This window comes from Salvia miltiorrhiza, chromosome 1 (genome assembly GCF_028751815.1).
Source record: "Salvia miltiorrhiza cultivar Shanhuang (shh) chromosome 1, IMPLAD_Smil_shh, whole genome shotgun sequence".
In the NCBI taxonomy this organism is placed as follows: Eukaryota; Viridiplantae; Streptophyta; class Magnoliopsida; order Lamiales; family Lamiaceae; genus Salvia; species Salvia miltiorrhiza.
In genome coordinates this window covers 29,972,838-30,044,926 of record NC_080387.1, presented here as the reverse complement: position 1 = coordinate 30,044,926, position 72,089 = coordinate 29,972,838, and the positions used below count along the sequence as shown (strand labels likewise).

The window sequence follows — 72,089 nt, the reverse complement described above, 5'->3', positions numbered from 1 at the left end:
TTTGCTTTATCTTTTGAAACATGATTCTTACTCGAACTTTGAAGGAAATTTCAGGTTTATTGAGTTCGAATTTGGAAAACTGTGCTGAAATACAAGTTGTAGATCGTCTCGATACGAGTTCGTGAGCGCAAACGGATCGAAAATCTGAGTTCGGACGAGAAAGTTATGGCCGAAACGAAAACATCGCGCGCAGCAGTCAGAATCCGGCGGTCAAACACCGTTGACCACCGCCCGAAGAAGGATTTCCGGCGACCTGACCGGCGACCGCCGCCTGGGTCGCCGGGCAGGTCGCCGGCTACCCGGATTTTTCAGTTTTGCGCGTTTTTGGAGTTCTTCTGGGTTTCAAACTCTGTATTTTACCCTGGTACTATAAATAGGTCTTCTTATGACCTATTTTGGGTTCCTTTTTCAGTTCCCAACTTTTATTTTTCAATTTCATAGCTTTAGAATTTATTGCTTTCCAGTTTTTACTGCTTGGATTGGATTTCCACAAGATTGAAGATTCAAGCTGCTACAATTGTTCTTATTCAGTTTTTATATAATTCAGTTTTTATTATTGCTTTCTTTTTAATTATGTTTATGTTTTATTTCAGCATGTCTAGCTAGTTTCCTTTAGCTGATTCTAGGGTTTGTAAATAGTTGATTGAATTTATGTGATTTATTTGTTAATACCTTTGTGCCTTCCAGTTTATGATTCATAATTCCTGGTGCTTAATTTCTTGTGAATTATCTGATCAATAGTTTGCATGTTTAGCTATTCGGTTTGAGACCTAGCGGAGATAACTGTTTAGCGGATTCAGGAATGTATGATATGATTTTAACCTTGAGACCTAGCGGAGATAGGTGGATCATAGGGAGCTATTCTTAGGAGCTATTGGGAGTTAGTAGATTTTCTTGAGACCTAACGGAGATAGATAATTTACTAATCTACGATCGTTGCTGCTCTAGCGAGAGTAATTGATTAATTAAGTGATCTCTCATCATAACTGGATTAAACTGGTACATAGGATTAATAGATTTATTATGTGGATTTAGTTAATGAATTTACTACCCTAGGATCAGTTGTCTTTATTATTTGATTTTTACTACGATCTTTTAATTATTGCTATTTGAGTTTTAGTTTAAGTTTATTAAATCTCCTTCATAATCGTTTCACTTGCATACTGTGAGAGTCTGTTTAGGAAGTAGATAGAGTGATTTCGTTTTACAGTCTCTGTGGATACGATACTCTGCTTGCTGTTTTCGTACTACAATTACACTGTTTAGTTGCAGTTATTGTTGCTATAAAAATAGTGATCAACTTTTTGGCGCCGTTGCCGGGGACTGTTTAGATTTTGCTTTAATATTTCCAATAGGACTCTATAGTACTGCAAGTTTTATTTGTTTTTATTTTTCTTTTCTAACTTTTATAAGTTGTGTTTCTGTAGGTTGCATATGAACACAAGATCTCACGGGAATCCTCTCTTTGAGTTAGACCCTGAAATCAACAAAACCTTGCGCAATCTAAAGAAGCAGAACGATCAAGCTGAGACGGAAACGATGGCTACTCCAGAGCAAATCCAAATTCGAGCTCTGCAAGAGCAGTTGAAGAAGCTGCTTGATGCACAGGAGACGAGAGAGGCTCAGAAACAACCAGCTATCAATGAAGCGTTCATACCACAGTACGTGTACCAGGAGCCCCCAAAAGTGAACGTTACCAACTTTGAGCTGAAAACGGGTCTGATCACGATGGTTCAACAGAGCCAATATGGTGGACAGGCGATCGAAGACCCTAATGCGCACCTGGCGCATTTCCTGGAGCTGTGTAGCACGGTGAAGATGAATGGTGTCCCTGATGACATTATCCGTCTTCGTCTTTTTCCCTTTTCACTGCGGGATAAGGCGAAGTCGTGGTATCATACGCTGCAGCTGGGAAATAATGTCGTGTGGGAGGACTTGGCTCATGCATTCCTACGCAAGTTCCATCCGCCTGGCCTTACATTGAAGTTGAAGATGGACATCGTGCAGTTTCAACAGTACGATGGAGAAAAGCTAGCGGAGACTTGGGAGCGGTATCAGGAGAAGCTCAGAAAGTGCCTGATTTATGCTTAATTGTTCTAATTTTAGGGGTTTGAATGTGCTCATTGTAAGTTAAATCTTCTGGAAATTGGTGCGTTTTATGGTGTATTTGATGCTTTTCAAGAGATTTAGGTTTTAATGGTGGAAGAGTATAATTTTGGGGATTTTTGGCTAAAAATGGCGTTTTTACGCCAGACCAGACCAGAGGAATCATAGGCCAGAGAAATCAACCACCAGAGAAATCAAGTCTCCAGAGCAGCGGAACCAAGCGCTCCGGATCCAGAGAAGTCATTCGCCAGAGAACTCGCTAAGTCAGAGAACTCGCTAAGCCAGAGAAGTCCGCCAGAGAACTCGCTAAGTCAGAGAACTCGCTTAGCCAGAGGAGAAAGGCGCCAGAGGAGAGAAAAGCGCCAGAGGAGAGAAAAGCGCCAGAGGAGTCGACCGTCAGAGGAATCGAGGCGAGCGTGGACATGCCAGAGAAATCACCCGCCAGAGCGGAGGAAGCGCTAGAGGAATCAATACCAGAGCGGAACCCATTCCGCTGACAAGATCAGAGAAGTCATCCGTTCCTCTGGCGATAACCATTCCTCTGGCGAGAGCTGCGATTTCCGCCGAGTGGAGAATACTTGTTGCGCGCGTCATAGCTGGAGTTACCTTATCATCTACGATTCTATTCCTTTTAGAGTCCGGCTTTGCATGGTAATTTCCATGGTGATCCAGAAGGAGTTGAAGTCTATAAATAGGGCTATAGTTTTCATTGTAAAAAATAATCCAAATTCTTGCCCTAGTTTTAGACGCCATCTTTGCAATCTGTTGGCATCCAAAGCTTAGGATTTACTTGCTTTCATAGTTGTTCATAGTTTTGAGTTTTTATTGTCCTAAGTTAGATTTCAATTTCGTTTTAGTTTAGTTTCTTGGATTGTGATTGAGTGACACAATTACACGTTCAAGACAATTACGGTATTTCATATTTCAATTCAAGTTATTTTCGTTTAATCATGTTTATGCTTTTCGTTATTGTTTATGTTTTCTTTTCAATTATGCAATTTCAATTATGCACTTTAGTTTCATGCCTAGATTAGAAGTCTTTAAATTTACAAGTATTTAATTTCTTAAGTTAGGTTTAATTCGAGTTGTTTAAATTATTGCCTAGGCTAAGTTTAAGTTCAATTTACATTTAAGTTTAAGTTACGTTTTTAAATCAAAACCTTTACTGCTTTCTTTTACTGTTTTTCCTGCGATACAATTAAAAGCCCTTTAAGACTTTCCTTGAGAGATGACACTGGGTCAACTTACCATCACTAGGATGTCCTTGTTCTATTGCAAGTCAAACTAGAGGTGTTCTAGGTTGAGTCAAATTTTGGCGCCGTTGCCGGGGAAGGTTTTAGGCGTTTTAGTTGTGTCACTTTTCTTTCTGCTTTTACCTGCTTTATTTTCCTTTTTCTTGTTTTTGGTTACTGTCTCCCTCCGGTGCGTTTAATCCGTGTGTTGAGTGCTGTGTATACAGAGCAGCCCGGAGATAAGAAAGAAGAAGAGCCAGCCATCTGCCATCATGCTTCGAGCTTAAGATAGGAATTCTATGGCAGAATATTATGATATTTGTGAGTACATGACCCTTGTGGAGGAAGCAATTCCCAAGTATGGAGTTACGCAGATCCAATACCATGAAGTCATACGAACGTTGGCGAAATTGCCCAAACTTGTTAAGGTTGGGCATAACTCCCAAATACATTTGCGTGATCCTGATCCTGAGAGTACCATTCAAGCCTTCATACACGCGGTCATCTCAGTCATTCAATCGGCACAACAGGATGTTGAGTTTGTGGACGCAACAGTAAAATGCTTTGAGACTCGCGTCTTACAAGTTGTTAGTTGGTTGAGAGAAATGGTACGCCAGTGCAAGGGAGAAAATCCAGCACTGCAGACTCCAGCCCTGCAAGGTCCAGCTCTACCCAAACCAGCGCTGCCCACTCCAGCCCTGCAAGGTCCACTTCTGCCCAACTCAGCCCTGCCAAGTGCAACGCTGCCCAATCCAGATCTGCAGAATTCAGCAATGCCAAATCCAGCTATGCAGATTCCACCTCTGACCAGTCCAGTGCTGCCGAGCCCAGCTCTGACGAACCCCTGCCAGGAAGAGAAGGCAGTGCAGCAGATAGAAGGAGAGATGGAGAAAGAGGAGGTCCCTGTGTTTTTGTTGGATAGCGATGAACTAATCGATTTGTTGGATGAGGATGTGATAGAGTTAGAATGTGTGGCAAATTTGGAGGAGGATTCCACCGAAGTGTTGGAAGAGCCTGAATTAGCCTTTGCCAAGACACTAAGCGATGCCAAGCAAAACAAAATCTCTACACCCTCTATTTCTAAGGTTGTTCAATTCTATTATATCATTGCCTCTGACAAGTTCTTTTCCAATAATTTTACACAGGGATTTATCTATGATGCAAAAGAGGTGAACTCCACATGTCTAAAAGGGACAAGCATGATTCCATCAATTCTATCTTTTGGATCCGTAGATGTGGTGGATGATGAAGATGAAATGGTCCGAATAATGGAGTGGTTCAAGCTTGAGTCTGATTTCGGATAACACTTGCTAAGTCGGGCTGGCGACTTTAAAACTAGCGCTTGGTGGGAGGCAACCCACCGTTGGTTTGTTTTTGTTTTTCTTGTTCTCTTCTTGTTTTTCGTTGTTTGTTTTGTGTTTTTCTTAAGCTTCGGTTGCTTTGCGGATCCTATGATGCTTGGTGTGCATGCCCTTTTCCGAGCTGCACTTCTCCCAACGTGGCAACTCTCTGCTCTGCACAGACCGTAAATCCCCCTATTCACCACCTCGCTGTTGGATTTGTATACTGAAAGCAAGAACGTTTTATGCTTGTATACAATGTTTCCTAAGTTCACTATCTAATCTCCTATCTGATTGTGTTCATGATTGCATATGTATGTTCTTTATCTCTATATAAGTAGATTATATGGTGTGTTGTAGATCACAGAAGACCATATAATTGGAATAACCTTAAGAGATATAATATGATCACAGCCGAAATAACTCTAGGACAAGTTATTGGTTTAGGCTGCAGTACAGATGGAAGTAGTTTGTCTTGGCTACTTGTCTATACTGGTACGTCATTACGTATTGATAGGACCACAGTTTGAGATGTATTCTTCTATCTGACTTAAGTGAAGAATCAAGATCTCGGTGACTTATAAATCTTAATACTAATAAGTATTCAGATATATATGTTAACTCGTATATCACTTTGACTTACTATGGGTGAAGGTTATATACTAACTCGAGTACTCTGTATCTTGGGTGATAGCGGTTAATATATGATATTTGATTATCTGTATTAGTACCCGTATCCGGTATAGGATAATGACATCCCCTTAAGGAGCTCAATAAGGTTTATTACGCTAAACCCTGCAGGTTGATTAAGTTCAGGCGTAATAATAAAGTTTGAGTGGTACTGCTTAAGGAATTATTAAGAGATTAATTAATTTAAGCTGTCAGAGCTCTAATTAATTAATGGATGTCGGATATTTTAAATACGGAGATTTATTAAGTCTAAATACAAGCCCCGACTCATCACCGGCAATAAAGGGGTAAGTCAGTATCGGTTCTCTAGTGGAATGAACTGATATTTATAAATTAATTATGGTCTGGGCTGACCATAGATAAATTAATTTATTTGAGGCCCATCTTTATTCCTTGTATCTGGTCCCTGGACTGGCCCAATGTCTCCTAGCCCTAGAAGGAGAGAAAAACGCCTCCTACACTAATTCTGTGCCCACACGTATTTAATTTTAATTAAATACAGCTGTCAGCTCTCAGGAAAACACACTGATAAAATATTAGGGTTTTGAGAGCTGTGGGGCGCAGGGAAGAAAAACGTGTGGGACTTATTTCTCTCTTGGGACTTTCATAGATCGTTGTCCATCCAACGGTGAGAGCTGAGCGGGATACAGTCGAGAAGATCAGAGCTGGAGTCAGATTTTCGCAGGAAACCAAGTTCTGGCAGTCTCCGTAAAACGGCCTTAACTTCCTCCACAGAACTCCGATTCAGACGAATCAGGCGGCCACGGAAAGCTCTCTCGAAGACGAAGAAGTCGTATTTCTGGGCGAAATACGATTTGAGGACGTTTGAGGCTTCAAACGAAGGCTTGAAGCTGACTGGTCTGTTCAGATGCGAATCTGCGAATTCTTCTGAATTCTTCAGGTATTCCTGAACTCCAACGTGCAGCTGTTAAATTCATAGGAGCATGTTAGGATTAATCGTTGTATGATAAATTAATAATAATCCAAGAAACGATCATCGGGCACAGCGGAACGTTAATTCAGTTTAATATTCCTTCACTCGCACGATGCTTCAGTTTCTCAATGACCGATAATCAGGGACGTTTTCTCAACTCTATTCTTATTTCTTTTGTGCCCTGAGGACATGGCATACTTTAAGTGTGGGGGGGTGTTTTATTGTGTTTATATTGTCAATTGGGCAAAATTGATTTTTCTATGCTTAGTTTTTGGTCTCGAATCTTGCTAATTTTTATGAATTGGTGGAAGAGTAGATGGTTTTCGATGCGAGTTTCGGGTTTGTGAATGAATGGTGGTTATTCTTGTTTTACTCTTGATATATGTTTCTTGATTGTGCAAAGAATTTGAGTTTTGTTGCAACATGATTGTAAGTAAGTAAAACGTGATTTGTCCGGTAGATGCTAGAAGGAGTGTTGTCATTGTGATTGCCTACGATCGTATCTTATCTGTGAAATGTGAAAAATGTTGGACGAATTGCCAACCTCAAAATTGCCAGCTCTGAAACATCTGGCCTGTTCTAAAACGTGACAGCTCTGAGTCTCTGCTCCTCTAGTCTAACTATGAGCATGGGAAACCACGTGAAAAGACTTTGGATTACATCCAAATGGTTTTTATTTTGCGAATTATGGCTCAACTGTCGAAAATCTCAAGCACACAAAGTGTGAAAAATGGTGATATTGATTATAAAGGCGATCACATTAGGGAATTCACTTCTAGCGGAGAATTGGGTCTGATCGAATTGCTTACATTACTGTTTTGTTGCTTCTTAAACTTTGAGTTAATTGCATGATCGAGAGAGGTATATTGATTGTAAAATTTTGAATTGACTTTGAGAATGATTGGATGGAAATTAGCATTGTTGAAATCAATCTCTTCCTAAGATTCATATGGATTTTGCTTGAGGACAAGCAAAAGGCTAAGTGTGGGGGGGTTGATTTATGCTTAATTGTTCTAATTTTAGGGGTTTGAATGTGCTCATTGTAAGTTAAATCTTCTGGAAATTGGTGCGTTTTATGGTGTATTTGATGCTTTTCAAGAGATTTAGGTTTTAATGGTGGAAGAGTATAATTTTGGGGATTTTTGGCTAAAAATGGCGTTTTTACGCCAGACCAGACCAGAGGAATCATAGGCCAGAGAAATCAACCACCAGAGAAATCAAGTCTCCAGAGCAGCGGAACCAAGCGCTCCGGATCCAGAGAAGTCATTCGCCAGAGAACTCGCTAAGTCAGAGAACTCGCTAAGCCAGAGAAGTCCGCCAGAGAACTCGCTAAGTCAGAGAACTCGCTTAGCCAGAGGAGAAAGGCGCCAGAGGAGAGAAAAGCGCCAGAGGAGAGAAAAGCGCCAGAGGAGTCGACCGTCAGAGGAATCGAGGCGAGCGTGGACATGCCAGAGAAATCACCCGCCAGAGCGGAGGAAGCGCTAGAGGAATCAATACCAGAGCGGAACCCATTCCGCTGACAAGATCAGAGAAGTCATCCGTTCCTCTGGCGATAACCATTCCTCTGGCGAGAGCTGCGATTTCCGCCGAGTGGAGAATACTTGTTGCGCGCGTCATAGCTGGAGTTACCTTATCATCTACGATTCTATTCCTTTTAGAGTCCGGCTTTGCATGGTAATTTCCATGGTGATCCAGAAGGAGTTGAAGTCTATAAATAGGGCTATAGTTTTCATTGTAAAAAATAATCCAAATTCTTGCCCTAGTTTTAGACGCCATCTTTGCAATCTGTTGGCATCCAAAGCTTAGGATTTACTTGCTTTCATAGTTGTTCATAGTTTTGAGTTTTTATTGTCCTAAGTTAGATTTCAATTTCGTTTTAGTTTAGTTTCTTGGATTGTGATTGAGTGACACAATTACACGTTCAAGACAATTACGGTATTTCATATTTCAATTCAAGTTATTTTCGTTTAATCATGTTTATGCTTTTCGTTATTGTTTATGTTTTCTTTTCAATTATGCAATTTCAATTATGCACTTTAGTTTCATGCCTAGATTAGAAGTCTTTAAATTTACAAGTATTTAATTTCTTAAGTTAGGTTTAATTCGAGTTGTTTAAATTATTGCCTAGGCTAAGTTTAAGTTCAATTTACATTTAAGTTTAAGTTACGTTTTTAAATCAAAACCTTTACTGCTTTCTTTTACTGTTTTTCCTGCGATACAATTAAAAGCCCTTTAAGACTTTCCTTGAGAGATGACACTGGGTCAACTTACCATCACTAGGATGTCCTTGTTCTATTGCAAGTCAAACTAGAGGTGTTCTAGGTTGAGTCAAATTTTGGCGCCGTTGCCGGGGAAGGTTTTAGGCGTTTTAGTTGTGTCACTTTTCTTTCTGCTTTTACCTGCTTTATTTTCCTTTTTCTTGTTTTTGGTTACTGTCTCCCTCCGGTGCGTTTAATCCGTGTGTTGAGTGCTGTGTATACAGAGCAGCCCGGAGATAAGAAAGAAGAAGAGCCAGCCATCTGCCATCATGCTTCGAGCTTAAGATAGGAATTCTATGGCAGAATATTATGATATTTGTGAGTACATGACCCTTGTGGAGGAAGCAATTCCCAAGTATGGAGTTACGCAGATCCAATACCATGAAGTCATACGAACGTTGGCGAAATTGCCCAAACTTGTTAAGGTTGGGCATAACTCCCAAATACATTTGCGTGATCCTGATCCTGAGAGTACCATTCAAGCCTTCATACACGCGGTCATCTCAGTCATTCAATCGGCACAACAGGATGTTGAGTTTGTGGACGCAACAGTAAAATGCTTTGAGACTCGCGTCTTACAAGTTGTTAGTTGGTTGAGAGAAATGGTACGCCAGTGCAAGGGAGAAAATCCAGCACTGCAGACTCCAGCCCTGCAAGGTCCAGCTCTACCCAAACCAGCGCTGCCCACTCCAGCCCTGCAAGGTCCACTTCTGCCTAACTCAGCCCTGCCAAGTGCAACGCTGCCCAATCCAGATCTGCAGAATTCAGCAATGCCAAATCCAGCTATGCAGATTCCACCTCTGACCAGTCCAGTGCTGCCGAGCCCAGCTCTGACGAACCCCTGCCAGGAAGAGAAGGCAGTGCAGCAGATAGAAGGAGAGATGGAGAAAGAGGAGGTCCCTGTGTTTTTGTTGGATAGCGATGAACTAATCGATTTGTTGGATGAGGATGTGATAGAGTTAGAATGTGTGGCAAATTTGGAGGAGGATTCCACCGAAGTGTTGGAAGAGCCTGAATTAGCCTTTGCCAAGACACTAAGCGATGCCAAGCAAAACAAAATCTCTACACCCTCTATTTCTAAGGTTGTTCAATTCTATTATATCATTGCCTCTGACAAGTTCTTTTCCAATAATTTTACACAGGGATTTATCTATGATGCAAAAGAGGTGAACTCCACATGTCTAAAAGGGACAAGCATGATTCCATCAATTCTATCTTTTGGATCCGTAGATGTGGTGGATGATGAAGATGAAATGGTCCGAATAATGGAGTGGTTCAAGCTTGAGTCTGATTTCGGATAACACTTGCTAAGTCGGGCTGGCGACTTTAAAACTAGCGCTTGGTGGGAGGCAACCCACCGTTGGTTTGTTTTTGTTTTTCTTGTTCTCTTCTTGTTTTTCGTTGTTTGTTTTGTGTTTTTCTTAAGCTTCGGTTGCTTTGCGGATCCTATGATGCTTGGTGTGCATGCCCTTTTCCGAGCTGCACTTCTCCCAACGTGGCAACTCTCTGCTCTGCACAGACCGTAAATCCCCCTATTCACCACCTCGCACGATGCTTCAGTTTCTCAATGACCGATAATCAGGGACGTTTTCTCAACTCTATTCTTATTTCTTTTGTGCCCTGAGGACATGGCATACTTTAAGTGTGGGGGGGTGTTTTATTGTGTTTATATTGTCAATTGGGCAAAATTGATTTTTCTATGCTTAGTTTTTGGTCTCGAATCTTGCTAATTTTTATGAATTGGTGGAAGAGTAGATGGTTTTCGATGCGAGTTTCGGGTTTGTGAATGAATGGTGGTTATTCTTGTTTTACTCTTGATATATGTTTCTTGATTGTGCAAAGAATTTGAGTTTTGTTGCAACATGATTGTAAGTAAGTAAAACGTGATTTGTCCGGTAGATGCTAGAAGGAGTGTTGTCATTGTGATTGCCTACGATCGTATCTTATCTGTGAAATGTGAAAAATGTTGGACGAATTGCCAACCTCAAAATTGCCAGCTCTGAAACATCTGGCCTGTTCTAAAACGTGACAGCTCTGAGTCTCTGCTCCTCTAGTCTAACTATGAGCATGGGAAACCACGTGAAAAGACTTTGGATTACATCCAAATGGTTTTTATTTTGCGAATTATGGCTCAACTGTCGAAAATCTCAAGCACACAAAGTGTGAAAAATGGTGATATTGATTATAAAGGCGATCACATTAGGGAATTCACTTCTAGCGGAGAATTGGGTCTGATCGAATTGCTTACATTACTGTTTTGTTGCTTCTTAAACTTTGAGTTAATTGCATGATCGAGAGAGGTATATTGATTGTAAAATTTTGAATTGACTTTGAGAATGATTGGATGGAAATTAGCATTGTTGAAATCAATCTCTTCCTAAGATTCATATGGATTTTGCTTGAGGACAAGCAAAAGGCTAAGTGTGGGGGGGTTGATTTATGCTTAATTGTTCTAATTTTAGGGGTTTGAATGTGCTCATTGTAAGTTAAATCTTCTGGAAATTGGTGCGTTTTATGGTGTATTTGATGCTTTTCAAGAGATTTAGGTTTTAATGGTGGAAGAGTATAATTTTGGGGATTTTTGGCTAAAAATGGCGTTTTTACGCCAGACCAGACCAGAGGAATCATAGGCCAGAGAAATCAACCACCAGAGAAATCAAGTCTCCAGAGCAGCGGAACCAAGCGCTCCGGATCCAGAGAAGTCATTCGCCAGAGAACTCGCTAAGTCAGAGAACTCGCTAAGCCAGAGAAGTCCGCCAGAGAACTCGCTAAGTCAGAGAACTCGCTTAGCCAGAGGAGAAAGGCGCCAGAGGAGAGAAAAGCGCCAGAGGAGAGAAAAGCGCCAGAGGAGTCGACCGTCAGAGGAATCGAGGCGAGCGTGGACATGCCAGAGAAATCACCCGCCAGAGCGGAGGAAGCGCTAGAGGAATCAATACCAGAGCGGAACCCATTCCGCTGACAAGATCAGAGAAGTCATCCGTTCCTCTGGCGATAACCATTCCTCTGGCGAGAGCTGCGATTTCCGCCGAGTGGAGAATACTTGTTGCGCGCGTCATAGCTGGAGTTACCTTATCATCTACGATTCTATTCCTTTTAGAGTCCGGCTTTGCATGGTAATTTCCATGGTGATCCAGAAGGAGTTGAAGTCTATAAATAGGGCTATAGTTTTCATTGTAAAAAATAATCCAAATTCTTGCCCTAGTTTTAGACGCCATCTTTGCAATCTGTTGGCATCCAAAGCTTAGGATTTACTTGCTTTCATAGTTGTTCATAGTTTTGAGTTTTTATTGTCCTAAGTTAGATTTCAATTTCGTTTTAGTTTAGTTTCTTGGATTGTGATTGAGTGACACAATTACACGTTCAAGACAATTACGGTATTTCATATTTCAATTCAAGTTATTTTCGTTTAATCATGTTTATGCTTTTCGTTATTGTTTATGTTTTCTTTTCAATTATGCAATTTCAATTATGCACTTTAGTTTCATGCCTAGATTAGAAGTCTTTAAATTTACAAGTATTTAATTTCTTAAGTTAGGTTTAATTCGAGTTGTTTAAATTATTGCCTAGGCTAAGTTTAAGTTCAATTTACATTTAAGTTTAAGTTACGTTTTTAAATCAAAACCTTTACTGCTTTCTTTTACTGTTTTTCCTGCGATACAATTAAAAGCCCTTTAAGACTTTCCTTGAGAGATGACACTGGGTCAACTTACCATCACTAGGATGTCCTTGTTCTATTGCAAGTCAAACTAGAGGTGTTCTAGGTTGAGTCAGTGCCCAAGCCATGGATTTGATGAAGGCACACTAGTGATAATGTTCTACAATGCCTGCGGGGAGCGTACAAGGATGCACATGGATACAGCTGCAGGTGGCTCTATACTTCAGAAGAGCAACTCTGATGCATGGAACATTATTGATAGTATGGCTTCTACAAGCTACCAATGGCCATCTGAGCGAATACAATTGAAGAAGGTTGCAGCTGCTTCCAGTTCTGATCCTATTGCAGCAATGGTCACTCAACAAGCAGCGATGGCTACGCAGCAGTCAGCAATGGCTACACAGCTGGCAGAGTTGACTACAAAACTTGGTGAATTGAATGTTGGACGTCCTGAGCAAGCTGTGATAGATCCGTCAGTCATGGAAGATGTAAATTTTGTGAATGGCAGAAACTATGAGAATTTCCAGCGAGGACAGCCAGGAATGTACAACAGAGGGCAGCAGTTTCAGCAGCAGTTCCAGCCAGGAGCACGCCCGCATCCTAACCTTTCTTACGGCAATCCGAACAATGCTTTGCAGCCTCCACCTGGATTTTCTGTGTCTAGCGGAGGAGTTATCAATGAGCCAAAGAAAGATTTGATGGAAGACATGATGAAGCAGATGTTGGGAAAGATAGGTGGTTTGGAAACGAATGTAGGTGCATGGAAGACCAATATGGAGACCCAAGTGAGTCAATTAGGAAATCATGTTTCAGCATTGTCCAAGCAAGTGCAGATATTGGAGACTCAAGTTGGTCAGATGGCCAACCAAGCAGCTGCGCAGCACAAGTCGGGCCAATTCCCGAGCAACACTACTGTCAATCTAAAGGGCCAATGCAATGCTATTTTCGATGGCACTCTGTCTCCAAAAGATAGGAGAATGAGCAAGGAGAACGAACAACCAAGTGAGGAACCATACAAAGCTCCTATTCCACTTAGGGAATACATCCCAAAGGCTCCATTCCCCCGTAGGCTGATGAAGAGGGAGGTGCTTGAAGAGCAATGTGCTGTGAAGCCGAACAAAAAGGTGGATGCCAAGGAAATCAAGCTGGAGATCTCCCATTGCAAGAATGAGAAAAAAATTGCCAATCCCGAGGAGACAGAGCATAGACGTATAGTGGATGAGCTAGAGAGACTACTTGAAGAATCGGACCGGCATGCACAGCCTCAAACTCTCTCAAAATTGCAGGATTCCAAGGAAAAAGAAGAAAATATAGTTGTTCACACCAAGAAGATGGGTGATGAAGATAAGAAAATTCCGCAGGCGACAGCTGTGGGCACTGAGCTGCCAATGAAGCTACTATCGAAGAAGAAAGATCCGGGTAGCTTCACCATTGAGTGCGAGATTGGAGGAGAGCTCTTTCCCAAGGCTCTTTGTGATCTAGGGGCAAGTGTCAATGTGATGCCCATCTCTGTTTTCAAGCGGTTGGGAATTGGAGATCTCAAGCCGACCTCGATGGAGATTCAAATGGCGGATAGATCAAGAGTGAAGCCGAGAGGAAAACTTGAAGACATCTTTGTGAGGGTTGACAAGCTCGTCTTCCCTACGGATTTCTTGGTCCTCGATATTCCTGAAGATACAAATCCGCCATTGATTCTTGGTCGATCATTCTTAGCTACGGGGAGGGCTATGATAGATGTGCCCAATGGAAGCGTCGTCTTTCACGCAGCTGATGCACATGAGTCCTCTGTCTCTGTTCGTGTTAGGCGATCTGTCACGCCTGCTGCGTTTGATGTTCATTGAGACCATGAGGTATCGTCGAGCTCTAGACGTTAAATTAAGCACTTGTTGGGAGGTAACCCAACCGTTTTCTTTGTTTTGTTTTCTTTCTTTTAGTTTCTTTTTGTTTCTTTGTTTTCTTTGTTTTGTTTGGTGTTTTAGTGCAGTGTTGAGCTTGGAAGATGCGGGAACTCGCGCCTTGTCCATACTACCCCCATGGAGCATGTTTTTCTGTGAGTAGTGACACACATATCATCATCCCTCCAAACTTATTTTCGAACTTATGTTCTGTAATAAGTTTGGGGGAGGGGGGTGAGAGTAGATATGTGTATCACTTTTATTACTTTTGTTGGCTTTATTGTTTTATCTTGCTTGGTTGGTGGTGTGTGATTGTTAGCTCCATTAGATTTCTGGTAAGATGCCAATGATGATTTCTGTGAAAATTTGGAGTTTGATTTTCTTTGATGATTTATGTGAAAATTTGGAGTTTGATTTTCTTTGATGATTTAAGCATAATTGGAACTAATTTGTTTAATTCTAGAGTGATTTTGACCTTGACTTTTGGACGTTGAATAAACCTGTGAGATTTTGAGCCATAACTGTTTATCATACACAGTTTATTCTTTGTTGTGAGTTTTGTCATGCATATGTAGTGATCTTCTAGAACTTGCCATGGTTTCTGTGTCGAGGTTGCAGTTGTGCCCAGGATTAGGATATGATTTTAGGCCATCTTTTGTTAGCCACATTATTTTCCCAAACACTATCCTTGAAAAAAAATTTATCCTTTGTTATCCTCTTTGAGCCTATTTAGCTTTTATTCTTTAGCCGGATGATAGAGGGTGATGAAGTATATGGGGATCTTTGTGTGGTGAATATCATAGTGGTTCATGAAAAAGAAGGGATGATATTATGATACTATTTACTCTTATGAGCTCTAGAAAAGTTGTGAAAAGAAAAGAAAAAAAAATTGTCGAGGAAGAAAAAAAAAAAAGTGTGAAGTCGAGTGTACTTTGAGTGTTGTTAGATAATCGACTTCGTGTGTTGAAAATAAATGGAGAGCATAAAAGAGTGGTTAGTTCTGTTTTGTGATGATTAAATCCCTTGAGTTGTGTTGATTATGGTGATATAGTTGGGTGGAAGATGGAATTTATTCCATGCTTGATTAGTGAAGCTATAAGGTTGGTGTTCTTGATCTATTTGAGTCACTTAGCCTATATTTCCCTACCTTAACCAATGTCCCTACATTATAACCCGAATAAAAAGACCTTTTTGATCTTAGTCCTGGCACACTATTAGCGATGGAGATTGTAGACGATTGGCAAGCCTATGGTAAGAGATCTGCATTGCATTGAATTCGATGAGAGCATACACGTCCTATTCCAGCAAATTGAGAGTTGAGTGATACACATACCTGGTGAGATTCAATTGTTTGGAATGTCAAGGTTGATTTTGCTATAGGTTGTGTTTATTGGTGAATTTTGTGCTTATTTATTGAGGATTTGAGAATTCTATTATTCTTTATTATTCGGAGGCATCGATGAACTAGATTTCTTACCCATTCGTGTTATTGATTTTATTCTTCCCATTATTCGAGGACGAACAATGGATTAAGTTTGGGGGAGTTGATAACACTCATGTTTCCATGGTTTTTAATGTTTTTATGATGTTAATTTTATAGGAATTTGAGTGTTGGATGATTGTTTTGTGCTTAATTTGCTTTATCTTTTGAAACATGATTCTTACTCGAACTTTGAAGGAAATTTCAGGTTTATTGAGTTCGAATTTGGAAAACTGTGCTGAAATACAAGTTGTAGATCGTCTCGATACGAGTTCGTGAGCGCAAACGGATCGAAAATCCGAGTTCGGACGAGAAAGTTATGGCCGAAACGAAAACATCGCGCGCAGCAGTCAGAATCCGGCGGTCAAACACCGTTGACCACCGCCCGAAGAAGGATTTCCGGCGACCTGACCGGCGACCGCCGCCTGGGTCGCCGGATCTTCTGGAACGTTGGAAAAGACGCGGCGATCGCCGCCAGATGAAGGATTTTTGTGCTTGAGCCAATGATCGCCGGATGGGTCGCCGGGCAGGTCGCCGGCTACCCGGATTTTTCAGTTTTGCGCGTTTTTGGAGTTCTTCTGGGTTTCAAACTCTGTATTTTACCCTGGTACTATAAATAGGTCTTCTTATGACCTATTTTGGGTTCCTTTTTCAGTTCCCAACTTTTATTTTTCAATTTCATAGCTTTAGAATTTATTGCTTTCCAGTTTTTACTGCTTGGATTGGATTTCCACAAGATTGAAGATTCAAGCTGCTACAATTGTTCTTATTCAGTTTTTATATAATTCAGTTTTTATTATTGCTTTCTTTTTAATTATGTTTATGTTTTATTTCAGCATGTCTAGCTAGTTTCCTTTAGCTGATTCTAGGGTTTGTAAATAGTTGATTGAATTTATGTGATTTATTTGTTAATACCTTTGTGCCTTCCAGTTTATGATTCATAATTCCTGGTGCTTAATTTCTTGTGAATTATCTGATCAATAGTTTGCATGTTTAGCTATTCGGTTTGAGACCTAGCGGAGATAACTGTTTAGCGGATTCAGGAATGTATGATATGATTTTAACCTTGAGACCTAGCGGAGATAGGTGGATCATAGGGAGCTATTGGGAGTTAGTAGATTTTCTTGAGACCTAACGGAGATAGATAATTTACTAATCTACGATCGTTGCTGCTCTAGCGAGAGTAATTGATTAATTAAGTGATCTCTCATCATAACTGGATTAAACTGGTACATAGGATTAATAGATTTATTATGTGGATTTAGTTAATGAATTTACTACCCTAGGATCAGTTGTCTTTATTATTTGATTTTTACTACGATCTTTTAATTATTGCTATTTGAGTTTTAGTTTAAGTTTATTAAATCTCCTTCATAATCGTTTCACTTGCATACTGTGAGAGTCTGTTTAGGAAGTAGATAGAGTGATTTCGTTTTACAGTCTCTGTGGATACGATACTCTGCTTGCTGTTTTCGTACTACAATTACACTGTTTAGTTGCAGTTATTGTTGCTATAAAAATAGTGATCAATATTTCGGTCTTAAGCTGATCCCACGTTAAATTCCCTAACTGTTTGGTTGTCATCGTCTTCCTCCTTGCTTCCAACCAGAACTCAGGTGACCCAGGCAACTGAGAGGATACGCAAGTAAGACGTTCCTGATATGTGCAACGCAAGAAATTTAAATGCGCTCAATAGCTCGTACCCAAGTCTCAACTTCCGATGGATTTCTTATCCTACTGAAGACAAGTGGTTTTGTCGTAGAGATAGTTCCTCTATTCTACGTTCTGGTTGTATGGGTGTTGGGGCTATTTTTTTTTTTTTTTTCTAGCCCTAGTACCTTCATTACCTTAGGGAATTCTTCTCCCTCTTCTTGGATGCCATTGTTTCGGTGGCATACTAATGAGTCGACATACAATCATCAAAACATACAGTTGTATATCATCACTTCTGTAAACCATTTTTTGATTCTCAAATCTTGCTCATACTCTTTCTCATGAAAGTATATAAATAACATAGCGAAAGTGACTTGCCGCAAAAGACTGATAGGGTCGCTACATAGACATGGGAAAATTAGTATCAATGAGGACTATTTCATCAACATTTGAATATAGATATGGTGATCTATCCAAGCATTATACATGATGAACTGGCTATCTTGCAAGGTCATCATGAAAGGGCTCAGTTCCAAAATGCCCTATGAACCAGCGTTTCCGTACTAATACTAGTCAAAATAACTAAGCATACATAGGGGCATACAAAAGCATCGAAATGATCGTCGTTTTCGAAATACACAAATAACGTCCTACTAATTGCACAAGAGATTGTCTGTATGCATTACGTGCTTGACCCTTGGGTTGAAGCATACGTGTTTGACTGATTTAATCTGATGAGTATCTGTTTATCCTTGGGTCACAGAAAATCTACCAACAGTTAGTAGATCGCAATGATTCAAATCACAAATGGCAATTAGGCAAAGTGTTTCAATAATTTGCCAAACAATTGAAAATGAATAACCATAGGGTAGAAATGAATTGACTGAAAGGTCGAAGCAAAATGACCTAATAGTCTGACCCCGTTTGGCTTTTCAGATGAAGGTTTAAAATATATAGGTTTAAAGACCCATATATGACGACTACTGAGATTTCGGCCATGTGGACTGGCCAGGTCCGACACAACTACTTCTCAGTCACTCGGAAATACTTTTCCGAACTTGGTAACTCTTGTTCATTTGCTGCAAGAGGTATACTTGGTCTAAAATCACCACTTTCTTCTTAACATCTTGAACATGTCCTTGACAATATTCTAGAGCTTCTCAAACTTAGAGTCTGCCTCCTAATTTAATGAAATCCCTAAACATCTTCTATAGGCGAAATGAGGTAGGCTCAACCTTACTCATCAATCTTCCACTACATGATCTTAAATATAGTACTTCTAGTACTTAGTGTTCCTTCACATAGCGCTTGAAATGCAACCATATAATTTGAAGCACTCTTCCGTGTCATTAAAAAAAAAAAAACTTCTGAATCATCACGCCTTCAATAAGGAAATAGATTTTGCTCCTCTGAGCATCTTTACAGGGTATGCGTCACCATACGTAATCCTAAGTCATGGAATGACCTTAGTCAACGCTCTCACTCCGGCTACTAAACTAAATGCCTAATCCAAGACGTTCTAACTGAGGCGATGTCCTTGATAGGTTAAGGTATGTATATTTATCTTGAGTATATCCTTAGGGTCTCATTAGAATCTTAATTCATTTGTTTCAGCATTGATCCACTGTCGGCGCTTCTAGCTATTATTAAACTCTAAACCATCTTCGAGAACTTCTCTCGTCTTACACACTTGCGTAAACTTTTATGATCAATCATAATGGTTGGTAATTGCTAGTACCCATATCACATCTCGTCTTTCAAATTCGTAGTAGGTGATCGTAATCAATAGGGATTCTCGGTCATGTCCTCATCTATTGCGATAGGTACTGTAAGTAGAATGGTTCCGAATATCTGAAACTATAAGCTGATAGCTTTAATCGTAATATTATAACATTATATACAAAGCATTTTGACCCCTCGTAAGTCTAACTCTGAAGTTCATACATGAATCATGAAGGTTATCCTCAAGCCATAGCTAGTGATAATCGAGGCTAGAAGTGAGTCTCAACTTATTAGGGATTAGCTAACTGATTACATAAGTCACACTCATCGCTATAAGCAATATCATACTTAAACTATCATTGAATAAGGCAATAGTCGATTAGGTGTTCCGTCTTGCGTGAACAACCTGAATGAAAAACTATGTCTGCGTCAGTGATTCGTGCGTGGCACTCCGCTTGCACTGCTTTCATTGGATTCTCTTCCTCTTTCTTAGCTCTTCACCATGGCTATAGTGAAATATAACTGAGTTTCTAGCTTCTATTGTTCTTCTCGTAACAGTGATCATGCATTCTTAACGCATCTAAGTTTATTGAGATATCTAATCAATCAATAAAGCATAAAACTTGAATGTAAGCATCAGTACATTCATATAGAACGTGAACTTCTCAATGTTTTAAAATCATTACCACCTTCTTTCTTGCTGAGCATGACGATGTGATGAAGTGATGAGCTTTGGTTGACTGACTTATATATACTAGTGATCATACTAGAAAAATGGGCTAACTCTAGGGTTCAGAGCAAATGAACTGCTCTGATACCACTCTGTCACGACCGGCCCTAATTAAGGATAATTAAGCCAGGGAAACCGTGACTAATGGAGGGAGATTAGAAGCGGGGTAGAAAGGGGATAATCAAACAAGGAAGGATCACATTTCATCATTTAACAAAAGGGATATTTATAATATAACAGAGGTTTAGTCGTATAGACTCAAATAACTAATAAGTTCAGATAACTCTGACTTAGCCAAAATAACATAAAACTTCTGAGTACGCAGCGGAATAAGGTTCTGATTACATGTATGAAGACATGTAACCCTAGAGTTTTTTTCATAGCATATAATATTGCGACAAAAGAGGATTCCACTCGTCACTTCATTACCATCGGCAGCTACTCAACCTGCACATTTAGAAATATATGCAGGGCTGAGTACAAAAAGTACTCAGTGGGCACGTATGCCTAAGTATAAAAATACATGCTTCAAAACTGTAAATTGTCATGCCATCATAAACAGTACAGCAAGGGAGTTTTTCGCTAAAAAGGCCCAAGCTTACTAAGTTCATTTGTGATTCTTAAAGTTCGACTGCAGTCTAAGTTCTCTTGTAATCTATCATATCTGGAACTTTGTGCCGGAGAGGTGGCCACCTCTCACGGACACTTGACCGGCCAACCCGCTAGATGACTCACGGTCACTGGTGTACACTAGCCCTGGCAGGATAGCTATCAACTGCTCAGGACCCGAATTCGATTGCATCATTGGCAAAGCCAAAGCAGATAGATATCATACTAAAATTTTAAACATTTTATGGCAAGACAATATTTGAAATAACTTCAATTAATTTAGTCATGAAATAACTTGCTTGAACGTAACATTTAAACTCATTTGATATATATGAAAGTAATGCCCACCTGATAGCAAAGCTTTGCTACAGATTAGTGACTCCTTGACGAGCTCTTATTCTTGCGCTCGACCTTTAATCCGAGAAAATAACGTAAGACTTTAAATCGAGAGAAAATTCTCAATTAAATGAGAATGCGTAATTTAACTATGCATGAATCTCGTATGCATGATCTATTATTCTGAGATAATAATCAGAGAATTTCTATTGTTAATCCAGATTATCGGATTTAAACAAAAGCTAAGTCTCGTCTCATGAAGCCGGATAATTAACAAAAATTAATCCGTTCTCTTCGGGGTGTTCTAATCCGTCAATTAAATAAACCCCGCTCCTCGTAGTCAAAAGAAAATAAATAAATACATCAGCTTATTCGATTTATAACCTCATAATTAATCGGCTTAATAAATAGGAATAAGTAATGTTATAAGATTAAATAATTAAAAGGCTCAACATAAGACAGCATAATAATTAATTAAATAAAAGTGGGCTTGAATAATTAACATGAGAGGCCCAACTAAATAATTCATCGGCTCAAGTAATTAAATAAATCTTGGCCCAATAAGAATAAATAACTCGGCCCATCCATAATAAACTTCAGCTCATTTAAAACAAGAATTCAGCCCAACTTAAAATATAGCTACAGCCCAAAGTGGTCATCAATCCCACCCCACTTTTACAATTTGGGCCCAAATGAAGTCTCCTTCCTCAAATCTCGGTTTCTCTCTCTCTCAAAATGTCTCTGCGCCCTCTCTCTCTCCACGCGAGTCCTGCCGCCGCCGTCTCCGGCTGTTTCAGCCGCCATCGATCCGGCGCCCTTCTTTCACGTCGGCCACCCTTCTCCTTCCACGTTCTCTCTTCTCACAGCGCCTTTCAAATCTATGAAGGAAACCCAAAAAGGGAAGCCCCAAATTTTATTTCCTCCTCTGCCTGAACCCGCCGCCGCCGCTGCTGAGGAACCGGCGAGTGGCCGTCGTTCTAAGCTTCATGTTCGGTTGAGGGCGCCGCCCCTCTCATCCGATTCACCTTTCTCAGTCTCGACGAAGCAACCCAACCGAGCCCTAGGTTCCTTCGGCTCAAGCGACATCGCCGCCACTGCCTGGGCTCGATCGCGCTTCAGAAATTCCGGCGGAGTCGACGCCGCTCTTCGGCTTTGCCTGAAAACTGGCGTCCCTCCTCCCACTTCACAGATGCGAGGTAGAAAAGAGGTGAGCCCTAATTTCCTGGATCAGAAATCGCCTCCACCGCCGTCACCGGAAAACCAGCGAGCGAGGTTGCTTCGGTCGCCATTCTGAGGTCCGACGAGGTCGGCTCCCTCCGTAGCTGTCGGTGCTGGGTGAAGGCACCGCGAACCGCTGTCGTTGCTCTTCCGGGCGATGGTGAGGCAGACGCAATTTCAGGATACACAACTCAAAAGAATTGAGCCCTAGCTTCTCTTTCCACAAGGCGTCGCCGCTCTGTGATTCGGCGAGAGCCTCACCGTCGTCGTCGCCGGGTTCTCCCCTGATCTCGCCCGACGAGCAGCATAGCTCTGCCTCCGCCGATGCTCCTCGGTTCGGCGAAACAGGGCAGCCTCCCCTCCTTAATGAAAGCTAAGTTCATTCTTAATACTCTATTGTGAACGAAACTCAAAGTTTGTTGTAAACCCAGTTCATATTTCTATTGAGTTCTAGCATTTCTATAATTCGATTATGCAGTGGGTAAAACTAGCCATAGTAGTTTGTTTATCATGCTTAAGTGTAGAGTATGTATGATGGAAAAGTAGTATATGGAGCTCAATGAATACCTTGAATGCTTTGTGAGTGTTTGGTGCATGGTTGGCTGCTGCTGTTGTTGAATCCAGAGGATAGGAACTGAAATAAACTGTGGATTGCTTTCATTCTGAATGCAGGTTGAAAATTCAAGAAAGAAGTTTGCTGCTGAATTGTTAAAGGCGTGAGTTTGGTAGTTATACTTGAGTATCTAATCCTCTATGCCATGTGAAAGCCTTGAGATAGAATAGGTAGAGTTGCGGCTGATTTGTCTTCTCTCATTTTTCTTCTTTTTACTCTCACGCGTTACTTCCGCATGCTTGTAGGTATGTAGCTGTAGTGTTTTGTGATAGTGATAGGTTTTGATTGTAAGTAGGGAATAGTGGTGATGTAAATAATTCCCTACAGTCATTGTGTAAAGTTGTATCTGAAAATCTAATTTCTTTGTATCATCGCATATCTATAAAATTGGTTCTAGATTTTGCTGAATAACTATGCTTCGATATAACATCTCTACGAATTAAATAACTAATTTAACTCGTTCTCATTAGTCGGAACTAAATCACGACTTTCAAGTAACTAATAGAAATAAAATCTCTATCGCATATAAAATAACAACTTTAACTTGACTTTGCTAAGTCAATTATAAATCTGAAAATATAAATTATTGACTGGCTCAATAATTTATATTGCGGTTTTTCTCACTCGAGCTAACAAGCACAACTAAAATAATAATAGGCATAGTATACATACAATTTAGAATCATAGCTGAATTTTAAACATAAATAATTACTGGGCTTTTTTTATTATTATTATTATTTAGTGAAGGATGCAACAATAATTATCGCATTACTGGTCTAAATCATAAATAAAAGAGCGGGCTACTACAACTATCTTTATATTTGCCCTTCTTTCACATAAACAAAATAGTATAATTGTTTTGGGAAAAGTAGCAATTTAGCCCTTATCATAAAGACCCCTATAACGTCTGGCACTCTAAATTTAAGATTTGATCAATCAGACTCTCCAGGTCGTCGTTAAACGGAGGGGCTTAATTGCACCCAAATTGAAAGATGAGTGGCCTAATGACGTTGTTTGTAATCTTTTAGTCATTTTTATTGCAGTCCACTATCTATGTGTCTTCGGAATTTAAGAAGAGGGGGAGGAGATCGGCGGCGTACACAAGCAAACATAAGACAAACCAAACATAATCTGGAATCACCGAAAGATCACCAAACATAAGACAAATCACTCATATACACGCACATAACCAAAATTAATAGATCTGGAATCTTATCAACACAAAGATACAAACAAAAGTGACGCATGATATTCAACTTAGTTGAATTTGGTTTGGAGTTACGCGTGATTCTGCTTAAGAAACTATGACAATGGCGACCTGACGCGTTGAAGTTAATGGCAAGTTGCGACATGTCCGATATAATAATGGAGTTCAATTAATCTAAGTAGTTAATGTTTGGCGAGATTTCTAGCATTAATTAGCGGAGTTTTGAGTTTACGAGTAAATAAATTACACTCAAAATTTTCACTGATTATAACACTTTTTCACTTAACCATTTGAACCATCAAAGGGTTGTTTGGTCTGAGAAAGTGAAATGAGAAGTTTTTTCTGTAAATGGGTTTTTTTGAGTGTTAACCTCGTCGAAGGCGTGACAGAGGATGGCGTACCTCGTCAGAGACCAGCAGCTTCGCCATACCTTATAGTTGATAGTTCATTTCAGTCAATCAGAAGTAAGCTAAAATAGTGCAGGTGTCTGCCGTCGCCGCCAATCTCCTCCCTCTCCTAAAATTCCGGCGACTCGGAGAGAGTGGAGATGCAGTGCAATAATAATACTCCCACCGTCCTTTAATTCATGACTTGGTTGAGGAAATACGGGTTTTAAGAAAAAATATATTGTTTATTAGTTTAGTGGAGAAAGGGAACCACAAAGTGTATGTATTGTTCATTAATTAAGAGGAGAAAAAGTGTATTATTTATTGGGACTCACCAATTAAAACATGTATAAGTAGTTACTAAAAATGGGTAGTACATGAATTGGTGGATGAACTAAAAAGGAAAGTAGGACATGAATTGGTGGAGGGAGTGAGTAATAATTGTTAGAGTATTTCTATACTCTAAGTTTTGTTGTCATTATGTAGACAATGTACCAGCATTATCTTAGGATGTTCAGATTCGATTATAAGCAAAGTACCATTCAGTGTCTGGTACTTTGGCTGATACTTTCTTGTGCAGGTGTCCAGCAGCAGCTTTGCGATTTTCCAGCTCATTAGTGTTTGAGTATATCACGTCTCTTATGGTTATATCTCACATTATATCAGCAATATGCTCGGAATATTGAGGGATTATGATTATAGATTGAGTATATCATCTTTATTAGAGTTCTACTCAAGATATAACTCTTTCTAGGGTTTGCCTATTTAAGGAAGAGAAGGAGGACGTTTTTGGTGGCTGATTTCATTGATATTCTTCTACATATTGGAGAGTAATTTCGTGGGTTTCAGATCATACAAATTCGTGAGTGTGTGTGATCTTGTTCGATTGCTTTTTCGTGGGTTTATTGAGCAATCTGTTGGGGTAGTGTTTTCTTATTCGTTTGTTGCTTTCTCCAACCTGTTGGTGGATGATAGTTTCATGGGTTTAGGTGGTGAATGTGTAGTATTCACGCTTAGAGAGTTGATTGTCGTTCTTCTCTCAATTATTCATCGTTGTGAAGGTTTGGGAAGATATTGATGCTAGAAGGCTAGAGAGTCTGTCGCATAAGTCCTGTAAATATCTTATCTTCACTAGTGAATAATTTACCCTGGGCGTGGCCCCCCAGACGTAGGTGTTTTATCACCGAACTGGGTGAACAACTCTTGTGTTCAGTATTGTTACTTTCGTTGATACTTTGTGTTGCACGTTAGTTGTTTTTTGTGTGTGCGATATATGCAATTGGATAGGCAACTTTTCAATAATAATACAAACGACGTCATTAGGCACCCTATGTTTCAATTTGGGTGCAATTATGGCCCTCCGTCTGACGGTGTCAGATCATCGTTAGACAAATGGACTTAATTGCACCCAAATTAAAATATGAAAGATTTGATTGATGAAATTTTGAATATAAAATACCAGGGGCTATGAGTGTGTCTATGATAGGGGCTAAATTGTTATTTTTCCCCATTATTTTCAATAGAAAATCACAAAAGAACAAGACTTTCGTCTGCACTGATAATACATAATCTTGGACAATCAATTTAGTGTTAATAGGCAAAAATGCCCTTTTCTTATAAACACTTGTAAAAATGCATTTTGCATTTTTACAAGTGTTTATAAGAAAAGGGCATTTTTGCAAATGCCTCATCAATTTATATGTATACACGCACACATAATTTAATTTGAAAGAAAAGATGGAAATCATTTCTTATAAATATGTGAGTTGTTAACAAGAACAAAAAGTGATGAAGTAATGGAACCTAGTTCTTTTCAAGATGTGAATCAATTGAACTACTATTTTCTCAACATGGTAGAGGATGTCTGGGCTGTATTGATGGTTGATCGGTGGTGAGTTGGGGCGAGCTGGGGCTGAGGGAAAGAGAGGAAGAAGGTGGCGGGTCAGGGCTGTGGCGGCGGCTGAGCCGTGACGGGGATGACAGCGGCAGAGGTCGTGGACGAGAGATGAAGAGACGGCGACGGCGGCGGACTTGCTGCTCGACCGATCTCTGAGGGAATAGGAAGACGGCGGCGATAGGTGCTGCCGGCTGTTCGGCCTCATGCAAGAGAAAGGAGGGAGCCGCGGTGACGCCTCTTGTAGGTGGTGTTCGGGCCAAGAGAGAGAATCAGAGGTGGCGGTGGTGAGTCGCCATTCAGGAGGAGGATTTATGGATTTTAGACATTGGGGATTTTTCTTAATTTTATGTAATCGAAAGATGAGAGGGGAGAAGGGGAGAATGAAGAGGGGAGAGAGACGCGGCGGCAACGCCGTTGTTACTGCAGCTGTTGTCGCCGGCGAGGAAGCGGCGACGATTCCCCGAAGAAGGAGAGAAAAGGAGGAGTGCATCTTCGCGCGCGTCTGTATCTGCCTCTGCGTGTGAGTGTGTGTGTGTTTGAAAGAAGAGTAGTATAGGCTTATGGCTTGGGCCTTTCGCTTTTAATTAGTTGGGCCCTGAATTTGGGTTTCTACTTTTATTTTAAGTTGGGTCAGACACATGAGATTAAATTTATTTGGTTTGAATTTTCTCATTTATTATTTATATTTTAAATTTAGTTTAATTAATTATTTTGAAAGATAATTGCATAATGATATGTTATTGTATTAAGTAAGAAACTAACTTCAAATCCGTCAAAATTCGACTGTGGAATAATTTTATACCGTTATATATAAGTACTAGTAAGTGACCCGTCGAAATTTCGACGTGTCTATCAAAATATAAATTTATGAAATTATTAATGTATTTTGTGTTTCATGAATTTTTTTTCCACTAAAATAGAGAACTTAATGAAATTGTTTTAAAGTAAAAAATTATAACATTTATTTGAAATTGATCTAATTTAAATGTCTTATGAAATTTATATGTAAGCAGAGTTTCGATCCAAAAAATATTAAAAGAGAAATTGGAACAATTATTTGAAACGTATCTATATTAGATGTCTGTAGCTGAAACATATAATTAACAAAATAAGAAAAAAATAAATAAATAATATCACTAATGACTTTAACTTAAAAGTTTAAATAAATTATTAAAGTTGCAGTTACCTCATAATCTATCGAAAATTTCATCATACACCACGTTAGTTGTTGCATCTTGTGTATGACCTATTTTTTTAGTGACTTTTGAGATCGCCACGTAGAGTTCTCCATAACTAAAAATAGGTTTCGACAGGTATAATCCTTCATTTGAAATAGATTGTCCATGACTTTTATTTATTGTCATAGCAAAACATACACTCGTAGAGAATTGCCTTCTCTGGAATGGAATTGAAAAGTTAGTGAAATGCGATGAAATCGTTATTACTTTAGCTATAGAAACTTCTTGTGCGCATTTTTTCCCTGAAATGAGTTTGCCTTCACTTACGTGTTCCCCAAGTTGAGTTACTATCAGTGTGGTGCAGTTGCAAAAGCTCATTAGATTGATCATATTTTTGAGAAGCGTGATTATGCATTCTTCTTTCAATTCAATCTCATGACTCGACAATCCTGAACACTTGATCGTGTGGAGATATTCAACCGATAATACATGTTCATTGAGGTTAATTTGTCCATCTTCTTTGCAAATGCTATCTGAACTTAGGTAAACCCTTTTCTTTAATAGTCATTAGAGACACGATGTAATCATTTATCGTATCAACCATCTCATTAATTAGTGAGGCCCAAGATAACTATATTCTTAAACATTTATGTATCTGCATTATTAATTACGTTATGAATATAAATAAATTTTTCTTGATTTGTGGAATATTAATATAACGATTTTTAGATATTTCATAGCTTTTAGACATAGGATGATTTTTAGATATTTAATGATTTTTGTATATGAAAAATGATTAAAATTTAGGAAAAAAAAAAGAATGAATGATAATTGAGAAAAAATAGAATGGAGTGATTATACGACGTCACTTAAGATCGAATTTATTTTGTTGGAATATTAATATAATTATTTTTAGATATTTAATGATTTTTAGATATGGAAATTGATAAAAATTTAGAAACAAATAAGAATGAATGAGAAATAAGGAAAATTAGAATGGAGTAATTAGAATGAATGAGAATTTATAATCTATCATCTCCATTAATGAATATAAGAATATTAGTAGATAGTGCATCGAAAGATAAAAATGACTAAATTCATTCAACCGTATAAGTTCACCAGTTTTCTTTTGAACAATGCAATCAATTTATTTATATTTAAAGGAAAAAATGTTAACAATTGAATTTGACACGTATTATATATATATATGTGGAAGAGTTCAAATAAAACCCATCTTTATTGTAAGAACATAGAACTTATTATTTTTTCATCTTAAAAGATATGATCAAATCCTATTTGAAAGGTTGTTCTTTTGTAGATTTGATAATTAAAGATACTTATCTAATTTTGCATTTTGAGATGCGATTTTAAGGGATCTATAGTCTTTTTCTATAGTTGTTTTTTATTCTCAATATACTGTATGTATTAGAGGCAAATTAAAATATATTAGATTTTAAATCGTGGTCATTAAAGTATTATTGATTAAGGGTATATATTAGTTCTACATTCTTATCTTAAGGGTGTTACTAATCATTACAACCTCAAAATTACAAATACTTATGTCTTTTCTATTTTTCGTGTATGGATATAAATAATATTTTATTGATCAGTGAAGTATTAATATAATGCTTTTTAGATATTTAATAAGTTTTAAGATATATAATGATTTTTAGATATTTAATGGTTTTTGGATATGAAAATTAATTATAAAAAAAAAAAGAATGAATGAGAATTGAGGAAAATTAGAATGGAGTGATTATACGACGCCACGTAGGATATAATTTATTTTGTTGGAATATTTATATAATGATTTTTCAGATATTTAGTTTTTAGATATATCATGATTTTTAGATTTTTAATAGTTTTTAGATATAGAAATTGATTAAAATTTAGAAAAAAATAAGAATGAATGAGAATTAAGAAAAATTAGAATGAAGTGATTATACGATGCCACGTATGATAGGATTTATTTTGCTTTAATATATATATATATATATATATATATATATATATATATATAGGGAGAGGTTCAAAAAAGAACTATAAATAAAAAAAGAACGGAGAACCATTTTCAGCCATTCGATTATCAAGATCTACGGTGGATGTATCATCTTGTTGGATGAATGCAGATCTTGGGTTCGAATCCTGAAGGGAGCAATTTTTTTTATTTTTTTGAGTGCATTAATTTTAACAGCGAATTCATTAACTTTTAGAGTGATTGCATTAGATTTGATGGTTCTCACGTTCTCACAATAATGTAGTTCTCTCTAGAACCACACCCTATATATATATATAGGGAGAGGTTCAAGAAAGAACCATAAATAAAAGAAGACCGGAGAACCATTTTCAGCCATTCGATCATCAAGATCTACGGTGGATGCATCATCTTGTTGGATGAATGCAGATCCTGAGTTCGAATCCTGAAGGGAGCATTTTTTTTAATTTTTTTAGTGCATTAATTTTAACAGCGAATACATTAATTTTTACAGTGGATGCATTAGATTTGATGGTTCTCCCGTTCTCACAAATAATGTAGTTCTCTCTAGAACCACACCCTATATATATATATATATATATATATATATATATATATAGTGCTCTTTTGAACAATGCAATCAATTTATTTATATTTGAAGGAAAAAATGTTAACAATTGAATTTAACAGTTATTATATATATATGGATGAGTTCAAATAAAAACCATTTTTATTGTAAGAACTTAGAACTAATTATTTTTCCATCTTAACGGATATGATCAAATCCTATTTGAAAGGTTGTTTTTTTGTAGATTTAATAATTAAGGATATTTATCTAATTTTGCATTTTGAGATGCGATTTTAAGGGATCTATAGTCTTTTTCTATAGTAGTTTTTAGAGGCAAATTAAAATATATTAAATTATAAATCGTGTTCATTAAAGTATTATTGATTAAGGGTATATATTAGTTCTACATTCTTATTTTAAGGGTGTTACTAATCATTATAACCTCAAAATTACAAATATTTATGTATTTTCTATTTTTCGTGTATGGATATAAATAAAATTTTACTGGTCAGTGAAATATTAATATAATGTTTTTTTAGATATTTAATGGTTTTTGGATATGAAAATTATATATATAAGAATGAATGAGAATTGAGGAAAATTAGAATGGAGTGATTATACGACGCCACGTAGGATATAATTTATTTTGTTGGAATATTTATATAATGATTTTCTAGATATTTAGTTTTTAGATATATCATGATTTTTAGATTTTTAATAGCTTTTAAATATAGAAATTGATTAAAATTTAGAAAAAAAATAAGAATGAATGAGAATTAAGAAAAATTAGAATGAAGTGATTATACGATGCCACGTAGGATAGGATTTATTTTGCTTATATATATATAAAGCATGATTTTTATATTTTTAATAGTTTTTAGATATAGAAAGTGATTAAAATTTAGAAATAAAATAAGAATGAATGAGAATTAAGAAAAATTAGAATGGAGTGATTGTACGATGCCACGTAGAATATGATTTATTTTGCTTTAGTATATATATAGATAAAGCATGATTTTTAGATTTTTAATAGTTTTTAGATATAGAAATTGATTAAAATTTAGAAAAAAAAATAAGAATGAATGAGAATTAAGAAAAATTAGAATGGAGTGATTATACGATGCCACGTAGGATATGATTTATTTTGATTTAATATATATATATATATATATATATATATATATTAAATTGACCAAATTAAATTGGTGGTACAATAATGATTTTTGAGTTTATTTGATTTATTTTGATTTAATTTGACCAAATTAAATTGGTGGTACAATAATGATATTAATTTCAATTATTTTCATCAATATGTTATTTTTTAGTTGGAATAACAAAAATATCTTCTTATATAAGTTTTCAGTTGCTAAAGTTTTAAAAAATGTTGACATAGTATTGAAGACTTTACAAAAAGGAAAAAAAAAAAGGTTAATTTGACGTATGATATGATAGATGATTGATGTGCTGCATATGTTGTTAATCGTATATAGACTAGATTTATTAAGTTTGTACATTTTTCTAAATTGACGGATAAGAAACAACTTAATTAAGACAACATCTATCATCTCATATGGACCTGATAAGATCATATCATCATCTAGACTCTAAAGATCACATATGACTTTTGAGCATTAAACATTTGAACATCATCTCATCTGAAGCTTGAAATACCACATTTTAATTTTGTGGGTCAAATTTTTGAATATTGATGAAACAAGTATCGACACCTTTATTTAAATAATATTAAAACTTATAAAATTAGACCTGGGTGACAGAAATCGCTTGGAAAAATGAAAAATGCTTGAAGAACAATGGAAGAACACTGACGAACTGATGAAATTTGCTATGTGTATAAAAGATAGCGTAAAACTTACAAATGTGATGTGTTTGTTATTTATAGAGAGGATATAATGGGGACAAAATGGTAAAATTCCTATGTTCACGTACACTACATGCTAAAAACTAAAACTCTATCATTTTTTCTAACAGCATCACTAATAACTAACTAGCAGCTTTTGTCGGCCTATGTTGTCAGAACCTAAGCTAGCGCTGACTTGGAATTCCTACCCTTTGATTCTCCACTTCCAACTTGGATCATTGATGAGAATAAATTCACGAATATCGATTACTTTAGACCTTTAATGGTCAGCTCTGATAAATGTTCTTCAATTCACATGATCGTTGTTGCTGGCATATTTTATGTGTTCTTCAACATCTATCAGCTTTGGCCAACTTCGTCGTATCCCATCAGCGATGGTATCCAGGTGTCCCGCCTCTCACGCTTTTATCCATATTTTACCTGAATAATAAATAAAAATAAAAATAATAAAAGTAAAAATAGTTTAATGAGTGACAACATAATCTCCTCATCAAATATCATTTCATATGAAGCTTGAAATGTTATATCTAACCTTTGAGTAACATCTCATCTGGAGCTTAAAAAAAGACAATAACTTGTGAACATCATATTGTCTAGAGTTTTTTTTTTTTTTTTTTTTTAGGCCTATGGTCTAGAGTTTGCAAGACTATAATTAAGTTATGAGAATCATCTTGTCTGGAGCTTGATGGTCCACCTTTAACTTATTAGCATCATCTCGTCTGAAGCTTAAAAGATTATAATTGAATTATCAGCACCCTGTTATTTGAAACTTGAAAGACCATAATTGAGTTTTGAGCATTATCTAGTGTGAACTTGAAAAACCATCACTAACTTGTGAGTATCATCACATCTAAAGTTTGAAAGACCGTAATTAAGTTCTAGTCATCTCGTTTAGAGCTTAATAGAACACCTCTTATGAGCATCATCTCATCTAAAACTTGAAATGTCATAATTGAATTCTCAGCATCATCTTATTCGGAACTTCCGAAACTCGAAAACTCAAAATTAAGTTATAAACATTATCTCATCTAAAACTTAAGAGAGCTTCATCAAATATGAAATTATATAGAATCATCTCCTATGTTCTCTAACGAACAAAACTCCAACTACTTCAGGAAATTTTACATTCTTTATAAGAAGTTGAGAAACTAATTGATTGAGATTTTAATGCATTTTGAAAGACAAAAATAGTCGTTAGTGCAACTAATTTTATGTAAATGTAACTCTATCTAAACCGCCCTAAAATTATCTTTAATAGGGCCGAGTTTAATTATGAAAATAACTTCATAGATCACTTTCGCGTTAATTCAAATAATTATTCACTTCTGGATTTTGATTCCATCGAAGTTTGCTTCAATTACTCTCAAAAGAAAATGTTTGCTTAAATTATAAACTAAAAATCTTCAGAATTCTCGAAATTGCGTCTTTGATCCATTTTCCTTATTTATCATATGGGCTGCCAAGTTGGGCTAGTGGCTATTATTGAATTTTTCTAATTTCAATAAAGTTGTAATCATTTAATAAGTTGAGGAAATGCTGACTAAGGTCAATGTAAAGCTATAAGATATATTTCCACCGTTTCTTTTGAAGAGTCATTATAATTTTATTTTATTTTGAAAAAAAAATTATTTTATTTTTTGAGAAGGAAGAGTCTTTATAATTTATTTCCACTAATAATCGGAAGCACAGACACTATATCTAAGGCACTAAAAAAATCGTAATTTTGATTCGCTTGAAATTAAAAATAAATACTCCCTCCGTCCCAATAATGAAAACACACTTTCCTTTTCGGGCTGTCCCAATAATGAAGACACATTTCCATATATGGAAATAATTAGGGTTGCCAAATTAGAATTAACTTAACTTTAACAACTAATCTAAATAACAAAAAAAAACACATAACCCTAGAAATTGAAACGTCTTTCCATCTCATATCAGCCTCATCTCTCTCTCTCTCTCTCTCTCTCGAATGTTCTCTCTTCTTCTTCACCATGTCTTCTCCGATCTGATCTGCCGCCCTTCTCCGATCTGATCTGTCGTCCTCATACTCCTCCGCTACGCCTCCCTTTGTCTCCGATTATTTACCCTCCGAAAATTGCGCCGCCCTCCTGTTAGAACCCTAGGGTTCCGCCGCCCTCACCCTGAATCCGTCTCCACCATCTGTTAAATCCACCTCACCCATCGTTCAAATGGCCGATAAATTGGGTTGGGAGGCCTATTTGAACTCTGAATTCGTCCCTGATTCGGAGGACGAACAATTCTTCGATCTTATTCCTCCGTTGCCTTCGCCGCCGGCTGGTTATGTGTATGAGAGCAGCGGCGATTTACAGGGGTTCCAGGAGTCCGGCGGTGCTTTTGAGGAGGGTTTGACGGTGGTGCCGTCTCCGGTTCGACGCCCTATTTATCGCCGGCCCTCTACCGCGATGAAGGTCGAAGACTCGGATCTACTCCCTTTTCTGTGTACGGAGAAGTGGGACGACGTCGTGCGCGAGCGGGAAGAGGCTGCCGGCGACGATTGGTGGCGCCGATGCTCCCCTACTTTGCGAAGAATGGTCGAGACCATGTATCCGGCTCTAAAAGGGTGAGATTGTTCTATTCGCTCTGTGTTTCTGTGCAATCTAGGGTTTGGCGGAGGAGTTCAGTGTGGTAGATGGATTATTAATGCTGAAATGATGATTCTTTGCTCAATATGTTCCCTTTGGTTGCGTTCTTAATAAATCTATGATTAATCTGCAATTTATATGAGATTGTGGGCTGATTGCCCTCTGATTTCGATTTTGGCAGCCTCTGTGGTTCTTTCTTGTGACTAATTTTGTGTGATTGAATGTGGTGTTAGCCCTATGTGTTGGTATGAGGGCTGATTGCTCTCTGGTTTTGATTTTGGCAGCCAATGTGGTTCTATCTTGTGACTAATTTTGTGTGATTAATGTGGTGTTGGCCCTATGTGTTGGTATGAGGGCTGATTGCCCTCTGATTGCACTTGTGTTGTGGCATGCATATTCAAAAACTTCCCTCTAAAATCACTTAAGCTTTACAAAATGGGGGTCATTTACAAAATGGGGGTCATTTACAAAATGGGAGTCATTTACAAAAAATATGCTCCACTTTCTACTGATTTTCACATGTTTCTATAGAAATCCCTAAACCTGCCCCTTCAACTATACCCATATGTGCTTTAAAAACTGATAAGAACAGTCAAACTAACCAATGCAGGCAGTCTCAATCAACATGAGTTGATTGAAGGCAGCCTCCATTGATCTAATACTACAAGTGTCTATTCCCAAAGCTTCTTTCAGTTGGGGAATACCTTCAACTACTCCTTTGTCAAGCAAGTACTGAATGCACTCTTCCACTAGCTGTTTTGGCACTTCCAAAGTCAATGGAAGTGCATCTTGTCTTGCAAGCACTCCTTTCTTCATATGTGGGAGCTTGTAACTGTTTTGCCCTCTCACTTTCATTATCTCAGTTAAGCAACCCTGTAAACTCAAGAAAACAGCATTCAATGTGTTAGGACTTAGCTCATTGAATGAAACCTGAACTGCTTTAACTAAATCTTCCACGTTTGAGCAAACTGATTGCACTTGCAAGCTTTGAATAGCCCTAAACCAACCCAAGTCATTGATGTTGGTGTCAGGGCTATTTGGAGGTTGATGGACAATCCTAATATCAAAGCCATCGGCTGTTGCAGCAGCCCTAAAATCTGGATCACTGTCTTTAATATGCGGCTTAGCATTATCTTGTTGAATGAAGATTGTTTTGCTTGCATTTGCAGGCCATTTTGCCTTTATTGCTGGAATAATCTGTTCAAGCATGCAATGAACAACTGAAATAAATACCCATTGATCTTAAATTAAGTTACATATGAAATGAACAACTGAAAACCTACTAAATTAGAATGGCATTGCATACATTTGTCATTTGACATCCATACCTTATTGATGATGCAGTCCTTGATCACTTCTTTAGTGATGGACTGAATTGTCTTCTCTTCTAATGTTCCAGCCTGCCTGTTCTTGCTTGATCTCTTGGCTGGCACCATCTCAGTGAAAGGAAAGATTCCTATTTTGCCATCAAACAACACACTCCCATCTGTGTCGAAAATTGGTCTACACACCGCACACATAAACATAACCTTAGTGATGAACTTCTTACTCTTACATGTGCGATGTGGTTCAGTTTCTTGTGGTGTTAAGTAAAATCTGTGGTTTGTCTTGGTGATATAGAACCACTTCTCATCAATATGCACTACATTGTGCATAGGCTTAAACTTTAGGGCCATGCATATTCTATCATACTCAATCTGTTCAAGAGAGAACTTAAGCCGTAATAGCTTGTTGGGGGCTGTCAAATCAGGTCGGATAGCACTTGAATGAGCTCTGATCAGCCTCTTGATATCCATCTACCCACTGTTGACTTCGAGCAGTTGATACCTGTTGCTAGCCTTCTAATTGTTCCTCTTTTGTGCAATTCCAAACTTGAAATTAAATCTAAATCGATATGAACTCTTTTCCTTCTAACCTTGTTGATTTTTTTACTTTGAACACATATTAATTGACCTTGTGCTTGTTCTTCCTTTGCAGCCTTCCATAGACGAGCGATCGAACTCCTACAGCAGCCCCACTTCAACATGGCAGCCTTTTGAGTGCCGTAGTTCAGCTTGCCGTCTGCACTGTTGCGAAGAAGGAAGAGTGCAACAGCTTGCCTTTCTTCACTTGTTAAATCTTTTCTTCTAGTCATCTTTTTCTTTTTCTTTTTGTGTGAATTTTGTGAGAAAGCTGGTGGGAAATGGCAGATTCTGAACTCCCTTTTATAAGCTGTAATGCTCGAATTTTTGGTGGGAAATTTAACCCCCAGATTGCTGTAATGCTCGAATTTTTGGTGGGAATTTTAACCCCCAGATTCTGAAATGAAATTGAATGAGCCGCCATTTTTTTCAATTAATGTCTCTTTTAATTTCAGTTTGTAAATTTTGAATGGAGTGCAGCCTGAATTTCAGTTTTTCATTCTTTAAGTGGAATAAAATGAATTTGAATTGATAACAGTGAATATAAAAAAAATCTGGATAAAAAATTAATTTAAATAAATTAATTAAATTTTCGAAATTTAATTATTTAAATATTTAAAATATAAAGTCAAAACTTAAAATGAAAGTCAACAAATTCACTAAACTTAAATTAAGCAAAACACTAATAATGTGGGCCACAATACTTTATCATCTAAACTACCACTCCTTAATCTCCGTGCCCAAATGAAGTGTGTCTTCATTATTGGGACGGAGGGAGTAAAACTCAATTTCAACAGAATATAAATATTAAAACTCTATTTAAATTAGAAAAATAAAAAATTAAGCTACAATAAGATAAGATAAATACGACCGAATATGCTTTTCCTAATATATATCTGTAAGCATAAATAGAAAAAAATATATTTTCATGTCGAGAGAGAATTGGTGTGATTGATACACAAACCCACTCTGCACTACATGTTCCTTGCCTTTTCTTCAAATCCCAGCAACAAAATCGACGCTTTTCTGCGCGTTTCCCACCCAAATTCCATTTCAATTTCTCAATCTTTAAGGATCAGAAACCCTAATCAATCAGGAAATGTCGGCCCCCTTTTGAATCTCCACAACATAGAATCCCTTATCTTCTCCAATTGGGTCTTTTTAATTGTGTGATTCATCGATTCCCTTTCCCTTTCCGGTTTCTAGGATTAGTGATATTAAGCTTAATTAGCGTTATCTAGCTTTAGGATTGTGGATTTCCACCGACAAATTTTCCTGTTGTCACCACCAATTTCCAGCAATTGAATCTCAAGTTTCGCAATTTAGCTTTTGGTTTCTGGAGCTGCGATTTTCGTGATTCAGCTGTTGTAGGGTGCGGAACAAGGTTGATTTGGGGAAATTTGTACAGAATTTAGTGGGCGAGAAAAGAAGCAAAATGGAGAAATACGAGCTCGTGAAGGATTTAGGGTCTGGAAATTTTGGTGTGGCGAGGCTTATGAGAAACAAGGAGACGAAAGAGCTCGTGGCGATGAAATACATTGAAAGAGGACATAAGGTTTTCATTATACATTTTGTTACACAGATCATTAGTACTTTCTGTTTATTGCCATTGGTTAAATTCGTTGTTTTTATTTGATTGGTGGCCTGATCTTAGACCGATCTTTGTTTTTTGAGCTTTTCCGGTGTTGCTCTGTATTTTGTATATTGATGATTGAATGCACAATAATTTTGTCAAGGAATGAAGCTCATCTCTGATTTTGGCTGTAGATTGATGAGAATGTGGCACGTGAGATTATAAATCATAGATCACTTCGGCACCCTAACATCATCAGATTTAAGGAGGTGAGGAAACAATTTTTTGTGGGGTTTCTGTTTCTCTGAGAATGATCTTTATCTAGCTCAATTTCAATTTTGTGTGCACAGGTGGTTTTGACTCCCACTCATCTAGCCATTGTCATGGAGTATGCTGCAGGTGGAGAGCTCTTTGAGAGAATCTGCAATGCTGGTCGGTTCAGCGAAGATGAGGTATTTTTAGCTTCAGTTTTCCGCGGCTTCTTTTGTTTATCTCTCTCTCACTTGGTCCTTTACTAAATGGGTTTTTGTTGCCTTGAGGAGATGAGGATTGGTTTCTACATCTTGGACATTGATCTTTAATTCTTGAATTTCAGGCCAGGTACTTCTTTCAGCAGCTCATTTCTGGAGTCAACTACTGTCATGCCATGGTAAGACGAGCATACAAGTTCTCTAATAGTTTTTTTTTAATTACAATATACAGCTGTTTAGGCATTTGGTAATTATGCTAAGGTAATTTACTCTTTGATTATAGCAAATCTGTCATCGGGATTTGAAGTTGGAGAACACCCTTCTTGATGGAAGCCCTGCGCCACGGCTAAAAATCTGTGATTTTGGTTATTCAAAGGTAAATGATAAACACTTGAGTTGAAGTTTAGGTTTGCTTTGTGTTGTAGATTTGTATGCCGGCAGGCTTTATATGAAGTGGCTGACTGTGTTCTTTTTTTGTGTTGATTAGTCATCTCTGCTTCATTCAAGGCCCAAATCAACTGTTGGAACTCCTGCTTACATAGCTCCAGAGGTTCTATCTAGAAGAGAATATGATGGGAAGGTTGGGCATCTTGTATTTATCTGTTTTATCCAGTTGGTGCAAGTTCTTGTAAGATGGTATCTTAGTCATTTATGTGAAAATAGGCCAACTAGCTGTGGTTTATGCCACCCTTCACCTTCTCCAGCCTTTGTGTACATACATCAAGAATACAAATTTGCTCTTAATTTGCATTTTTGGTTGACGCTGTTTGTTTCCATTGCAGTTGGCTGATGTGTGGTCGTGTGGTGTGACACTTTATGTTATGCTGGTTGGAGCATACCCATTTGAAGATCAAGAAGATCCAAAGAACTTCAGGAAAACCATTCAAGTACTTTCACTTTGGATGCTTTGTGGATTTTTTTTCTTATATTTCCCTGCAACTATATACATATTTTAGATTGTTCTAATGTATTAATAATACTCTTTGTCCAGAGGATAATGGCTGTTCAGTACAAGATCCCTGACTATGTCCATGTATCACAAGATTGTAGGCATCTTCTGTCTCGTATTTTTGTTGCCAACTCTTCTAGGGTAAGTGCTTTCATTTTAATAGGCAGCTTACTTGTAAATTTGTAATGTGTTTTTTGTGGCACCTAAACTATCTCTCACTTATTACCCCCACGATGTGATAGCTTAATATAGTTTCACATTGTAATTTGCTACTAAACGTTTTGCTTGCTATCGTTATGTTATTGTTAAATTATTTATCAATTCAACCCTGCTCAGCTATTGCCCTGGTGGTAAAGTTACAGTTGAACATCTATTACTTGATCTCTCTGATGAGACATAAGCACAATAGAAATACAGTTTGAATATTTTCCTATATTATGTTTGATCAGATGATCATTATATCTGGTGCAGAGAATTACAATCAAAGATATCAAGTCGCACCCATGGTTTCTGAAGAATCTACCCAGGGAATTAACAGATGCTGCACAAACTGTGTATTACCGCAAAGAGAACCCCACCTACTCTCTTCAGTCTGTGGAGGATATTATGAAGATTGTGGAAGAGGCTAAATCCCCTCCTCCTGCATCCCGTTCAATTGGAGGCTTTGGTTGGGGAGGGGGCGATGAGGATGAGGAAAAGGTGGAAGATTTGGACGAGGAAGTAGAAGAGGAGGACGAAGATGAATATGAGAAACAAGTAAAGGCTGCTCATGCAAGTGGAGAAGTGCGTATCACTTAGACAGCAGCAGTAAATTTAGTTGAGAAACCGGAATGCTTCTTTGGTGGTTGTAAAGCTGCCTTAGATGTTGGTACTCAATAAGTCTGTATATTTTTAGTATTTGTGCACTTTGGGAAGTTATGCATTTTATCATTACTGTGAGTATTGTAAATTGCATGGGAGGAGAGACGTCAGTGTGTTTGTCAGTTTACCGTGTGTTTGTTTGAGTCTGCACATTTTACCCAAACATTCTGCATTTTGGTTTGGCATTGTAATTTTGCAGCTATGTTATTGATGAGAACTTCTGTATTTTCTTGTGTTCTTATTTTTGTTTACTTTGGCAATTTTGAGATGATCAATGTAGCATGTCCGAAAATACATACATCAAATATAGATACACTATTTCTTCAATATGGAGTATTATATATTGAAAATACACCAAATACAGTACTTGTTATTCATTCATGATCATCCCAACATACTATACACCAAATATATACATTTTAGTCCATAATTTTTTCAACAAATAGCACTAACCCACCCCACCCCCACCCCAACCTAGGCCTAGAGGCATTCTTGAGCTGTACAAATCAACTAAACCATCAAGAGATACAATACTAATATACACACCACACAAGAGACAACCCTCAGCGGGTTCACTCCTGTGTCAAATTTGCATACCAAGGGCCATGAACAATAACAGACACCTTAGCTGCCACCACTAGCACCGACGCAGCTTGCATGATGTCGTCGACGAGCAAGGATGCCCCCACTTTCTGCAGTGCCATTTCTGCTAATTCTGCTCCTGGTTTCCCAGTTCCGCCAAGAACGACTCCTCTTGCGGCTAAATATACCGCTCGAGAAACTTTGGTGAAGATGGCATCACCCTCTTGCAGGCTCTTGCTCAACATCCTAGCCATTATCTGCTTCATGTCAGCTGATCTGGTATCTTCCTCCACAGCAGAGCCGAGTATCTCGACTATCTCTTGGATACCAGCGTCTGCGACAGTGTCAAGACATTCAGAGAGGCGTTTAAAACAGCCGGAAAGTAAGGTATCCATGTGTGTCTGGCTGCTGACTATTTGCTGAGTCAATAGAGTCTGCCGCAGGACTAGAAGACTGCAAAAATACAGGAGATGGACGGTGTAAATAAATAAGGAGGCAGTGTATTTAAAATGGGTCAAATACAGGACTCGGCAAAACCTACCTCGTGGCCATGACGATGATTTTTTGAACTTGGGACTGTACGCTTCTCAGTCTGGAGAAGTTAAGGAACATAGTTTCTGGTAGCTCAACTTCGGTCAAACCAGTAATCCTGCTTACCAACTTCAGCAAGCCTAGCCTCACCGTCAAATCAATCTCCTCCCCTTTGCATTCTAAATTGGGATCGATGGTCTCTGAAGCAGAAACAACATATGTCAAAATGTGGAACTACTCTAGGAGAAATTGACAAATCATATGTTCCATTGTTAATACAAACCGATAAAACTGGTAGTGCTTGAGATCGAAGATTTATCTGTCTGATTTCCTCCTACTTTGATTAAAGCACTTCCTCCGGTTCGAAGAGTGATCGACGGAAGATAACTTGGCGAAACCTCATGTCTCCTCAACTCCGAGACCAGACTCTTGTGCTCCTCCCACTCCTCGTCTTTGCCTTCCCTTGTAGATGAAAGCCATCTCACAGTCAAGGGCAAAACAGTCCGGGCATTGGAAGGATGACCATAACGATTGGTGAAAGCTCTTCCAATATAATACAAAGCTTCAGGTCCCTTCAAGACTGGCTCCAACAATCTGATGCGTGCTTTGCTGATTTCTTGCTTGAGATCCTGCGGCAGAGTCGTACTATTTTATTATCTCATCATAAAAGCATAGCAACACAAGAAATCCCCATATTGTTACCCCCCCAACACCCCCGACCCAAACAAAAGGCTAACTCTAGCATAATTAAGACCTTTATCTGTTCCAGGGCAAATTGCAAGCCCTTAATTAAGGCCATGATATGTGAGTTCTCTGAGCTCTTTCCAGCCCAGAATGTCTCTGCCAGATCTTTCATAAAGTTCTGGTGTTTTTTATTCAGTTCATCTTCATAAGCTGGAGCTGATAGCTTTCGCAGGGTGATCAGGGCATAGTCCAGGATCTTTCCAAAATAACTGATGTCTAATTTTCCTGAACTCAGCACCTGAAAATTAAATAACCAAAATACAGTCAGTTTCTTTTTTCTTTTAAATGCATGAAAATCGACATGGAAAACGCTATGAGGAGAAAAACAAACTTCCATATCGTCAATTGAGTACTTGCCTGAGTAAGAATTTGCAGGTCAATAACCTCAATAATTTCTTGTCTCCAGGTATGAGGGGCCATTGCACAAATCTCGTCCCTCACCTCTCCCATCAATTCCACTACACGGCTATAGTTAGGTTCTTCCTGTCTTACAGATTCAATGATGCCATCCCAAAAGGCCTTCTCCATCGTCTCTTTTATATTTGCCTGATCATTAGGAGATATTCAGAAATAGGTCAGCAAATTGTGTAACTAGTACCAAGTAAGTTTCACATAAGAAAAGTAACAAACCATGATTTGATCTCCGCCAGCATCACTGAAGCTATCAGTTAAAGCAAGATGCGCCCCATGAACATATTCATTCACAATCCTCGCATTCTCCATGTCTAAGCTCCCTCTAGAAGTCGGCAAGGTTCTATGCGTTAACAAAGAGGAACCGACCTCCATCGCATCGACTTCATCCTTGAACAAAGATCGCACCACAGAACTTTCCTTATGAGGGGCCACAGTCAAGTTACTAGCTTCATCTGAGCTGTCAAGAGAAGAGGAGGAAGCCGGACTTGGGGATAACATAAGTGGAGTCGGTGGAGTAATTGAGCTCTGGTTCTCCCTTGCTTCAAAAAATTTGGTCCGCTTATCAGAAATGGCAGTTTCCATGCGCTCGATACCAGCATCTCCACTCAGGTGTTGCACTTTCTCTCTCAAAAGCATCTGATCTACGGCTACCTGCGTGGTGCAATATAATGTCAATGGAAATTCTCCATCCAACTAAAAGCAAAAAGTGAATGTAAACAAAATAGAAAAGTTCTTAAAATAAGTTTGTCGTATTTAACATCCACTCATAGCTACGGGAGAACACAGCTAACAGCTTTTCAAATCATTAAAATAGGTGAGAACCACGAACAGTACCTGTTTTTGAATAGCTCTCATGTCATGTGAGAGAGGAGCACTACCCCCATCAGGGGTCATCTTGCAAGTCTGAATCATAGAAAGCTCAAGACGACAAGCAGCCCTCACCAAATCCTCCTCTAGAGACCTAGCATCCTTGGCCTTCCATACCACAAAACTATTCAGAAAGGAGCACCACGCAGAATCAAAGGATGCAAGCTGCAATCTGAAAGTCCTGCGAGACAATGTTGCACGGTTAGATTCCTTATCAGGAATCTGCATTGGCCCATTTAGCAGTATCTTCATCAGCAAGTCAAACTCCTCCGCAAATTTCTTAGCAGAATTGACCAAAGCTGTTTCCCGCTCTCCCCGGCCACTAATGACAGCGTCTGGATGCCCTAGTATCATGTAGGCACACAGAACAACTCTTACTTGGTATCTTGACAAGTGAGGAGTACTTTTGGCAGTCTCTTTTTGCATTCTGCTCGAGACAGCTTTTCTGGATCCTAGTTTCTTTTTTGGGGAAGCAACCCGCTTGAGCAGGTGATCAATGTCATCGAAACCAGATAGGTTAGCAGAGGATTGGGATAATCTATGGCGAATCTCAAGACGATCTAGCAAAGCTTTAGCTGTATGAAGAGTATCAGGTGACTGAATAAGAAGCGCAAACTGCTCAAATGGCATAGACTTCACTGATCTCTCATTAATATCCAAGTCACTATAAGCTTTTGAAAGATATGCAGTCGTCTTTCTCACCTTTTTGAAATTCCTCCAGAACCTGCCACAGGGCAATATCAAATAAATTGATTGGGATCTAAAGAATATTACAGAGAAACTTAGAGCTTCTCTAAAATTCAAAGCACTAGTAAGACTAGCCAAAGAGGAAATCTGTCGAAAGAAACCAGGAAACAGTTGAATTAAGTTCATATGAAAATAAAACAATATGAGTACCTAGGTAATTTTTTGGCAAGGATGTCAGCCTGCTCATGAATGGTTTCCCAACTACAGAGAACAGCATTATATTGTCTTCCTCTCTGCTTTAAATACTCTGCTCTCAATCTCCTTGCCTATTCAAAGGACAGTCTCGAATGTCTTGATAAAGAAGGTCGAGGATAGATACTACATTAAATAACAAGTATAGCATAATATTAGTAGTACCTTTTGCAATCTGTCTTCCAGTTTACTCTTCAGTTCACTTCTCTCGATCTCTCGCTGCTGAGAAACAGAGCTAGCCACCGTTTGCACCTTTAAGCCTCTAGCATGAGCTCGCCTCTTCTCTGCTTCTAGTAAACTCAGTCGCTTTTTCTCAGCCTCTGCACGCTTTTGGCACATTGCAGCACAAACTCGTTCTTTGTACTTGCTCTCCCGAGATATTCGCCTCATTAGAGACTGAGATGTCCTCTCCCTAAGAGTGGCCCTCCTTTGCCTATTAGCCCGAAGGATATGCAGTCTATTGGCCTCTGCTTGTTGAACACGCATTTCAACCTTGGAACCCAACTCAGCTCGTTCCTTCTTGAAGCGCATTTCCACCTGACTTTTAGCAGCTTGCCGCAGTTCATCAAGTTTTGCAAGGCGCATCTGAGCATTTGCAAGGATGCTCAATCTATGAATGCAAAGTACAACAATCAATATGTAGACATTGAATCTAAGAGGCTCAGCAATAACACAAGAAAGGCAGGACATAATTGGCTGTGCAATTACAATCAAGACAACAAAAGATTACCTTTTCTCTTCAGCAGCTAGGAGCTTAGCCTCTAGGCGCTGCCCAAGATCATCTTCAGTAGATGAAGACCGTGAAGGGCTTCGGACCTTTGGCCTAGCTTTACTTGCTAAATTCTCATAGAACTTCTGCAGATCAATAGATATATAAGCATGATGAGGCTATATATTAAAGAAGAACCAGTAACAATAATGCCACAATGAAAATCCAAAGCATGACGAGTAGATAACACTGTGCGAGTCAAGGTCACCCAACAACATACAAACATAAAGAGAGGCAAATAACATATTATAGCATGTTACAATATAAAGTGAGAAAAATCCCCAACACCTACGGGTACTTTTTTCTTTCTCCCAGCACTGGGGTAGAAGCACGCCTAGCCAAATCAAAAGATCCCAAAGGTTATGTGTACGTGTACTTTTTCTTCTTTACTTTTTTCCTTTAAATTTTTCTGATTGGTAGGTGGCATGTTGTTTCATATATTTTTGAAATTTTGAAAACGGAAAGGGGGGGATGAAGAGCTGAATTTTAACGTACTCGTCACCCAACTTTTACCTAACACGATGAAAATAACCAAACCTTCACTGGGAAGGATAAAGAATAGTTAGTTTCAACAGAACAACATAAAAGGAAAAGTCCCCAAACTGAGTATATGAAGGCAGCGAAATAATCCTTAAAATAAAAGATGCGCGTTAAAAATAAATTATTTCCCATCCGATGCTTTCCATAATTATCATAACTAAAGCAGTTGCGTAATTTTATAATAAACAGTACATATTTACGAAAAGAAATGGTATATTCTTGATCAAAATCAAGAAAAAAAAAATAACATAACATAACAACAACAAAAGACCTGTCGCCGAAGATCAGCTTCGCGAAGTTTGGCCTGAATTTCCTCAACGGTAGAAGGCGGCGGTGTTTTCGGCTCCGACAGACGCCTACGGAGCCAGGTCGGAATAGTCGGCGGCGAGCACGACAAAACCCCGTCGCTCGCCGGAAACTCCAGAGCGATTCCGGCCACCGGCCTCCCCCTCTCCGGCGACTCCATCACTCGACGATCAAAATAAAGAATTTAGTAAACCCCCAAAAGAAAAGCTATAAACCACAGTAATTCACAAAACAAAAACCACTGACAGTCCGAATCCCCAGCCGAAACCGATGACACGACAATTCACCAATACTAGACAACCTAAATTCAAAGAATCGCGCGTGAGGCGTGAGTGTGTATTGATGAGAGACAGAGAGAGAGAGAGAGAGGGAGAGATAACGACGATTGAGAAATGAGAAATTGAGATGAACGGAATGAAAATTCGCTTATGTAGGGTGGAGTTTTTATTGCTTTGCCTTTCCGCTTTTGTATTGAAATCGTGAATCAGAAAAGAGGGCCGCATTTTGGAAAGAAGCGTGTTAGGCTGATACAAGAAACGCGTGTAGTATGAAGGCTAACTCTCTCGCTCTTTCGATGGATGTTTGACACGTCATCATCGCAACGGCGAACTGCTATTTTAAACCTTTTTTTTTTGTGTTTGAGCAAATGCTGTCTTAATTGTTTGGAATTTAATTAAAGTGGCACGTTTTTGTTTTTGACTTTTTTCAGGCCTATGGGTGTGGTATTACCAATTTACCCATACATTTTTCGATCATATTATTTATTTTGTAAAATTCATATAACCATTATTATAGTGGGATCCACATTTAATTACTAATCTATTCTATTAAGTCGCGAAAATGTTTGTGGCTTCCTAAAACAAATGTTGGTCGTTTGATAAGAACCATATATAAATTCAAATTAGATTTTCATTGAAAAATAATCAAAGAAACATTATTTGATTTAGTAAGTCTATAATTCTAATATTATTTCTTTTGTTACATAAAAAAATTCCGAAAACCAATTCGCCTTGTAAAGTGCATTGGAAATAATAAAATTGAAATTTGAAATATAACCAAAAATCCCCTAAATGTTGGAATAAGTTTTTGCCTTTGGCGGATGGATCTTGTATATTTCTATGTTTTCTATGGGGGAATATTTTTTATAATTGATTTGACTCGGTTTAATTCATGTTTGAAGAAAATGATATCATGCAAAATAATCACGATTTTAAGTGATTCAAATACTATAATTAAATAGACATTCTCCCGTGCAATCGGTTGCACCGTGCAACTGGTTTCTGAATGACACTACTTCAACATATAAATGACACTGGAATGTTCAAGTGTCATTTCTCGAATGAAGTAGTGTCATTCTGGAAATCAGTTAAACGGTGCAACTGATTGCACAGGAGTATATGTGATAATTAAATTAGTGATTATAAAGAAAATTTTGTAAGATTAGTTAAAATACCTTGATGGTTCCCTGTTTGACTTTTTAATTAATACTATTTATTTTACAAAGCGATAGTTAAGATCGTTATTTGATGGTGCTTCTCTATAAATCTTAACAAATTATGCGCGATGGATTTGGTCGAATATTTGTATTTTTTTGTTGAATAGATAAATTAAATGGATTTTGAGCCGCGTTGGAGAAAATGGATCCGAGGATGTATCTCTTCGGCGACGACTAATATTTTGGTGAATGGATCCCCATCTGGTGAGCTGAGTTTAGAAAGAGGATTACGGCAGGGGGATCCGCTATCCCCGTTTCTGTTCCTTGTTGCAGCAGAGGGGCTACATTCTTTGATCACAAGAGCCGTGGAGAAGGATCTGATACAGCCGGCTAAGGTGGGAAACGACTGTATTGCAATCTCGCATCTCCAATATGCTGACGACACGGTCTTCTTGGTTGAAGATGAAGAAAGAAACGCAGTGGCAATAAAAAGGATCCTCAGAGTGTTTCAGTTACTGTCAGGGTTGGCTGTGAATTTTAAAAAATGTAGTCTTTTCGGAGTTGAGGTGGAGGATGGTAAGATCAAGAGGATGGCGGCTGTTTTGGGCTGTGGTGTTGGCTCCTTCCCTTTCAACTATCTCGGTATGAAAGTTGGCAGGAAGGGTAAGAAGGTGGCTGACTGGAACTACTTGGTTGAGAAAGTGAGAAAGAAAATTGATTCGTGGAAAAATGGAAAGCTCTCTCTTGCGGGACGTGTGACTTTGGTGAAGGCCGTTCTCCAATCCATACCGATTTACCAGCTTTCTTTTACTTGTTTACCAAAATCAACTGTGAGTTCGTTAAATTCTTTACTTTGTGGTTTTCTGTGGGGAGGGGGTGCTAATAAAAGTGCGATTGTTTGGGTGAAATGAAAGGTGCTTTGTGATTCAAAAGATGCAGGAGGTTTGGGGTTTAAGAATTTAGAGTGGTTTAATCAGGTACTCGTTGGTAAATGGTTATGGCGGTACCTTTCAGGGAGGGATCTTCTTTGGGCTAGAGTTGTTAGATCCATATATGGTGAGGTTGTGTGGGGAGAGACAGGTCTTGAGAGTGTGGGGAGAGGCAGATTTAGAGATGGGTGGTGGCCGAAGATCGTTTCTGCAGGGGGTGGTACGAGTGATTCTTGGTTTGTCAATAATTTGAAGCCAAAAGTGGGGGATGGGAAGTTCTTTAATTTCTGGAGTCATTGGTGGGTTGGTCAAAAGTCTTTGAAGTTTATTTTTCCTAGACTTTACCAGTTGAGTGTGAACAAAGAAGCTGTAATTTGCGAAAATGGGAATTGGACCGATACAGGGTGGGTGTGGGAGTTGAGGTGGAGAAGAGAGTTGTTTGAGAGAGAGAATGAAGGAGTCACGCAGTTGGTCAGTCTTGTGTCTGGGATTAAACTTTGTGCAGGTACCAAGGATGGATGGACTTGGAGAGATGAAACAGGGAGAGGCTACACAACCAAGTCCGCTTATGAAGTTATTAAAGAACAAGCTAGTGAGGCAACGGAGGTGGCGGAGGAAATTGATACGAGCTCGAAGGTGTGGAAGATCCCTATCCCAAACAAAGTCAAGCTCACCGTGTGGAGATTTTTGAAGAACAGAATACCGACGTGTGACAATCTTTTGAGAAGAAACATGACGCTGAGTGAAGTCGAAGTGGGATGCAACGCCTGCTTTCATCGTCAAGAATCCATGAAGCACGTGTTGCTACATTGCCCGAAGACGTCAAAGGTATGGGTAGCAATTTTTCAATGGCTTGGAGTTTGTGTGGCACAGCCACAAGATGTGTCTGCGCATTTTCAGTTCTTTAGTGGCTTGAGTTGTCGAAAAAGAAATAAGGAGTTTTTGAAGGCTTTGTGGTGTTGCACTACTTGGCTCATCTGGAAAAGGCGGAATGAGAGTAGATTTGAGAACAAAACGTGGGAGAGTGCAAATGTGATAGGAGAAGTCAAAGCTAGAGTGTGGAGTTGGGGTAGAATTTTTGGTTTTGTTGATGAAGGTGTTGAGATTCATCGATGGATGTCGAATGAAGAATCTCCGCTGAGTCTGTAATCGTTTTGGCACTTCTGGTGCCTCTTTCGTTTTATTTTATTTACTTTTCTTATAAAAAAAAAAGATAAATTAAATGGCAATATGTAAATCTGTTTAACTCTAAATCAAGTCGAGGTTCAAAAAATCCGACTGTTTTCAAATGTTGGAGCACTCCCAACAGAAATCCCAAAATTATGCTCCTATATTTCTTGCTAAAGGTTTCCTATTTAATTTTAGGATCTCGATTTTATAAATGCATACACCAGATCTCCTATTTTCTACATAAAAACAATAATTATGTGTGGGCCCTACTAATTATAAGCTTAAAATAAATTTAGGGTGGGTGTAAATTTAAGATTGAATTTAGGTAGGTGTAAAATTTTTTGTGGGCCCATCTAATTTAGGGGATCTGTTGGATGCATTTTTTATCTCATTTTCAATTGTTTTAGCCTAAATTTAGAGTTAGTGATGCATTTAGGTGATCTGCTGGGAGTGCTCAATATCACATTCGTTAAGAGAATTTATAACGCCTTTTCTTTATTTTATATATTTTTCTAAAGTCGAAGTTCTAATCTCACTTTTAATAGTTAGTGAAAGTTCCTATTATCATTATCATTTATACATATCAAAAGTGGATGTGATTTATTGAATGCACTAATATTTTTATTTATTGAAAATGTTATTACCACCTATATGCCAAACATGATGCAATTGATTAATAACTACTAATATTTCAATAACATCTCATTAATTGGTAGATTAGGATTGAAGGCTACATGCCAAGAGATTTACACATTAATGAATAAGGATTGCCAGTATAAGAGGGTGGAATCTCAAGATTTAAGAATTCAAGATTGTATAAGTGTTATTTTTCCTGAAAAGGGCGATATTCTTAAGAAAGATAGTGATTATTTTAAATTCGGATTATTACATGGTATCTGAATTTTCTTTTAATTTTGATAGTTGATCAGTTTGTCGAAAATGTTCAATGATAATTAATATGGATGGCGATTGATTGAGGAAATAATGGGATGAAGAGGAGAGCGGGGTCGCTCACATATTATAATTTTGAGTCGGTTTCTTGTGAGATCGATTTCATACATGAGACCAATTGTCACACGAACATACAAATAAAATATATTCGCCTAAATATTCTAAATGTAGAACTCTAAAAATTAAGGTGAGTAAGAAGACATTGTATGCGTGAAAAATGTCAACGTCACTTTGAATATAAGATTTTTTTGTTATAAAAATGCTACAACTTATCGACGAATTTCGCTTAAAAGAAAACAAGTTCGAAAAATCGAATTTTGTCATAAGTTTAAATATGAACGATGTTGTAATGATGGAAGAGAGGTCGACACATGCCTGATAGGCACATAAGCGCCAATTCTGATTCAATTTGGGCGAAATTTAAAATTGTTAAAAAATTGAACAAAATCATAAGTTGGTGATTTTACATAAAAAATATTCAAAACTCGTGTGCAAAATGATAGAAGGAGCACAATTCATGTATTTATATGCATTTTTCCCATCTAAGTATATATAGTATAAATTTGATAATTGGAATAAAACATGAATAATTTTGAAGTATAATATTTTTAGGTGAATGGATTTTAATAGTCATAACTTTATATAGAGGGATGTGGACATGAAGAATATATTTTTTAATTACAATAGGGTATAAATATATATCATAAAATAAGTCACTATACTGCATACAAACGAGGCCTCTACACCACACAAAGGTGAGAAATATACGTCGACGTCGATATGGAGAGCATGTTTTTTTAATTACATGAGGTATAAATATATATCATCAAATAAATCACTATACTGCATACAAACGAGACTTCTACACCACATAAAGGTGAAAAATATAGGTCAACGTGCTGAGTATTAGACTCGAAATCTTAATCCTTTTTTACATAATGACGGTTTACTACCTCTTAACTATTCACAAAAATCTTAATCCTTTTTTACATAATGAAGGTCTACTACCTCTTAAGTATTCACAAAATTACAATTTGTATGTCTCTTGACAACTGATAACTAATTGAATGTGACTATAATTATGTACCTCCATTCTATTACCTACTAAATAGAGTACGAGATAGTGTGCTGTTATTTTTACTTCTTAGTTAAAACTATTAATTGTTGATTATATTATTATTAAGATCGAAAATTATTTCAAAGATAAATTTTAGTTAGAGTTAATGATGGTGAAATATTTGAAAAGGATAGTGGAAATCAATAGTCATTCACCAACTTAATTTCAATAAATTTTAGCTAATTTTGTGTTAAAGAGATAAAAATACCTTTACTTACTCCTCAATTTTATAACACATTTTTTTTTTATCTATTGTCTATGAATATTACGCTCGCTCTATTTTCTCTCCTCTCTCTCTCTCTTTCTGACATACCATTTGATCTCGCACTTGACATGAATGGTATGAAAGAACTTATTTGTATCATTCGTTTCAAGGAACATCAAATTTCTTAGGATTGTTATTTTCTTCTTCACTGCAAGGAATGCTTGATGCTTGATTCCAGCCATCATCCTCGCCCCATTGATCTTGAGAATGATGTCATCCACCTCTTCGCCATCTAAATTCGACATGGATGCTGACCATTTTTACCTCGATAAGTCTTTGCATGTGCAGGCTGAACCATTCGCGCTAAGTGTTGTGCACCAGCAATTTGACACAAATAGTACGAATAGGTTCATTCGTGCCAAGTGTTGGCGCGACTGATCTTGAAACGAATAGTACGAATGGGTTATTGCGTACTATTCGTGCCAAGTGTTGCACGCCAGAATTTGGCACGAACAGTATGAAAGAACTCGTGCGTACCATTCATTCCAAGGAACATTAGATTTCTTGGGATTGTTATTTCTTCTTCACTCTAAGGAATGCTTGATGGTTGATTCCAACCATCGCCCTCACCCCATTAATTTTGAGAATGCTACCATACATTTTCCTTGTCACCCCAATTCAACTTGGATAGTTGATCATTTTCACTCCAACAAGTTTCCATCTGTGCAGGTTGAACCATTTGTGTCAAATGTTGGCATGACAGATATTGGAACGAATGGACTTATTTGCACCATTCGTGTTAAGATTTGTCGCGCCAGCTGGCTCGAATGGTACGAATGAACTCATTCGTACTATTTGGTTCCAACGAAAAAATCCCTAGCCTTCACTTTGTTCCAACTACAATTCATGAACAAAATTCGAATCAAATGAGCAAAATAACATCGAATCTCACAGATCTCAGTCAGATCTAACTAAATGCTTGAACTAAATCTTCATTTTCTTCGTAGATCTAGAACTAAATTTTCATTTTCTTCTGGAGATGCAATAGTGTTCTCGCCGGTTAGATGGTGGCATCGACTGTCGAAAGCGATGAATCGAAGAAGAGGATGACTTAGCGTTGGTGATGGCGATGACGTCACCAGATTTTCAAAGTAAACAAGAGAAAGAGAATAAGAAAGAAGAAGAGATAAATTTGAAATGAGTAGCAGGATGGAGATTTAAATTTGGTGGAAAAATAATTGTGTAAAATCCTAAAAATTGATTATTATTTGTTAAAATTAAATTGATGGATAATTATTAATTTCTACCATTTATATTGGGTATGTCAAATTTAAAATGGTGGCTCAAAAAATCTAAATAGAATAAGAATTGAGAGAATAACATAAAAATATTTCGTGATAATATTTTAGATTTCGGATAGTTGTTTTACCTTAACCTAACCCCACGTTGCATCACTAGTAAAAGATAACATAAAGTTGTAGATAGGCTATTGGCAAAATTCAACCCCCACTACCAGTGAAAGTGGTTTATTGTATCTTTATGGAGTAAGGGTGATAATTGACGTAGATATAATTATAATTATGACCAAAAAGGGGAAGTTTCATGTGCGAAATCATGATATTGTGTCCCATTTCTTAAGTGATTCAAATGCCTCTCTCACAAAAAAAAAGTGAGTCAAATCATTGGAGCCTTCAGTCCTTCGTCCTTCAGTCTTCCGAACCGCAAGCTAAACTAGAAACGAACTCTAACACTTGAGTTCAAACAGTTCTAGTCAATTACAATTAAGACCTATGGATTTTGGTATCATCAAAACAAGGATTATGATATTCCACAAGGTTCTCAACATGAACTAACATACTCATGGAGATTGAGCTTTTTATTTAACTTATGAATTGATGAAGTTTAGTATAAATTCAATGTGGGATAGATGAAAACAAATTTAAAAATGTCATATAGTGTAGAATTGAGAGTGAAGCAAATAGTACGAAATTGTGAGAGTGTCACATAGGATATAGAATAATGAAGAGCTCTCAAATATGTAGCTCTTTATTAAAATGCGACTATAAAAAAAACTAAAAGGAAAACCAAACAACCCTTGAAAGTACAGAAAAAGCTGATTAAGGGCCGAGCCTCATTAAAACCTCATTAAGGAAAACCCAGTCGCAAAAACCTTAAGGAGGAAAAAGAATGCTCGTCTATCACAAAGAGAAAAGCCAGAAGGAACAGATAGAATGTGGAAAAACTTCAGAAGCTCCGGCCTAACCATCGCCCCTAAATAATCTCGGCCATTCCACTGTTCGAAAATCCACAAAGAACTCAAAACAAAAAACCAGAAAAGCAAACTATAGACTTGCAAAAGCCGCCAAGCTTCCAGCACCTCGATGACCAATCTGCCAGAAGCAAAATAAAAGGCTCGATGCCAATGGAAAAGAAACTCTATCGCCGAGAACCCAGCAGAGCCCGACCACTCAAACCCCAACTGTGAGCGCACCCAACAGTTGTAAAAAAGCCCGAGCGATGCTCCAATCCCAACCACCAAGCAAAGAATCATCTCGCTTTCAATCTAATATGGCTATGAGTAGCCATATCCAATCTAACCGCCTTCTTAATCTCCTTAACTTCATGCGGCCACCAACCCTCCGTCATATTCTCACTTGCCATAATATCAGCCGGAACGTTACCCTCACGATAAATATGAGAAACCTGAATATTAAAATATTGAAGAAGCACTAGAATCTTATTCCAAGAAGCAATAAATCTCCAAGGAACAAGACTAGAATGAGTATGAAGGAGATTGACAATATAAGTGGAGTCAGACTCCACCCAAAGATCGAACCAACCGCGACTATGGGCAATTTGAATTGCCATGATAACCGCGAGAAGCTCAGCTTCAAACACAAAGCCAATATCACTATTATAATGAAAACAGCCACGAACCCAACCGAACTTATCTCTAAAAACACCGCCAGTAGCTCTTTATATAATAGATAGATTTTATTAATAAATATAAAATATTTAAATTTATTATTTTTATTAAGTAATTATAAAAAATTAATATTTTGGAATTATACATATTATATATATATATATATACACACATATATTGGAATTTTATATTTAATCTTGGCATAATTTTTCATCAGGAAAAGCTATACGGCTGGGTCATACCCACGCTCGCATTGGGTCCGGCCCTCCCGGCCCCCTTTCCCTTTTCTCTTTTTGCCCTTTCTACCTCGATCAATCGAACAAAGTATAATATTTTGTTACTAAAAGTGTCAATTGCATGCATTAAAATTATCATTGATAACATATCATTATTTTTTATATAAAGTATCATTTGTTTTTATAAAAAATATCATTTGTGAAGTATCAATTGCATTTAAGAAAAGTATCATTTTTTGTTATTAAAAGTATCATTTGTAATTAATCTTTTATTTTTATACAATGTATTATTTGCTTTTATTAAAAATAGCACATGGATTATCATGATACCGCACACAATATATACGAAATGATTTATAATTATTAATTTAATATAATAATGTTAAAATTTAAATTTGATATTTAATCTTTAAAATAATAGTAACAAACAACATAATAGAAACATATATAGATTCAAAAAAAAATTAGTGAGAATAAATCTAAATAGTTTTGAAATATCAATAATCACAATACATAGAAAGTGTGTATTTTGTGTTTATAGATAGCGGCCTGAAGATCCGAACTGAAGGTTCAGCTCATCAATTTTTCTTGTCTAGCTAATCACCCACATTGAAGATTTCACTAAGTACTAGAATTTCAATTGATGCTTTATCAGTGTGAGTAAACTGGATGAAGGATTCAAAGCTGACACGTACCCAAAATCACTTATTCCACGTTAGCCCTAAAAGTCAAAAGATAAAGCGGAGTCGGCCTTTGTAGCATATCAGACAATATCATACATTTAATACGGAAGATTTAGCATTTAATGAAGACCCTACCTTTTGAGAAGAAATGACAACATGGTACGAGAATTTATGCAGAATGTCAAGATCTTAAAAACGTACGCAACTGCAAAATCTGACGCACCCTCTTCTTCGGTCCAACAGGAAGAAATTTTGAATACCAACTACATTGAGGTTTTTGAAGCACTCTCTCCAACGAGAAGACTACCGAAACGCTGCGAATTTGTAATTTCTCAAGAAACAAGCTTTCAAACCCTATTCTCAAGAACTCGGCGCATTTCGAAGAAAAGAATCACAAAGTGTTTACAAGTGAGTTTCTTGAATTGCAAGATAAGTTCTTCTGGATCTAGCATACAACATTCCCTTAGTTCTAGGCCATTACTCTCTTGTATCTTAAGCCTAGATTCAAACACACTATCAAACCCTCTATTATTATCGTAACAATGTGTTCTTAGGTCACATAAAGAAAATTACATATATGTTCATACTTAAACTGTGGTTTATGAACAAGAACATGGTTATGTGATAAATGATTATTGATGCACTGCTTGATATATACAAATGTGTTTGTTTTGATTTCTTAGGTCATATTAATATAAATGTGATTGGTATTTTCTGCGTCTCAGGTACAAACTTATCTTCGACTAAGATCAACTTTGAACAAATATTTTTCTTCACCGGAACCTCCATTAATGAGGTGAAGGCACTACTGAAAAAGGTTGTAGATAAAGGACAAGGAAAAATTTCAACACCAAGTCTTCTCTTCATGTCCCTGTTGAGGTCAAATTTTTCTACAAGAAATTCGAGGCGAACACGAGGACGGGATCTTACAAATCCACCATCACTATGGATCTAGAATTAAATAATGGAGATACGGCAAAGATTACTATGGACATGGATGTGGTGGAGATCGTCTGAGATCTGTACGTATGACTTGCCCAAAGAGGGCAACTTGGTGCCAACAAACTTGTACAATGAATTTGTCCTGAAAAAGATGAGTAAGATTATTCTCAAGCCTCAAGACAAGGAGGACCAACCACTCTACTCATAAGTGCCTTTAAACTTGAGTACAAGGTCGTGATCAACATTGTACAAAGAGGCTGGTTTGGAAAAGTTGGGTAATATGACCCTGTTTCTTATTTCCAACAAAAGGTATTGATTGTCTTTCTATCTGACGAACACATTTTCAACTAAGAAAATGCCTTCTTATCTCGACTGGCTATTAATGTCTAGACATATTGGACAAAGAACAAAATTAGCTTGGGGACTAAAGCCTCAGAAATATTATTGTGGACTATGAAAGCCTACATAGTCCACTTGACCACAACAAGAGACATTCCATCTACACACCACCAGCTAAAGAATGATGATGCCATCCTGCAGATCATGGGGAAAAAGAAGGCCCCCCCACATCAATTGATGAGGGCAAGAACATACCGCCCAAGACAAAGAGGATCGTTCATCGTCCAATTTAGAAAAAGACCAAGAAAGTCAAAAGAATTGAGAAGAGCATAACTAAAAGTTCAACGATTTCAGAATCAACAGAACATGTGTCAGCGATAGAATCTGCTGACTCAACTAATGATCAGAACTATATCAAAGAATTACACAAACGAAGGAGAACCACTATCAGAGACAAGGGTGTCAATCCAGCCCAAAACCTGTGGGCTGATCCAATTAACCCGTCAATCCGAAATGGTTAGGGTTGGAAATTTTCAATCCGATAAAAATTACAACCCGACTAGCCCGTAACTGAATAGCCCGGAACCCGATAGGGTCGGTCCAACTAACCCGATGGGCTAGCCCAAAACCCGAATGCATAATATAAATATTTAGATATAAAGATTAAAAAACAAAATATTATAAAGTCTCACCATTTCACTTTTCTATATTTTTTAGATGCTTTGATTCTATGAGTTCAAACTATTGTTGGATATTTTATTATTTTTCTTTAACAAAGTTAAACATTTTATTGTTACCAACTTATTTTATATGTTATGTTATCTTGATTTTTTTTCAATATCTTATATTTTTACATTTCATGCTTTCTATATAATTTACATCTTTGATTTCTATGTATATTTTATATATTATACATTAGATCATTAAGAATAACAAAATAAAAATAATTATTTTATTTTTACACCTTTAACCCGATTAGCTCGATGGGCTAGTTCGAAACCCGAACGTTTAGGGTTAGGGTTGAAAATTTATAACCCAACAAAATCCTCAATCCGATTAGCCCGCAACCCGATAGGGCTGGCCAGAAACCCGATGGGTTGGCTCAATTGACATTCCTAATCAAAGAATCCCTCTTTGAGCAGAAACATCCTCGTCAGAAGAATAAAAAGATGCAGCAGCTAATACATAACTGAAGAATCTGAGGATGCGATAACCTTTGCGTCGTAATCAGCATCTCACTCTCCCTCTCTCAAATTTATACAAGAAACTCTTCAGTTTGATCCTTACAATCAAACTGACAAAGATACTCTTTAGCTGAAGACTCACTCTCTTCTGATAAAGATGTTCAGTTGATACATCCACTCCAGTCGATCAGGTTGTAAATATATCTTCCATGTTCCATGTCACAACTTCTCAATAGGCTGAGTCTCATGCTTATATTATAAATACCCCTCAAGAAACAACTTCAATCATCTATCAATCGAAGACTCACTCTCCAACTGACGAAGAGCCACCATTTCCACATCTCTGCACCCAACAACCTATCGTTCAGACTGCTGACATTCTTGTTCAATCAGAGGGCCACACAACCTCTAAATCATATGATGATGTGGTCATGTTCACTCGTAGTGACCTCCTCAAGATCCATGTTACCCAGTTCCAACTAATAAAAAAGAGGGCTATGATCAGCCTGAAGAAGCAGTTTTGGGGATCGAGCAGTACCCAACTGTCCTCGTAAAGGTTAGCACGAGAGAAGGCATCTGATGTGCCATTGTACGACAAATTCGTAGGATTAAAAATGACTGATTAGCTGTCTTGAAGCTCTAAAACAAGAAATTCTATGTTAGTGGATTCTCCTGTAAACCAGGACCGTGGACGTAGAAGGGTTTCTCGGAATCACATAAAATTGACAGTGTACTTTATAAACATATGCATTTTATGCCCAAATACAGTAAACTACCTCTAATGTCTCATATCGTTATTGTACTTTGGAGATAACACCTTACACATTCCTGACACGTTCTGAAAAAAGATAACAATTCGACAACATCAGTAAAAAAATCCATCCAGTCGATGTCTAGATCATCTAGTCGCCCGGAGGCTAGATGGATTTTGACTTATTGTTGTCAAATTGTTCACTTTTTCATATTTCTTTACACAATTCTGATACAATTGTACTTGTGTAAGACTTTTTCACAAAAAAATAATCAAACAAACAAAGCCATCAACATCTAAGTATATTTAAGTTTGTTCCGTTAATTTGGACATAGGATGCTTGTTAGGTCCCGGAAGGTCTGGAATAGGTGTATGGGGGGGGATACACCTATAGGCTATTTTTCGAAACCAACAAACCAACTCAACCTTTTAACAGAGTAAGAGTTAAGAAAGACTTTGGTTGAAGATTGATACTGAATCTCTCTTCAGTAAAGAGATACCAGTTAAGTTCGAGACTTTAACTGATATGCGTAAGGCTTCAGTCTAGTTTGTAAAACAGAGAAGTGTTAAGAATCCTCCTGAATATCCTAGGATAAATCAGTCAGAGAAATAACACTTGGCAGTGAAAAACTTTTATTTCGAAAAAGCCATTTGTGATTAAGCACGTTGTCAAGATCTTAGTCTCACTTTGCAGTTAGTCAGTTTCAGTTAACAAAAGGATTTTGCACAGATAAGAAAGTAAATACTGAAAGCGATAAACGACAAAGTAATTTTTACGTGGTTCGAAATCTAATTCCTACATCCACGGTCAGTTGATCATACTGACAAGTACTCTGGGCTTATGCTTACGGGTGCACAGTAAACCTTGAACTGAAACCACACGTTTCAGTACCAACACATTGGGTTGGATTTCTCAAACACACTTAGCACACACAGGGCACTAAGATTTCTCTGGAGTCAGAACACTGGTCTGAACTCTGCACAACTTCAAACACTCTTCTCGCACAGTTGAAAGGAGGTTCGAAAACTACCAACTAGATTACATAGAATAGGCTCTCAGTAATCAGTAACTTAGGCTTTGGATAAACAATATTTGCCTAAGGTTCTAAGAGAATATATGTAATCAGTAGTGGACTGATTTTGGCTTTGTGGTTCTCTTCTTTGATTCAAGCTTTGGATGGCTTTAATTTGCTGAGTAACTAATTCAGCAGCGTTTCAACTTATGTATTTGAATCGGTGAAGATTGAAGTGATCCTCGAGCTCTATTTATAGGAGAGGTCTTGAATAGATATGTTGGCGGAGATGGTCTTCAAGAATTCATCCGTTGGAGAGTATTTTAAATTTTGCTGAGGCTTCAATCTTCGAGGTTCCTTGTTTGTTGAGAACGACTACTAAGGAGATATGACATCTTTGAAAAGGTAGTCAGCAAAAAGGAATGCTCTGCAGAGAAAGGACGATCCTTGAAATCTCTGCATTTAATGCGGCTATACTCTGGGAGTGCGTGGCTTCCTTTTAACTTTGGAGGTTCAGTCCGAGGAAGAATGTTTAACTGATCCTTTAGTTAAGAAACGCGATCAGTCAAACATCAGTGCTTGACTCAACCTTTATTCGCAATATCAGTCGAGCTCTTCAGTCTTCAGTCTTTAGTCCTTCGTTCTTCATTCTTCATTCCTCCGGTCTTCAGTCTTCAGAACACAAGCTAAACTAGAAAATGAACTCCAACACTTGAGTTCGAAAAGTTATAGTCTATTACAAAGAACACTTAAGGATTTTGGTATCATCAAAACTAGGGCTAGGATATTTCATTAAGTTCCCAACAATGCTTGTGTTTATAAAAAGTGTGCATTTTTTATATACACTTAATAAAAGTGAATATTTTTGCATATTATCACTATTATTAGAATATTATATATATATATATATATATATATATGTATGGGGTTGAGTTCAACAGAGAATTATCTTTTTCGAGAGAACGAACAAATCTATATATTTTACGAACAGATCAACATAAGTAATGAACAGACGTATTTAATAAAAATATAGAAAAACTCGCCACCAACAGGATTCGAACCCGGGGCAAATTGTTGTTCATGCGGTACATTGATATGTTCATTAAAACTATAGATCTGTTCGTTTTTATTTTGCGAATTCTCTATTCTCCACAATATTTAGCTTCTCTGTTGAACCCTTCTCTATATGTGTATATATATATATATATATATATATGTTGAATGACGATAGAGTTAGTTTCACCTCATCCAAAGATGAGTAAAAATGTTGAGAAAATACCCAATGGCAAGAGTTGATTTCACCTCCCCTAAAGAGGAATAAAAATATGTTAAGAAAATGCCCAATGGCAAGAGTTGATTTCACCTCCCCTAAAGATGAATAAAAATATGTTGAGAAAATGTCCAATGGCAAGAGTTGATTTCACCTCCCCTAAAGATGAACAAAAATATGTTGAAAAAATGCTCAATGGCAAGAGCTTATTCCACCTCTCCTAAAAAGGAACAAAAATATGCTGAAAAAATGCCCAATGGCAAGAGCTGATTTCACCTCTCCTAAAGAAGAGCAAAATATGTGAGAAGATGCCCAAAGGCAAAGTTTGATTCACCTCATCTAAAGAGGAGTAAAAGTATGTTGAAAAATAGGCAATGACAAAATTGGCTCCACCTCATCCAAGGATGAGTGAAATTCTTGGAAGAACCAAGGGCAAGTATTAGCGTAAGAAATGAAAGTTGATCACATTTGACGATGTTCAAGAATCAATGGGGAAATCAAGTCTGCGACCAGGACTCTAAAATCAAGGAAAAAAATTTATCTTTATTTATTGGCAGCACTGAAAATTCTTATGTGTTGACAATGTGCAGTGCTAGAATATTTTATCTTAAGTGTTGACAATGTGCAGTGCCAAAATATTTTGTCTTTATTGTTTTGCAAAATTGATATTTTTTATATTTGATGAGTTACAAGGTTGCAGGGTTGAAGTATTTTGAATTTGCTATGTTTCCAAGTGAAAATATTTCGTCCTAAGCAAGTGGCGGAGCTAAAATATCATGGCTGACAATCGAAGGTCACAAAGCAACAAGAAAAAGTGTCAGAAACACTCATTTATTGTTGACCAGGGCGGAGTAGCTGATGAGGAGTAAAATCTGCATCAACGTTGTGCAATTAACAAGGCTGAAATCTTTCTTTTATATTATTATTATTTACACAATTATTATTATTATTTCAAATATTTTGTGCAGCGCTGACTTCAGGGCTGACCTTATCAATCGGGAATTATCTTGACAGCTCAACGACTCAGCTCCAAGCTCAAGACTCATGTAATAAGGGCTTAGGCTCAATTATTTAAATTAATGGGCCCAAGTGCCTTAGGTTTACTCTTATGGATATAAATAGGACATTTTATTATTAGTTTAGGGGATTATTAATTCACTTCTCCACATGTAAATGTAATCACTCTCCAAAGATATAGTGAAAAACCCGGAAAAAAAAATCATGGATGTAGATCTTATGATCGAACCACGTAAATCTGGCGTTCTTTATCGTTTTTCTTGAATGTGTTATATATCGATTCATCAATATATATATATATATATATATATATATATATATATATATATATATATGGAGAGGTTCAAGAAAGAACCACTAAATAAAAGAAGAACGAAGAACCATTTCCATCCATTCGATCATCAAAATCTACGGTGGATGCATCATCTTGTAGGATGAATGCAGATCCTGGGTTCGAATCCTAAAGGGAGTAATTTTTTATATTTTTTTGAGTGCATTAATTTTAACAGCGAATGCATTAATTTTTACAGTGGATGCATTAGATTTGATGGTTCTCACGTTCTCACAAATAATGTAGTTCTCTCTAGAACCACACCCTATATATATATATATATGTGTGTGTGTGTGTGTGTGTGTGTGTGTGTGTAAAACAAATGATAAACTCAAACAACAAACGAGATTTTACGTGGTTCGGGATTAAACCCTACATCCACGGGAGAGTCAGTCTTATTATTGAATCGAATACAAGAAAAAGATTACAACGCACACCTCTCACCAACTCAGATTGGATCAAACGCAAGAAAACAGTATGAATTCTTTCCTACAAGTGTTATCACTCAATATCACTCTATCTTGCCTAAACTCTCAAAGAAGAAGAAGTTGTAACTGTCTTCTAGCAGCTTCTGTGTATATCAGATGATCTGGTGCACTTAATCAGCACCATTCAATCTCGAAGGCTGAGATCATTTCAGAGAGAACATCCAGCAGCATCATGCAACGGCCATGCAGCTCACAATAAAGCTTTTCCTTCATTTGCTACTAACTCCTTATACTCTCTTGAAATAACAATCAGACCCCTCAATAGTCAATACACATGCATGCAGCCACAAAACATAACAAATCTCCACCTTGGCAAATTCTCATCAATAATAATAATAAGATTCATCTCCACTTTTCCCCATTACAGGGCATCATTCACATCAATGATTTAGAACATTTACCAACTCTAAGCAATACCTGAACTTAGTAGTTGGAAGTGACTTTGTGAGCATGTCTGCAACATTATGCTCTGTTGACACCTTCTTGATAACAATAGCTCCATTCTCAACTTCATCTCTAATAAAATGAAGTCTTACATCAATGTGTTTACTTCTCTCATGGAATACTTGATGTTTGGCCAAATGTAATGCTGACGGACTATATCACAATTGATAATCACTTTCTCTTGCTTGATACCAAAATCTTCCAGAATCCCTTTGAGCCACTTACTCTCTTTCGCTGCCTCAGTCAAAGCAATATACTCTGATTCTGTTGTTGACAAAGCAACAACAGATTGTAGACTTGATTTCCAACTAATTGCAGTGCCAAATAAGTTGAAAATATAACCTATTTGTGACTTTCTTGTATCAAAATTTGAAGCATAATCTGCATCACAATACCCAACCAACGGATCTTCTTCTGTACCCGATCTTCCTTTGAATAGAATTCCATAGTTAATAGTCCCCTTTAGATACCTTAGTATCCATTTCACAGCTAACCAATAACATTTACCCGGCTCAGACATGTACCTGCTTACTACACTCATAGCATGTGCCACATCAGGCCTTGTACATACCATCATGTACATGATACTCCCAACAATGTTGGAATATGGTATCTACTTCATCTCCTGTGCTTCAGCCCCTGTCTTTAGCCTTTGATATGCTGTAAGTTTTAAATGCTGATCTAATGGTGTAGAAACCTCTTTTGTGTCTATCATCTTGTACTTCTTTAAAATCTTTACCAAATAATCACTTTGTACTAACCACAGCTCCCTGCTCTTCCTGTTTATTTTAATGTCCATTCCCAAAATTCTCTTAGCATTCCCCAAATCCTTCATATCAAAACTAGACCTTAATTCAGTTTTGACCAATTCAATTTCAGACTTCTCTGGACCAGCTAATAACATATCATCAACGTATAAGAGCAGGTAGACAAGGGCCACACCATTCCTTCTTTTGATATACACACAACTATCATGATTTGACTTGTCAAAACCAAATTTCTACATGTGTTCATCAAATTTTATATACCACTGCCTACTACTTTGCTTTAAACCATATAGACTCTTCTTGAGTAAGCAAACTTTATTATCATCTTCAGGCTTTACAAAACCTTTAGGCTGCTCCATATAAAATGTCTCATCTAACTCACCATGTAGGAAAGCTGTTTTAACATCTAGTTGTTCCAGTTCCCAATCATACTGAGCAACGAGAGCTAACAAGATCCCAATAGAACTATGTTTCACAACCAAGGAGAAGACTTCATTGAAATCAATCCCTTCCTTTTGAGTGAAACCCTTTGCAACCAGCGTGGCTTTAAACCTGACTCTATCATTATCAGCTGCTTCAATTTTCTTTTTAAAAATACATTTACAACCTACAACTTTTTGATAAGTTCTCTCAACAAAAACCTATGTTTTATTTTTGAGTAAAGACTATATTTCTTCCTTGACAAACATGGTTTGCGTACCTCAATTCCATACGATTTGTTGTCATTTTCCTTCATGTTTTGCTTGTGAATGCTTGTTTGTGCCCTAATGTTTAGTTTTATGAAGATTTGATGCATTAGTGTAGTTTTGGAGTGATTTCAGGGAAAATCAAGGATCAATTGGAGGATTTTGAAGACATGAGATTAAAGTACATCTCGGGACGAATCTGTGAGCACAAACGGCGATCAAATCGGAGTTCGGACGAGAGAGAATGGAGCCGAACGAGCGGACTGCGCATGAAGCCCAGTACCCTGCGGTCCCGGGCCGCAATCACGGGCCCGACCGCGGGCCCCTGCTCCAGAAGCGCCAAAACGCACCCACGGTTTGGGCCGCGGCTTCGGGCCCCTCCAACGGCTTCTCCACGGTCCTGTACCGCGGTCATGGCCAAAAGGCGGAATTGCTCATTTTGTGGGCCCTAGACGGGGTTTTCAGCCCATATACCCTTTCAACCTTCAATTTTGGGGATTCATCACATTCTCTACCATTCTTCACCTCTCCAAACCCTAGCCTTTAATTTTCTTCTCCAACCCATCATTTTCTTCTACCATTTTCTTTCTTCCACACATTAGAACAACACCAAAATCAAAGAAAAAAGGGGAAGACTTGGAAATGAGCTCATCAAGACTACATGATTGAAGATCAAGATTATAGGATTTGTCTATGAATCTTTATCTCTTTATATCTTTATTTATGTTTTCTTATGACTTGAGATTTGCTTTTATTATGAATATGCTTGGCTAAAATCTCTTATCTTAGGGATTAGATTAGATGGATTTGTAATGGATTGATTTTTTTGTTCAATTTATATCTTGATTGTGCTTATTGTTATCTTTTCAAGCCCTAGATTTATCTCTTGTATGATTGGTTGACCACCTTTTGTGCATTTCTAATTTGTGATTTGAATCGGGAGAGGATAATTACAATAGATATGAGTTTGAAACATATCATCTCAATAAACTGGGAGGTTGAGAGTTGGGTGAGGGCTTGTTGATCTTTTGTGTTATTGGGAGTTATAGGTTCGAAATTGACCGGGAACAACAATTATGACCCGTAATATACTGTTTTAGTCGTCCGGGAGGGGGCTAAAACTAGTGGGGAGATCGCCCTAGATAAGTAGATCATATCAAAATTAATATTGATTTAGATTGAAATTCATTACGATCTATCAAAATCTAGTCCCTATGATAACTTTCCTTCGAGTCATTCCCCAATTTATTAACTAAGTTTATGTTATTGGTATTTAGCTTACTTGCTTTAATTTAGCTTTGTTTTAGTTATCAACATCCCTTGATTTTGGTTGTCCAAATAGATTGAAAATAACTTATTAATAGTATTTAGAAGTTTGAATTCACCAATCCTTGTGGGATACGACCTTGCTTCCACTTATTGCAACTACACCGTGCACTTGCAGCGTAGTGAAAATAATAGTTAACACTCCTCCATGGCTATGAACCATTTATTCTTTTCTCTTCCAGCTACTGCTTCATCATAGGTTGCTGGCTCAGAGTACTCAATGTCCTCAGCAATACACAGGAAATAATGAATCATATCTGTTTCACCAAACCTAGTTGGAGGTTTGATGATTCTCCTTTGTCTGTCTTTAGCAAGTTTGTAGTTCCTCAGCTCATTTGAATTAGTTTCCTGAACATCTTCTATTGATGTTTCATCTGAATGAGTGCTGCTACTCTCAAATTCTGATGAATCCTCAGTTTGCCCTTGCTCTACCTTGATTCTTGTAGTAGCAGAATCCTGAACCTCATGAGATCCTTCCATATGTTCTTTGTTGAGATAGGGCAGATCATTCTCAACAAAAACTACATCTCTGCTAATGACTATCTTCTGTTTTCCTTTCTCTATACATCATAGTCTGAAACCTTTTGCTCCCTTCTGGTAGCCTAGCATAACACACTTTAATGCCCTTGCATCCAGCTTTCCTTGTTTTATGTGTGCAAATGTTTTGCACCAAAAAAACTTTCAGATTAGAGTAATCTCCTTTGCTTCCATACCACTTGTGATCTGGTGTGAGAAAACCTATAGCAGAGGATGGACTTTTGTTAATCAATACAGCTGCTGTGGATGTAGCTTCACCCCAGAACCTTTTGGGAAGTCCTGAATTGATTAACATACACCTGACCCGCTCGAGGATAGTCCTATTCATCCTTTCTACTACTCCATTCTGTTGGGGGTTCATAAGGACTGTCCTGTATCTTTTGATGCCCTTCTCTGTGCAAAATGATTGAAACTCTTGTGATAAGAATTCCAACCCGTTGTCAATTCTTAGACATTTAAGGGTAGTTCCCTTCTCCACCTCAACTTCAGCACACCAATCTCTGAATTTCTTGAAGGCCTCAGTTTTATCCTTCTACACAAACAGCCAAAGCTTTCTGGAGAAATCATCTATGATACTCATAAACCACCTTCCTCCTCCTATGGATACAGTTTATATAGGGCCCCATAGATCACTGTGAGCATAATCTAGGGGAGCCTTTGATGTGTGTTTACCAGTTTGAAAATGAGCTTTCTTACTTTTTGACAGTATACACTGATCACAAGATTCAAGGTTCTTTGGGCCATCAACCTTTATTAATCTTTGCTTTATCAACTCTTTCAAATCAATTTCACTTACATGAGCAAGCCTCATGTGCCATAAATCCATGTCGACGGACATAACAACATTTGAAGTTCTAGACACCACAGTGGCCATCAGATAATAAAGTTGATTCTTTCTAATCCCTTTCATAACAACTTTAGAATCTTTGCTGACATAAATGTGACCTTTCTCAGAATGAAAAATATAATTCTTAGACTCTAACATGCCTAGAGAAATAAGTTTCCTTTTAATCTCAAGAATGTATCTCACATCAGTTAAGATCTTAAGGGAACCATCATGCATCTTCATTTTAATATTTCCAATTCCTCTGGCCTTGCATGGCTGATTGTTCCCTAGCAGAACTGAGCCTTTCTCTGCTTTATGAATGTCTTCGAACCATTCTTTGTGTGGTGTCATATGGAAGCTACAGGTTGAATCCATGATCCAGACTCATTCTACACTTCCATTCATGACATTGAGCATCTCAGCGTGCTCAAGTTCTTCTGCAACATCTGTTGAGTCGATTTTCTGGTTTCTTGGATTTCTTTGACTTGAACTTCTTTGTGTTCAAGCTTTCTCCTGTTGGATCAATCGAGTCCCCATTCATTTGTTTCTGCAGCTGCTTTGCTTTGAGAGCGTTCTAAACCTCCTCAAGAGTAATAGAATTCTCACGCCCATAAAGCATAGCATCCTTAAGTTGATCGTAGCTCTTTGACAGTGCATTCAAGAGCATTATCTCCTTATCTTCGTCTTCAATTTTGACGTCGATATTCTCTAAGTCATCAATGGACTTATTGAACTCATCAAGCTGCTCTGCAATCCCCCTTTCTTCAACAATCTTGTATGAATATAGGCGTTGCTTCCTATACAGATGATTAGCTAGTGATTTCGTCATATATAAATTCTTTAATTTCTCCAAGATTCCAGTAGTGGTGGTCTCCTTTGCGACTTCACGCAAAACTTTATCGGCCAAGCACAATACAATTGCGCTATGTGCCTTTTCCATAATCTTTACCTTTTTTATTGTTGCCGCCTCCTTACGAAGCCGTCGTTTGAGCTTCGCGCAAATAAAATATCCTGTGCCCACAACTAGACTAGCTAGTGGTAAGTCCAGAGTCGAATCCACAGGGAACTGAGCAGTAACTTCTCCTGCAAGGGTGTCACTAAAAAGGTTTTGTATCCTGCAGTGTTCTGACCACAACGTGCTTATGGGCAGAACGGGGTTTCCAACTTAAACTGAAATACAAAGATAGATAAATCAAATAACAAACAATTCTGACTTGGGTTTGAATCACTAAACATGAACTGGACACTCGATCATTGGTGCAAAGATTAATCACTATATTCGCATACCAATGGTTATAGGCGTAGGAATTGTTGCGCCCCTTTTGTCACTCGTCACACACGCAAAAACCCCTTGCCCAATCTATCCTTTCAGTGTATGATCCCTTAGAAGGGTCAGCTAATGGAAATCAACTACCCCGGGCAACATCCACGCTCTCTGCGATGGCCTATCGCTAGTTGTGCTTTGCCCATAATGCTTTAAGAACTAGATAGACCCACTTGACTCTTACGCCGATATTTCACAGCAGTCACGGATCTAACACTCGTTGTACTATTTTGGAGGTCGATGGCGTTTCGCCTTATGCCCAAATTATTACTTGTGGCCAGAACTTCCTAGTTAACTAGTGATCAATTAATTAACCAAGTTGTTACAACCTTTTTGGAATCAAACCTAGTGTATCGGGAATATGCTCATACAGTTGTTATGCCCAAATTAGACCTCTCGAGTTAAGTGTTCATGCTTAGATCATCTTGCCCAAATCAGAATATAAAACTTAGCCAAACATAAAGTAAATAACATAAGCAAAAGATATAAAGGAAAACATAACTGAAATTGAAATTGCTTAAAGGGAAATATAAGTACCTACGGCCAAAAGTGCCGCGCAAAACATGTAACGAAAAGTACTAGATTATGCCCACAGCCCGGGCTAGCTTCAACTTCACAAAGACTGCACAACAGGTCGGTTTTTCAGCACCCTTGGCTTTAGAAGCTCTTCGGGTATTTATAGAAGTGATTAGGGAAACGTAAGGCCCAGCCCATGATGTTGCGGCCGGATCCATGCAAGCATGGAGATGCTTATCCCTTTTCAGACCTAATCTTCATGAAGATTTGTTTCCTTTTGGATAAGGCGGTGGTTTGGCCTCATCGGTCTCTTTTGCATAGCTGCCGCCTTTGGCCCATATCGAACTCCTACTTGCAGTCCTCCCTTGCCCGCCTGTTGTGCATCCGACTTCTTCCATTGCCTTCCTCCTCTTGCCTGCCAGCTCTCGTGCGGTACTTATGGGCATAAAGGATGGTTTTGCCTCCAACTCCCCTTTACTTCCGGCGCATACCTCTTTCACAAAAGGTGACAGCAGTTTCGACCCCTGGAGTACCTCTTGCCCACAAGCTGGTCCTGCCACGGAACTACGCCCTCCCAGGCGACCAAACAACACAAACTAAAGGAAAAAGACTCGATCTAGACCTAAAATGGACACAAAAACAGAGCACAAACCTGGGCTCATCACCTCCGTGGATTTGCTGTCAGCCTCTTCATTCTTCGGCACCGGCGAGCCCCTACTGGATCAACATCGGCTTTATTTTGATTCGCCAAAGCGCGAAATCATTTTTACTGAAGAATTTCTCCGCATCAAACCTCGTCATTGTCATCGTGGATCCACTCCCAATATCACGATCAATCGGCGGTGGAAGAAGTTTCCACAAACGACGCCAATTTATAAAACAAATGATAAACTCAAACAACAAACGAGATTTTACGTGGTTCGGGATTAAACCCTACATCCACGGGAGAGTCAGTCTTATTATTGAATCGAATACAAGAAAAATATTACAACGCACACCTCTCACCAACTCAAATTGGATCAAACGCAAGAAAACAGTATGAATTCTTTCCTGCAAGTGTTATCACTCAATATCACTCTATCTTGCCTAAACTCTCAAAGAAGAAGAAGTTGTAACTGCCTTCTAGCAGCTTCTGTGTATATCAGATGATCTGGTGCACTTAATCAACACCATTCAATCTCAAAGGCTGAGATCATTTCAGAGAGAACATCCAGCAACATCATGCAACGGCCATGCAGCTCACAATAAAGCTTTTCCTTCATTTGCTACTAACTCCTTATACTCTCTTGAAATAACAATCAGACCCCTCAATACACATGCAGGCAGCCACAAAACATAACAAATCTCCACCTTGGCAAATGCTCATCAATAATAACAGTAAGCTTCCTCTCTACTTTGCCCCATTACATGGCATCATTCATGATTTATGCCTAATTGTTCTAATTTTAGGGGTTTGCATGTGCATATTTTAAGTTAAATCTTTTGGAAATTGGTGCGTTTTATGGTGTATTTTATGCCTTGCAGGAGATTTAGGTTTTCAAGATGAAGAGTGCAAATGTTGGAGAGTTTGGGCTAAGAATCGTGTTTTTGTGCATACTCTGGCATGTAAGAGAAGCAAAGCCTCGCTTGCCAGAGCAGCGAAATGGAAAGCCAGAGGAAGCGCCAGAGGAATCGAAGCGAGTGAGGAAGAGCCAGAGGAATCGAAGCGAGCGAGGAAGCGCCAGAGGAATCGAAGCGAGCGCAAAAGCGCCAGAGAAATCACTTCGCTGCTGGAATCATAAGTGCAGAGGAATTAAACGCCAGAGAAATCACCATTTCTCTGGAGTCAGAGAAAACACCATTCATCTGGCGAAAGCCAGAGCGGAAGCCATTCCGCTGGCGAGAGCCGCGATTTCCGCTAGGGTGGAGATGACTTGTAGAGCGCGTCACAGCTGGACTTACCTTCCTTTGCACGATTCTATTCCTTTTAGAGTCCGGCTTTGCATGGCAACTTCCATGGTGATCTAGAGAGATTTGAAGTCTATAAATAGGGCCATACTTTTCATTGTAAATATCAATCCCTTGCCCTAATCTTTAGTTTCCGCTAGGCAGCCAAAGCTTAGGTTTATTGCTTTCATAGTTCTAGTTTCGATTCATGTTCTAGTTAGTTTAGTTTATAGTTCTTTTAATTCATGTTTTAGAGTAGTTCCCGTTTAGAATTGTAATTACGTGACAGATTACTTCTCGAGACGGTTTTACGGTATTTCTTTAATCAAGTTTATTTATTTGCTTTTAGTTGCGTTCTTTAAATTCTGCAATTTAAATTCTGCCTTTTTAATTATGCAATTTAGTTTATGCGTTTTATGATGTTTTCCTTTAAATTATGCAATTTAGTTTTATGCTCATTAGATTAGAAGCTTTTAAAGTACAAGTATTTAAATTCCAAGTTCTTTTACTTTTATGCGTTTAATTCTTGCCTAGGGTTTAATAGTTTTACGCCTTGATAATTTTAAGATTAAGTTTTTAGTTAAGTTTAAATTACAAGCATTAGTTAATAATTCCTTTTTGCCTAGTTAAGTTTAATTCACGTTAATTTACTTTCCATGTTTTAGTTTAATAATCCTTCGTTTACAGTTTTCTTGTGACATAATTAAAAGCCCTTAAAGATCTTCCTTGAGAGACGACATTGGGTTAACTTACCACTACTAGAGTGTCCTTGTTTTATTGCAAGTCAATCTAGAGGTGTTTCTAGTTGAGTCAATTCACATCAATGATTAAGAACATTTACCAACTCTAAGCAATACTTGAACTTAGTAGTTGGAAGTGACTTTGTGAGCATGTCTGCAGCATTATTCTCTGTTGACACGTTGTTGGTAACAACAGCTCTCTTCTCAACTTCATCTCTAACAAAATGAAGTCTTACATCAATGTGTTTACTTCTCTATTCTCTGTTGACACCTTGTTGATAACAACAGCTCTCTGCAGCATTATACTCTGACTCTGATTCTGAGGCGCACTCTGAAGCCGGCTCTGCCTCTGACCGAGTAGAGCAGGACACAAACAAAGAAGAGATGGCTCAGAACATGG

The 72,089-nt window shown here is 37.8% G+C and overlaps 3 protein-coding genes across 3 annotated transcripts; 1 reads left to right on the top strand and 2 right to left on the bottom strand.

Moving 5' to 3' along the window:
* Positions 1-34,761: 34,761 nt before the first annotated feature.
* LOC131006021 (uncharacterized) lies at positions 34,762-35,960 on the bottom strand. The gene is made up of 2 exons (XM_057933178.1): positions 35,493-35,960; positions 34,762-35,361 (listed from the first exon to the last, which is right to left on the bottom strand). Exons 1-2 carry the CDS (start codon positions 35,958-35,960, stop codon positions 34,762-34,764), a joined length of 1,068 nt encoding a protein of 355 aa, XP_057789161.1.
* A 940-nt stretch (positions 35,961-36,900) lies between these two features.
* LOC131019212 (serine/threonine-protein kinase SRK2A) lies at positions 36,901-40,152 on the top strand. Its single transcript, XM_057947874.1, has 9 exons — positions 36,901-37,620; positions 37,833-37,907; positions 37,989-38,090; positions 38,234-38,287; positions 38,392-38,484; positions 38,596-38,688; positions 38,891-38,995; positions 39,100-39,198; positions 39,529-40,152. The coding sequence occupies exons 1-9, from the start codon at positions 37,501-37,503 to the stop codon at positions 39,853-39,855; spliced, it is 1,068 nt and encodes a 355-aa protein (XP_057803857.1). The 5' UTR covers positions 36,901-37,500; the 3' UTR covers positions 39,856-40,152.
* Positions 40,153-40,268: 116 nt separating this feature from the next.
* On the bottom strand, positions 40,269-46,123 carry LOC131018982 (uncharacterized). The gene is made up of 11 exons (XM_057947668.1): positions 45,576-46,123; positions 44,726-44,850; positions 44,161-44,605; positions 43,954-44,069; positions 43,024-43,780; positions 42,406-42,840; positions 42,133-42,321; positions 41,786-42,013; positions 41,315-41,660; positions 41,042-41,231; positions 40,269-40,953 (listed from the first exon to the last, which is right to left on the bottom strand). Exons 1-11 carry the CDS (start codon positions 45,768-45,770, stop codon positions 40,491-40,493), a joined length of 3,489 nt encoding a protein of 1,162 aa, XP_057803651.1. The 5' UTR covers positions 45,771-46,123; the 3' UTR covers positions 40,269-40,490.
* Between the last annotated feature and the right edge of the window lie 25,966 nt (positions 46,124-72,089).

What these genes read in the sequence shown, in the direction of transcription:
- LOC131019212 (XM_057947874.1), top strand. Translation starts at nt 37,501, where the DNA reads ATGGAGAAATACGAGCTCGTGAAGGATTTAGGGTCTGGAAATTTTGGT. An exon ending in ACATTGAAAGAGGACATAAG is followed by an intron (nt 37,621 to 37,832) that starts GTTTTCATTATA and finishes TTTTGGCTGTAG; the next exon opens with ATTGATGAGAATGTGGCACG. An exon ending in ACATCATCAGATTTAAGGAG is followed by an intron (nt 37,908 to 37,988) that starts GTGAGGAAACAA and finishes TTGTGTGCACAG; the next exon opens with GTGGTTTTGACTCCCACTCA.
- LOC131006021 (XM_057933178.1), bottom strand. Translation starts at nt 35,960, where the DNA reads ATGGATATCAAGAGGCTGATCAGAGCTCATTCAAGTGCTATCCGACCT. An exon ending in AGGACTGCATCATCAATAAG is followed by an intron (nt 35,362 to 35,492) that starts GTATGGATGTCA and finishes ATGCTTGAACAG; the next exon opens with ATTATTCCAGCAATAAAGGC.
- LOC131018982 (XM_057947668.1), bottom strand. Translation starts at nt 45,770, where the DNA reads ATGGAGTCGCCGGAGAGGGGGAGGCCGGTGGCCGGAATCGCTCTGGAG. An exon ending in AAGCTGATCTTCGGCGACAG is followed by an intron (nt 44,851 to 45,575) that starts GTCTTTTGTTGT and finishes ATTGATCTGCAG; the next exon opens with AAGTTCTATGAGAATTTAGC. An exon ending in TTGCCCTGGAACAGATAAAG is followed by an intron (nt 41,661 to 41,785) that starts GTCTTAATTATG and finishes ACTCTGCCGCAG; the next exon opens with GATCTCAAGCAAGAAATCAG.